This window comes from Poecilia reticulata, chromosome 11 (assembly GCF_904066995.2).
Source record: "Poecilia reticulata chromosome 11, P_reticulata-male-v2, whole genome shotgun sequence".
Lineage (NCBI taxonomy): Eukaryota > Metazoa > Chordata > Actinopteri > Cyprinodontiformes > Poeciliidae > Poecilia > Poecilia reticulata.
In genome coordinates, this window is record NC_088840.1 from 5601753 (window position 1) to 5673841 (window position 72089).

At 40.5% G+C, this 72089-nt stretch overlaps 2 long non-coding RNA genes across 2 annotated transcripts; both read left to right on the forward strand.

Annotated features, from left to right (window-relative positions):
* The first annotated feature begins 26460 nt into the window (after positions 1-26460).
* LOC145553813 (uncharacterized) lies at positions 26461-57028 on the forward strand. The gene is made up of 3 exons (XR_014089862.1): positions 26461-27082; positions 27545-28486; positions 56152-57028. It is a non-coding gene; the product is annotated as an uncharacterized LOC145553813 (long non-coding RNA).
* On the forward strand, positions 44175-46860 carry LOC145553814 (uncharacterized). Its single transcript, XR_014089863.1, has 3 exons — positions 44175-45692; positions 46171-46285; positions 46380-46860. It is a non-coding gene; the product is annotated as an uncharacterized LOC145553814 (long non-coding RNA).
* Positions 57029-72089: the final 15061 nt, after the last annotated feature.

Genomic DNA, 72089 nt, shown 5'->3' on the forward strand with positions numbered 1-72089 from the left:
TTATTTAAATGAGCAGCTAGAATTTGGTGTAAATCCACATTTTTCAGAGTCTGTAACTCTTGAACCATTTCACATTTTATGATGCTACTATAACAAGCTTTAAAGCATTTTATAGGGGTATGTTATAAGATAACACCAAACGAAACATGACTTTTTTCATTTTTAGAAACAAAACTGTAGCATTTGCATTCAGTCTGTCCCAAATACTTTTCAGCATGGAGACACTAACAATTTGTCCATTTGTCTTTGCAAAACGTTCTGTCAGAATGAATGGAGGCCATTCTAAGACGTGAATATGCTTTGGTCTCAAACTGCAGTTCCTATCAGGTTTTCTTCTATGGTAAATATAAATGGCAAATGGCCCGTTACTTCCACCAGCAGAACTCAGCAAAAGTGAGTAAAGCATCTTGCTCAAGGACACAACGGCGTAGTGACTAAGTCCGATGAGGATGAACCTCTACCTCCTTCAGTGACTCAGTTTCATTTAGTTCCACCATGACAACAATCCCATCCTTGAAAAGTCTGTTCATCATTATCCATGCCAGTCTTGTTCTCTGAGAAACCTATGAGACCTTCACAGAACAGCTGGATGAATACCAGAACTATTACCTACACATTTATAGATTAATTTACAAATTATGTGACTTCAGAAGGCAATGGTTTGCACTTGTTTTTACTTTGGAGAATAAAAGTAAAAAGCTCATCAGTGGTAGATGACATTCATCCAGAGATATATAAGGTTCTGCATGTTGTAGGGTCATGTTGGTTGACGTGCCTCTGCAGCGTAAACATCGGGGAAGTCCATCTTGGTTGAGGGACCAGGATGGTGGTTGCCTTTATTAAACAGGGAGGTCACAGGGTGTGTCCCAAATACAGGGGGATCACAGTTTTAAGCCTCCCAGGTACAGTCTTAACAGGTTCTGGAGAGGAGGGTCCATCGGGTAGATAAGTCTCAGATTCAGGAGGAACAGTGTGGGTTTTCATCGTGGCTGTGGAATACTGGACCAGCTCTAGACTCTCAACAGAGCCTTTAAGGGTGGATGAACCAACCAGTCTACATGGGTTTTGCAGGCTTGGAGTTGGCAAAAACTGGTTGACAATGTCCCTCGGGGGGTCCTATGGAGGGTACTTCAGGTCGATACTGGTCTTTCGGCCTATGCACCCTAGTGTCAGAGCTTTGTCTGCATTGGCCACATTAAGTCGAACTGGTTTCTGCTAAAGGTTGGACTCTGCCAAGGCTAACCTTTGCCACTGATTCTATTTGTAATCTTTATGTACAGAATTTCTGGGTACAGCAAAAGTTTTCAGGGGACCTCAGGTTAGGGTCTCCGACTTCTGCAGACAATGTTTGCTGCTAACTGTAAAGTGGGCCTGGGTGAAAATTAGCAGCTCCAAATCCAGGACCATGGTCTTGAGCGGGAAAAAAGTAGAGTGCTTTCTCCAGGCACAAGGTCCTGCCGGCTCTCGCATGCTTCACCCGAAGTCTCGAAATCAAACCTCTCTCTGCAAGGCGCTGTAGACTGAGCCGTGTTTACGGATGTGATCAGGTCAGGGCAGAAAGCACTCCAACGCATGCAAATGCTTAGCCGAAACAAATGAAATGATGGCACTCAGACGCTGGACGCGCTCAGTGCATCATTACGGGCAGTTTCTTGTCTTGAACGTAACGAGCAGGAGTCTGGCTCAGATGCATTGTGTTTTGTCATCCGGAAGCCGATGGGAGCATCACTACAGTTCAGTGAGTAGTAAGCCAAAATAAATCCCCCTCTCCTCCTGTATACAGCAGAGACGTTATAGAATTCCTCATATGACATGTCACTGTTGGCCAGGCCATTACCAGTTCTCTTCAGAGAAAAGGCAACAGCGTCGGGCACATTCTCAAGAGGCAATCCTTTCTAACTGGTAATATCAGTATTCCACTTTCAGCAACGGTGCCAGCAGAAAGAGAATCAGCGAGCCGAGCTTCACAGTGAATTGCTTTTGTTGGACCGAGTCGCTGAGAGCCAGAAAGGAGTGCAGATGTGAAAGAGTCAGGGAGCAACCCTCCTGTATGTACATGCTGTACATTATCCAGTGATAAGTCATTTAACTATGAGTGGACAGAAGTAGAGATGTTAGTTATTATTAAAATAAAAATACATTAGGAGGAGTCCCAGCAGAACTACTGCTTGGACTTTAAAAAAGGGCAGTATTATGGATTTTTCATGTAGTAGCATTTTCTAGCTGACATTGACCAGATAATTGTGCAAATTGAAATTACAAAAATAATTTTGTTTAATGGAAACACTGCACTTTCGGAAAAAAAAAAAAAAAAGCTGACGTTTTTTTGATAAATATTTGCATTATGTTGAGGTAGTTTTAAAGGTGTATAAAAATTAGCGAATTTCACAAAACTGCAATGGAAACCTTCTTTTTCGCGTCACGGGACAAGTGATCGACGGCTGGACGTTACTACAGGCGGAAAACACAGAAGATGACAGGAAGTAGTAAGAGGATGATGGCACAGCATGTTTTTTTAATGACTTATCATGTGAACAAACTTCTTCATGTGTTATTTCAATTGCGGTTCTTACCTAATTGAAACACTGCATTTGCAAAATTGTGTTTTTCCAACAATAGCAGAATATCATCACAGTTTTGCCCACATTTGTAACAGACACCAGATATTTGACTTTGCAATTTAACTCCTCGAAATGGGGCCCATCTCTCTTTAAGAAACTCCTGCTCTGTCTGAAACTCCGCCTTCAGGAAGTCATCACAACTTCACTCTTCTCTTAACCCTTTAACAACGTTTTTACCAGTGTTTCACTGAGAAGTAGCTCCTACAATGAGCTCAGCAGATGCTCAGTCCCACCAGGTGTTTGCTAATTGCTGCTGGCTAGTCTGAAGGAGCTGAGTTGGGAAGTCACTGAGATGCAGAAGCTTGGAAACGGCAGCTTTGTCCTTGAAGGTCGAACCAGGTGTTTTGCACAGCTGAATGGTTGCTATGGCAGATTAGAGGATTTCTCAAACATGCATAAAGAATGAAAGCAACACTCCTGGCATGTTTTTGATGAGGGAATAACTTTATAACATGATGTAAAGCTCCAAAAAATTTGATTTTACATAAGACTCCCCCTTTAATGAAGAAGTTTCATTTATATAGCACTTTTTCAGCAACAAGGTAGCTCAAAGCGCTAATGGAAGTGAGATCTCTTCTACTTACAGTAAAAAACACATAATTTTCTGTTGCTTACAGAGAGGAAAAAGTTTCCAGCAGAAAAATCACTTCAGCCTCAATAGATTTCAGATCGGCTGCCTGCTGCGTGGATATAAACATGAGAAAAACAGCAACATTATTTTATGTGCTAAGAAGGGCTGGAAAGCTCGCTGCCGCATGGCGCCTGCCGAGCTCAGACAAACAGCGTGAGGAAAGAGAAACGTTGAAGCTCTCCAGCAGGAGCGGAGAACCAACAACAAACAGGATGGCTGCTAAAACCCTAAAGCTGGAGAAAAGGACTGCGTAGCTGTCTCCAGCAGAGCAGAACCGGCTCCAGTAAGGATCTCCAGCAAGTTCTGGATATGCTCCATAAACAATGAATGAAAATAGATTCTTCTACAACTACCGTAGTTTAAGCATGTACAGAGTGTGTAAAGTCACACCACGGCATCTCAGATTTTAATTTGGATTTTTTTCCTTTTGACATGTTCCATAACTTGTTTGTTGATCTCTGTAGCTCCTCCAGAGTTACTGTGGAGATTTCTCCTGCTTCTCTGATTAATGTTGTCTTTGCCTGACAGGGTGTTTTAGAAACTTGATAGTCCAGTTGACTTTGGTTGATTGAGGACCGAAACTGCAACATTTGTTCCAGTTTCATCTGCTGCAGTTCACCGTCATGCTGCACTTTGTCAAAGGAACCAAACCATTTGGGAAAACCTGTTCACCTCCTCGCCTGTGGTGGCGCCACAGCAAGAACTACTGAAGGAATTAATACAAAAACCTCTGAAGGAGACATGATCGTAAATTCTTTCTTCACAAAATGTAACCAAAAATAAGCTCTAGTTTTAGACTTTCACATTTGTTTTGGTTGTATTTACCCAGAATGCACTGCACTATACTGTACTCCCTGCTTTTGGGGTGGCCTCCTGTTCGGGTCACATTTATGCATTCGAGCCACACAAAAATTAACTTTGACAAAATTTCAAAAAATAGGTTTTAAGTCAAACCAGAGTTTGCGTTCACACATCCCCAGATGAGCCATACTCTCTGGACTTTCTGGGATTGGTGTGAATGCACCCTATGACGATGACCATATTTAATAAGTTTGAAGTTTGCTCTTGTTTTGATTTCCTTGTACTTCACAACAATGTCATACTTTGTGTTAATCTTTAAAAAAAAAAAATTTAGGTTGCAGTTTTTGTTAAACATTGTAGAAATGAACACAACTGAAAAAAATATCCACAACTGAAACATTTTTTGAAAGTGTATTCAAAGAAATACAAGCAAAGTTGGAGTGTATTTTTTTCATGTACATCTCTATATCAAGCGGGGTCATACTTGAGCTGGAGTTTTTCGGAAGATTTGAGGCCTCCAGTCAAACTACTGATGATAACCGTCTCAATTTTCACAATCTCATGAATCACATTTCCTCTCAATCTCTCCGATTCTATACCTTGTAATGCCTTCATTCCAAATATGGAGGTAAAGAAAACCGATGTAACTCATCAGAATAGCTGTCACTGTCATGTACTCACTGGATAATTATTTTCCCAAAACGTATTTGCCCACATTTGACATTACGTCAACTGACCTTGCTTGTCGTGGATTACACGTTTTGCATTGATGCGTTAGCCATTTTATATATGAAAGCATCTGTTATTGTTTCTGTGCAAGTCCATCGTACTTGCAAGAAGGCTGTTATAATTACAGCTCGTTACGCTGTTGGATGGACTGAAGTGAAATAAAGCCGCTGGACGTAATGACCGCCGCTACTGGTGATGATGACGGAAAGAAGAGTTGGAAGCAATGATGTGCAGGACATAAATAAAATCGATAAGACAAGACCCAGCAAGTGCCGGAGGTGATAGCTGGAATCCTCAGCCGGTTGTGGCACTTCAATCTCTCTCTCTCCCCCCTCCACCCCAAACATTAGTTTCTCATCTTCCAATCTGCAGACGAGAGGAATTGTTCCATCACTTCTGCTGAGTGGGCAGCCACTTCGACATATCAATCGGACACGTGTCAGAGGAAGGTTTTCGCTGCCAAAGCAGCACCTTTCAGGACATATGAGCCCTCCAGAATGAATGAATCGTCCGCTCTGTCTTCCCCCTGTCCCTTTCCGTCCGTCTTGTTCCTTTTCCAGCGCACCGCAGAGGAAGGAGGAGTGCTACGGCAAACAGTTTGAGTGATGAGAGAGATAAGTGGCAGAGATGCTTTGGAAAGCGGGGACTCAGCGCTACGGCGGAATAGTGTGTGTGTGTGTTTTTTTAGCTGCGTGCGAGACGCCTTCGGTGTGTGTTCAGAGGCCAGGAAGAGACTCTGGAAGAAGGGAGACCGAAGGTGACAGATGTCAGTCGCCTGACGATTAGGAACATGATAAGCAGCGTTCCCGTCGTTCAGATGTACAGATCGACCCATCCGTCAAGCGGGCACTTCACCCCACGCTGTTGTTTTTTACAAGTAGAGTCAGGGTCAGGGTGTTTTCACACCTGATAGTCTGGTAGACTCGGTAGACTCGGTTTGATTGGGGACCAGAAGTGCAACATTTGTTGCATATTCCACTGGTACGCTTCCTTTTCACACCGCACTGTCAAACGATCCAAACTAGTAAATAAAAAAACCTATTCACACCCTCACCTGCAGGGGCTCTGTTCCAAGAAGTACTAAGTAAATTGACAAGAAAAAGAGGACATGAGTGCACCTTCCTTCTTCACAAAAGGCAAAACAAAAATGGAGTCGCATCAGATTTTAGCAGTTCTAGGATTTCTCTTTTGTCTTTGGTAAAATACCAGAAACAATTTCTGCCTGCGGTGGTTGTTTGGTTTTACCCAGAACAACAGTGAACAAAAACGGTGAACTTCCTGTTTTTGCTTTTTGGGTCTGCATGGGCTTTCAAACCGCAACAGAGTTGACTTCAAAAAACCAAAACTTGGGTTTGTAGGCGAACTAGAGCATTAGAGTTCGCTCCCCAAATGAACTGGACCTTCTAGGCAAACTTACTAGCAGGAGTAAAGCCGACGTACTTATAAGCTTGCCAGGCTTATCAGGGGAAACCCTGGACTAGAGTTCGATTACAGCGGAATAAATGGGACTTGCGTGAATGCACAATAAAAAGCAACGTGAAACCACATTTTGAAAATTTTTTGTTTAAAGATTAAAGAGGGTTTTTTTTGTTAATTTTGAACTGCAAAATAAAAAGGAGGGGAGGTAAATTAATTCCTTTTTTATGTCCATAATATGAGAATAAGAATAAGAGATCAGAACTTGTTCATTCAAGCACTTTTCTGTCTCTGCTGAGGTACTTTGTGCTTTCCGTATCACATTAATCATATAAAAAGGAACATCCGTATGCTATATGTATCAATTTAGCAGTACTTGGTCAATTTTTCCTTGTTTATTTAAGAACTCTTCCTCTCATTTCCCTTCCATCTTTTTTATTGGTCTAAAGTTTTTGAACGACTGCAGTGTTGGGTAGGGCTCTCTGGTCCAGTACACAATTAGTTTGAATCTTAGCTGAAGAACAGGGACTTCTTTGTGTCAAGTGATAACTTCTCATCAGAGTGGACGAAAAATCATTTGAAGGTTCAAACCTGGGACCCCGACTATTTCCATTACCTCAGGTTATAACGACAAATGACACCTATCATATTTATACTGATGATGCACGGATTACATCACAATGTCACCAGATGACTCTAAACAGATGCTTGGAACAAATCAATGTGTGGATGTGCCTTAAATTTGTGCAGCTGAATAGAAACAAAACTGAAGTTACGTCACAATCGCCGAACAGAACGTGAACAGTGGACATGTCCAGGAAAAAGATGCCGTTCGGTCAGCCCATGTTAGGCTAATATGGCTTAGCGTTCGTCAATAACTCATTGGCGTTGAGACGAGAGTGCTGCGCTACACAAACAGTCATCCAGCCAGAATACATGGTGCTATGTTTACAGGTTAAAATGCCCTCCACCCACAACACCACACACTCTGGTAACTATCCAGCGAACAAAAGAACTGCTAAAGTACATTTTTCTTATAGGACGAGAAAACATCCTGAGCACTGCAGTTGACTTTTTTTTTTTTCCTTCAATCTTTTATCCATTATCGATTCAAGCTGGAACTCATCCCAGAGGCATAGCGTAGCATATACAGCGGGCTATACGCTGAATGTCACGGCATACGATTAGGACTCGCTTCCTCAGACAAGGCTCTCATTTGCAAACCGGCCACACACGCACGATTTCCTCCAACCTGCTCCATTATTTGTAATTCTCGCAAAAAATAGGCCTTAAATCTCATCTCCTCCTACAATAAATATATACATACACCTTGTAATATCTCCCAGGCAGTAATTTTCCTGCACCATAAAATGAGTCATTTGTCTTCTCTGTATTTTATTTATTTATTTATTTTTTCCGTCTTAGTCAGCCCATGGGGAAGGAGGAGCAATGTGCGGGGAGCGTTGCGTTCTGAGATTAAAACCTGATGGAGGGTGTCTGAACACAACGAGTGTGTGTTCCGCGTTTGTTTGGAGACAGCGAGAAGAGAGCGAGAAGGGAGCGAGAAGGGAGGGAGGGAGGCAGGGAGCGGATTAAACCTCCACCTACAGGGTGGAGTAGAGGGGCTGGGGATGGGTGGGTGGGGGGGGCGTCTCGCTTGGATGTCAGGGAGGTGCTGGAGTGGAGAGAAGCCAGAGTGCTGACAGGGCGGTCTCACTCTTGCATGATGCGGACACACAAATACTACACACAGGAAGCAGATTTGTCTTTTGCATTATTTATGAAACGCTGCCATTATCTCTTGTTTTACACCTTGAATCGACTGAATGCCAGGAAAAAAAAGGAGAAAGAGAGAGAGAGAGCACACACTCCGGCTCAGGCAGTTTAGTGTCTTGTTCATTGGCAACGCTGAGAGAAAAGTCATCAGTGTACGCACAAGCAGGGGAGATTTTAAAAACTTCAGCAGGGAAAAGAAAGCACAAAGATTTTTAGATCCGACAGCGAGAGTTTAGGAAGAAAACACTATAGAGGACTACAGTCAAATTAAAGTTTAGAGTTAGGGTTAACATATAGAGTAAGTGTTTCTAAACACAGTCTGAAAATACTACATTTTGTAGTATTTTAAGACTGGTGTGTACTTTTTTAGTTTGTGTATCTTTATGTATTTAAAAATGTGCTTCATTTGGGCTTTAACATGAAGAAAAGAAATGCATTTTCATGAAACAACAACTCCTATCATATCTGTAAATTTTGTTATGATTTATGGTGCCGTCACATTTTCTAGAGTGTGCTGGTATTGGGATGAAGGGTGTTTACAAGCAGAGATCAATAAATTCTACACTGCAAAAAAATATTAAATCCTTCCAAGAATTTTTGGTCTAGTTTCAAGTGAAGACATCTTAGCAAACTCAAAATATGAGAAAAAGTAACTAACTTTTCACCAAGATATATGAATTTGCTTTAAGTCAGTAAAAAGTACTCGTTTTATTATCAGATTATTTTACTTATGGGGAAAATTTCTTGTTATAAGTGAACTAATCTGCCAATGGCACTAGTACATTTTCATCAATACAAAGGAATGATTTGCTGTCAATCAAGCTTGTGTATGCTTCTCACAGTCTCTCTCTTTGACAGTGCTACAATAAAGATTTAACACAGCCTGCCATGAATGCTAAAGCTAGTTAGCAGAGCCACCAGCAGTGGTGAAAAAACAGTTTTTCTGTCATTTTAAGTCGTTCCTCCGTCACTGACTCAGTTTACAGCATATTCATGAGGTTAATTGGCACTAAGACCCTCCTCCTGGCTCTGATTGGTTGTTTTTGGTCAGTAGCGTTTCATTAATACAGCAACATTATCAGTGCTAATGTGTTTATTATGTGTCTCATAACACACTGTCACGACATGGTGGCAGTTTTAAGAAATATATTTTTTTTAAAAACTTTTTATAACTCAAATCTTAACTAATGTAGCAGAGGCTTTGCTAACTTTGCTTCGTAAGTAAAACCATGTCAATTTCTGTTATTTTGTTCTATTTAAATCACTTTTCCAGAAAAATTTTTCATCATTGTCATGTGAACCTTTCTTTAAAGAACTGAATATTAAATGGAGTGTTTTCATTTTGTCTTTTTTTTTATGAAAGTACGCCGTATATATTCTAATCAAACCTGAACTTTACGCTTGTTCTGATTACAGATTCTACATCACACAGTTGATGCTTTGCTCCAATTTCCCCCCAAAATACTCACAAAAATCAAAGTATCGTAACATCGCCGGCAGACGCAGCATCCGCCCCACATTGGGGGGTTTGAAAGCTTCCACAGGGTCAGCGTTAAAGCGGCTTATGGAGATAGAAAACACACTTGTCAAAAACAAACTACGAGTAACCTCAAACATATGCTGCTTAAGAACAGCTCAAAAGATTGGAAGGAATCTGGATTTGCACAGGTAGCGAGCAGACGTATTAGAGGTGACTCAAAGCGTTGGCTTTGAAGAAGTTGGACAGGATTATGATTGATGCGTGTCATAAGAGCTCTGCATGTTTCATAACGCTCACAGCAGCGAGGCGAAGCTGTCGGCTCTCGGTGCTGTGGTTTGGTTGATGATCAGAACTAAACTTCAAACTGAAATTTGACGCATTTATTAGGCAGAGACAATTACAACTAAATGAGCTCATCTCGTTTAGCTTAGCTTCATAGTTCTTCCATTTTTGTTACAATTTGCTTAATTTAGCCCAACATCTTTTTATTATTGGTCAAATTTTCTCAGTCTTTTGATTTTTGAGACAGTTTGTTTATAACCCAAAATCTATTAATCAAATTAATAGTTGGAGATTCTTAGTTGAGCCTAATTATGCATAATTAATGACACAAACAACAAGTTCATGTTTGAAATCTTCAGAGAAAATGAAAAAAAAGAAAGAACAAGATTAAGAGTGTAAAGCCACACAGGCAGATATCTCAAGCTATAATTGGCGCCTTGGTGCTTTGAACTAACCACTAATGATGATGATCTGTGTTCCTGTTGAGTAGCTTTACATCTTAAACAGCCCGTCTTAATCCTGAAGGGCATAAGCAAACTTTTCAGCTCATATTTCGGTTTTATTTTGTCCATTTGTGAAGTGAACAACTCAATCCACGTTCCAACAGTGGAGCCAAAACTTGAATGACTCAAGTATTTATTTACCCAAGTAAAACACACGGATGTGTTTAGAGTGGGAAACTATGCAGTAGATTTGTTTGCTACAGCAGCCTAAGGCACACGCTAACTTTTCTAGTCACACAATTAGCCTGTTTACATTAGCGTAGCTTAACTCTATTTTTAGCGCTGTCATGCTAACCCGGTTTCACCTTGTCAAATTAAAGTTAAAATTATCGAACGATTAAATGACAAATTGAAAAGCTATTCACTTATCACCTTTTCTCCTTTGTGATTTTTTTTTTGTAAAATTGCCTGACTTTTTTCATTATTATTATTAAACATAATATACATCAACCTATCAGTTAGACTAGAGATGAAAATGTGTCACTCTTCTATAATCTCATGTATTTGCATGTAGATATATGTATGCTTCCCATTTTTAAAGAATACACTTGGAACAATCAACAACAAAAAAATTATCAAGGAACATTTTTGTCATCTACTGATGGAGCCTGGAAAAAACACTTAATCTCTACATGATATGAACAAACTGACAAGGTGGTGGCCAATCAGATTTCAAGGATAGCCTGTGCCCCTCCCTCAGCTGCCCCTGTGGCCACGCCCCTGACTGGATTAGCAAAATATCCTTGACTGAGTTCTCTTGTTACATAAAAGGTTTTTGGGCGTACAGGTTTCAGTTGACGATGTTTATCCGTCAAGATTCAGACCTGATTGCACACTAACGTTAAACGTCTGCGTGTAAGACACCAGCCACCATCTCAGTTCCAGTAATAAGTACATTTAAATCAATCAAGCTGAAGATTTATGACTGAATTTGATAACATTTGTTCTCTTGTGTATGTACGAACTACAAAATAATGTCAAATGCTGTTGAACCAACAAATATATGCTGAATGATCAGACCGTTAGCTGTCATTGACATTACAAACGCCCGATGTTGGTGTGTTTTACAATGACGTATGGCTTTAATTTCATTTTTGCATTGCATGGCCCTATACCTGTGGTAGTTGGATGCGCAGCATCAATCCACAGCCCAACGCTTAGCCGACACTTCTTGCCACTGTCCTATTTTCAAATTTTACAGCTTGTGAAAGGAAAAACTCGTTATCCAAATCATTCCCTGCTTAGACCTTTCAGCAACTATATTAGCACTTTGTTGTTTTTTTTAACAGTCGTGCCCTGTGAGAAAATATACAAATATATGCAATTAAATAGTCCTGTCACAACAAAATTTAAGACCTGTGATTATTGTATTTAAGGCCAACTTACTTTAAAAAAAAATTATTTAACACATTTTATAGGTTTGAAATTTAGATACATGAATTTAATACTTTTGCAGTCTGCAAAAAGCAACAACTTGAGAAGCACTCACAGTTGGTCAAAACTGGAAAATAATCAAGCACCAGCTCTGCAAACTTTTCCCCAAAAATTGGGGCAATTCTCACCAGCAACGAGCCTTGGTACGGGACGGTAAGACCTGACCCATATCAAGGAAAGGGACCTGGTACGTCATAGTCCTGAGTTCCCGTGGCAACCATTCCACTGTGCAAAACGTCTGGTTGGAGCAAGCGCCACCTTCGAGGATGAAGCTCTTCCTCTGTCATTGGTATTTGATATATACAGCATTTTTACAACAACTGAAGGTAACATGGCTACTTGACTGTGCTATAGAATGCCACTATGTTGATGGAAAACACATAAAACTCCAGCTTTCACTTAGTCCAGTTATGCAGTTCTCTACATCCAGCCACAGGTTTGTCTTCTACAACCTTAAGCAAAGCACCAGAAGTGGCCGGGGGTGGGGGGCTGAGGCTTGTGGCAGCCTTTTATTAAACATTCAAATGATATATCCCCTAGAACCTCTTCAGGTAAAAACAAACACCATCAAGGCTTGGAATGCAGCCTGGACTGAGAGACAAATGTGTTGCCTTCCATTTTCTGCACACACACAAACTCAAACACCCAGGCAAACACGGAGGAGACAATGGGAAGATTACGACGGCTCATTTTCCATCTTAACTCAAGGGGAAGATTACTAGAGTCCCACAGCAAATTAGGCTAAATGAGTGGTTGATTATCAGTATGAAACATGGCAGTCGGAGGGATGTGAGCATTCTGGCCGCTCTTGATTGTAATCACAGAGATGAGTTTCCATAAGCCGAAATACCACAGCGGCATGGAGCACAATCACAGATCTGAACGGTGCCTCCGTCTACAACTCTGGCTTTTAAAGGGGCAGTATTATGTGTTTTCCAGGCATCTAGAGCCATTTTATAGCACAGTCAAGCAACTCCTACATTAAGTTGTTATAAAAATGCTTTATATATCATATAACTTAAAGAGAAAATTGACTTTGTAATTTAACACCTTGAAATTGGGCCTGTGTTGCTTTAAAACTTGTTCATCCTGAAACTCTGACTTCAGGAAGTCATCACAACATGGCTTCTCTATTAACCCTTTACCTACATTTTTAGCAGCTTTTCACTGAGACGTAGGTTGAATAATGAGGTCAGAAAGTTGGAATCTGCAGCTCTGAGGAGTTTCGTCCTCAAATGCGGGGAGAGGTCCACCCAGGTGTTACGCACAGCTTTATGGTTGCCACGGGAGATTATAGAATTTCTCAAACATGCATGAAAGAATCAAGGCAACACTCCAGATATGGTTTTGATGAGGGAATAACATTACAACATGATGTAAAGCTCAAAAAAGTACATATTACCCAATACAGCCCCTTTAATCATTTGTTTCTCTCTCAAAATTTCTCTCCATGATGCAAAAAAAAAAAAAAACACAAAAAAAACGGACGGCTTTCTACCACCGTTTAGCTGTCAACTCCGCGCTTCCTGTCTCTGTGTCCTATTCTCAGAGATCAGTCTCTCTCCCAGGTGTTAATTTACAACACAAAAGACGCCCTCTTTAATGACACCTCTGGCTTGTCAATATAATCAGATAGTGATCCTCTTCATCCGCTGGAGCTGTCGGAAAACAAAGGCCTACAAGTTACGTCTAACAGCGGCTGCAACGTGAACCGGCGCCCACGCCAAAGCGCCTCTTCGAAAGGCTTCATGGGGACAAAGAGACAAACAAAAAGCTCTGTCAACACACTCTGACATTGTTATCAGATAAATCCCTCAGTGTGTGGTATGTTTACATCCGCTGACATGAAGAAAAAAAAAAAAGAAGAAGAAGAAGAAGCCTCTCCGAAGCAGCCCCCTTAATGATCGCGGATGATGACAGATTTCGGCGCGGCATCTGAAATTGCTCAGAAAGGGAGAGAGAGAAAGATCAACCTTCTTTTGAGTAAAAATAGACACCTGATCCTCGAAGCTATTTTGGTTATTTTCTTCTGAATAATTAAAGCGGCGAGTTTGACGGTGTGCACACGTGCAGGCAGTGTGTGTGCACGTATGTAATTACTGGCATTTGCCAAAAAGGAGAATCTCTCGTTACAGAGAAGACGCTCACAGGGAGGACAAGGTCAAAGCGGCGTGTGGTGGCGGCGGGGAGCGCGGCTCGTCGGAACATGAACATGGCGAGATGAAAACCTGTTAATTTTCTTTGAATGTGTGTCTAACAACAATGAGTGAAGCGTTAATTTGCTCAATGTAAGCTGGAGAGAAACAGATTTTTTGTCTGAACAAAATCGGTCCTGCTATGTGTTCAATACATTCATGAAAAGTTTGCTCTGGAATTGGTTTTCTCTGTTCTTGCTTATTTGTCACAATGTTTGAAGTTATCAATAAATGGCACAATCATAGAAAGATAGCCTGACGTTTGTCAAAGAAGGTTTTTATTTATTAAGGGGAAAAAAACCAACCTGGCTTTATGTGAAAAAGTTAATCCCCCTTAACCTTTGTGTCTAGAAATGGGGTCCAACTGACCCCACACACGTAAAACTTGTATCATTTTCCACAGTCCTCTACGTTTGCCTCAGTCCTCAAACTCACAAGGGATAAACTTAACAGCTTGTGCCACTTTTATCCACAGCAAGCCATCAGGTTTTTACTGTGAAGGTCTTACTCTATACACACGTTGCAATGCCCTAGCTCCCTGCTGGAGGACAAAAAACTGCTAGCTTGCGATATGAACTAGCAAAAAACTGCTAGCTGACAATGTCTACCATTGGTTTTAGCTATCAAATGTTATATATGTATATACCGGGATGTTATTGTTAAGGATCTGAAGTGTTGATTGCTTAATGTAGACTAGCATAGGTTGCTACAATACGCAGGAATGTTTGCAACTTGTATTTCCATAAATAAGATTGAAAAAAGGCTTTTCCACAAAGCATTTATTACATTTCTGTCAGTAGCTGCATTTCCATTACAAATGTGCGCAAAGCTCTATTTGTGTTCCACTGATTCTGAAAAAACACAATTGTGGTGCTACCATTAAATAAGAAATGCCATTAAAACCACACATGAATGAGTTTGTTCACGTGATAAGTCATTAAAAAACATGGCGCGCCATCTTCCTCCAACTACATCCTATATTATTCTTCTCCATGGTTCGCGCCAATGGCAACATCCAGTTGTTCGTCACGTGACCCATGTCGGTTGCTTTGCCAGCAGTCACGTGATCAGCATCTTATTGTTGATCATGTGACTTATGTGGTGTGAAAAAAGTGTTTCCACTGCAGTACTGTGTAATAAACCAATTTCAATATGGCCAAAAAACACACCTCCTCCTGGCACCAAAACTTTGTATTGAAAAATTAATGTTTTCTAAACTGGCGTGTTTTTATTAAGCATAGTTATGTAAAATTGTGCAATTATATGGTCGATAGAAACACGGCTAGTGTGTTCAATACTTAGCGTTCGTACCAATAGCTTCATCTGGTGACAATTTGCCAAGAGCTTGTTGTACTTGGGCATTACTTAGGTTGTTATAGGCTTCTATTGTGAATCTCATGCTCATGTCACTGGTGCCATTAAAATATTTAAACAAATAACAGCTGAAATGTTTAGCACTTATTTTAACCACAGCAATAAAATAGTTACTTAAACTTGTCTGTATCTATGGTCAGAGAAATAACTCAACAGTTCAAAGCAACTGCAACTGTGACAAACAAGGTCACACGAAGACCTACGTTTATCTCACATACAGTGAGGAGGATGGTAATGGAGGCTAAGAAGATTTTTCAGTGTGAAATTATGCTAATGCAATAAAAGTATTTAGGTTTTGCATAAAATTGTTATTCTTTTCGGCTGAAGGGTAATGTGTGGAGTACCACACTGAGCACATTACCTTTTGTTAATATGTGCATAGTGTGCGCGTGTGTGTGTGTGTGTGTGTGTGTGTGTGTGTGTGTGCGTGCGCGCGTGCACTGTACCCTGCATCAAGGAGACTGCAGAGATGAGCAACATAAGTACAACACTGAAATAACCTCTAGGTTGTCTGAACATTAAGATGTGTAAAAACAAAAACTAACTAATTAGCTAGCATATTATTTCACTGTTTACCTTCAAAACCAAACATCTAAAAAAGAAAAGCTTAATATAATTTTCTAGGTTTGCTGGACATATTGAGTTATTATATTAAAAAAAAAGTCAAAATAAAATATAAACCATAAAAATGTGCAGATTTTGAACAGTTTTCATCTAATAGATGGAAATATATGTGCATATTTTTAATGTTGAGTACAGGAAGGCTACATCAGACCAAACCTGGCTAAATACATACAAAATTCAGTAACTAGTTAATGCCCCTTTTTTCAAGTTATCAGTTATATTAAAGTACTGGAAAATAATTATCACATGCCATCAAAACTCAACTAAGCTAATTATACATGCTAACTGCAAAGTAGCTAGCATAACACTGAAAGCTCACAACTAAAAGTTTTATTTTGTTCCAATTCAAAACTGATATTGGGTCAGTGAAGGGCATTAAATGAGATAATGTTTACAAGAAATTAGTTATCAAATTAAGTGGGTTCAATGTAAATTAGACTGTAGTCATGGTAACATATGGTGTTGGTTTTACCGGAAAGACTGGGTAAGTGAAACTGTAAAAAGTATCAATATATTACCTTAATTGCTGTGAAGATAGACCTAATTTTAAAACGTTTGTATACATTAACTGTTTTTTTTAAGCCAGTTCATATTTTTTTAATATTTAAATGTGTCTATTTATTGTCAAGATGCTACAGACTGTAATATTAGTGTCTGCTCTGCTGGAGTTCAAATGGGGGGGGGAAATTGAACACTGATGTTTTTACAATACATGACTTGATGTACCTGCTTCTGAAGAAGTTAATAATTAATTGAGTAATCTCAGCAATTAATAATTTAAGTATTAGTTAAATGAACTGGGACTGTCTCACAGTTGCTAAGCAATACCGAAACATTATTAATAATAATCTAAATTTTGCTATATTCAAATTTGACTTCTTCTTTTTCTTTGACATTCATGTTTCAGTCTTGGTAGCACTCTGGAACGCTTTAAAGCTTTGTGATGACTTCAGAACAAGATGGACGCCTATTTCAGTACAAACCCGTCGACAACTTTGGAGTAAACATTTTCAGAGACATCAATCTTCTCCACTTCTCTGAGCCTTTCTTCCCTCCATTGCTCCCGTCTTTGTCACCGACCGCACGCCTGCCGGTGAGCCGAGCTGCTCCACGTCGAGGCGCCGACATCTTCAGCTGATCCACCGGCGTTTTCAACGGCTTCCCCCAGAATCAAAACCCGGAGGTTAAGACAAACACCCGACGCCGTGTGATAATCGGAACTAATTGGACGAGCATCGTACAGTCAGGGTAGCTGTTTGCGTCTCCTCGTCTCACCGCGTCGACAGCTCGTCATCCCATCACCCGACTGATATTGGTGCAAATGAGCTCACTCCAGCTGTGTGCGAGCGTCAGAAACGGGAGTCAAGAAGTCGAAATTATGTTTTGCCGCGCAACTCTTCCAGAAAGTTCCCCTAATTAGGTTCATCTAGGTGATTAATAAATCAAAAGAAAGAAAGAAAGAGAGAAAGGAAGGAAGAGAGAAAGAAAAAGCTAAAGGGGCCCCCTGTGTTGGAGTTGGAATTCTCAGATCTGAAATGAATAAATGATGAAATATGAGACAGACAGAGCAATTATTAGCTTTTCTTAAACATCGTTTACACACCAAGCAGGCTCTACATAATACATGGGGCTGATTTTAATGGTGGAGATCAAAGCAAGTCAAAAGCCCACCAGTGCCACCCTTTAAAAGCTGACTGCAGTTAAATAAATCATAAACAAAAGCCGAACAGAAGACGAGAGACCTTTAAATGAGCGTGCGACAGAGAGATTTGTGAATACAATAAAAATACAGATAAAACACCTCGCAGGATTATTCATGCGCTTGGAAGTTTGTCACGTAGCTGCACACCTAGAAGTATGTTAATTAAATTTTATGAAAGAAAACGGTACACATGTCCACCTTCTACGCCTGGAGGGGTGGCAACCAAAGAGTTTTAACAACTAGCATTTGGCCTGGACTTTGAGTAGGCCATTCCAACATGTACTATGCTTTGAACTAAACCAGTCTCTTGTAGCTCTGGCTGCATGCATAGGTCATCGAAGAATTACTCCAGAAGAAAAGTATTCCTAGTATGTCTAGGTCTGGACCATATGGCTGAATAAATTACCCTGATAAGGGTTTCATATCGGACGATATTGATAACCATTGATTTGTTGTTTTTGTTTGAGATATCAGAAATACTGCCAGACAGTAGACATCACCTTTCCTGTTTTACTCACAGTCCAGCAGTTTCCTGAGCTTCTTCTTTCTCTCCAAGTTATTCTTTTCATTTTAAATCAGTGGCGAGGCACGGTGGCGAAACCTGAAACTGCTGCTGCGCAAGTTACAAAACAGGTTGTTGCTAGGTAACCAAAGAGCGAGTGAGTTAGTTGATGCCACCGACTTTGCTTAGCTGACCATGAAAGGATGAGCAGCTAAAACCTTTCCTCTGCCTACATCCCCCAGAATGCTGTGCGGTGCACATTGAATTGGTAAAAACAATGTCAAAGGGTTAATAGAAGAACGACGTAGTGATGACTCCCTGAAGGCAGAGTTTCGGGAAGAGCTGAAGCTTCTTAAAGAGACAGAGGCCCAATTTCAAGGTGATACATTTTTAATATGTTTGATATATTTTATTTATTTTTATAACAATTGACATTAACATAGTTATTTGAATTTGCTTTATAATGGAAATTTGGAAATTTGCCTAGGAAATGCATAACACTGCCCTTTCTAAGGAGATTGAGCTTTTTCGGCTGTAGCTTCTAGACTGTGGAAGTTTCTCACTATCCATAAGGTCCGCCAGAAAGCTTGAGTGATTTTAAATCTCCTCTAGTGACTCATTTGATTTGAATTCTGTTGAGCTAGAGAATTAGACTAGTTAAGTTGCTGTTCCTTTCTGGGTCGTTGCGTTTTCATTTAGCTGTTTTACCTGACAAGCACTTTGGTCACTTGAAACAGACGTGTTGCTGGACTTGATTAAAACGTTAAAAAGGTATAATAACTTTTACAAGGCACTTAAATATTACATACAGGATAAGCATCAGATGTACAAATTTCACCAGCATCCACACATTGTCCAGTCATGAATTTAACCTCAACCTGGTGCCCATTTCTTATCACTCAAACATACAAGTTAATTGTTTGTATGACAGTCAGCTGTGGCATTGCTCTCCCAGTTTGTTCTCCTCCGATGCCTCTCGGCTTTGCTGTCACTGTGCAAATACTGAACACAAGGAATCTCAAAGATCAAGTGCAGACGAGTTGCCGGCGCGCTCGGCTTCCTAATGAACCAGCTCCTTTTTGAATTCAAACCCCCGTGACCTTTCATCCCGCTGTAAACCCAACGCCATCGCTAGATCTGGCACCGGTTGCTCCGCGATGACAGTTTAGGGATTTAGAGAGCAGCGAGTGAGAGAAACGAGGCGAGTTGTGAACTCCGAGCTGCGGATGCGTATGTCAGTACATGTGCGTGTGGTGGTTGGGGAGTTTGACATGGATTGAGAGGTTTGAAACTACAACGAAGCTTTCGTGTTTTTTTTTTTTTCTTTCCTTTTTTCCCCCAATTCTTCAAAGGAGCACCGGTCCCGACACATCCAGCATCACCACCACCAACACAGTGCCAATTATTTTCCACTCAAACAACGTGAGAGTTGAGCTCATGCAGAGCGTACAGTACAGAAGCAGACGTCTCTAACGCACACACACACCGCTCAACCAATGAGACATGACGTTTCGTCCTCGAAGAGCGGGATTTCATGTTTTCGTGTTCAGTGAGGCTTTATTGTTTCTTTTTTGTGTGTTTTTTGTTTTGTTTTGTTTTTTTAGATGTGATTAAAAAAATTACAGCAGACTGTGACAGTCATTGTGTGACAGTGACAAACAAATCATGCTGGGCTTCAAGGAAAAAAACCACAAAAACATGTCGAACAAATGTGCAGTCCCGCATGCCTGCAGGATTCTGGGAAAACACAGATGGGAAATGCACTGTGACCACATGCTAACGACTGATAGCTTCTGTTGTCTAGCCTAATTACTCAGACATGCTGGGAGTTTTGAGAGCTAACCCTGGAAGTATTTACAGAGAACGCTAAGTAGATGTTCAGGCGTCTCACTTGGAGCTCTTTGTATGTTTTCCCCAGCGTGGTTAAGTTGTAGTGTAGAAGGAAACTCTTGTTCTTGCTTAAATATAAATGATCCTAAAATATTTAAGCACAGCCCTTTTTCTAAGAAAACACTGCACAGCATTATATGTCTAAACAACACTATAATGTTGTTTAGACATTAGATATTTTATAATTTTTCCCTTTCACAGTTATCCAATCTGGTTTTCATGCAATATTAATAGCTGTAGTTCTTTTGTGTATAGCAGTAACATGAATGGCTAACACCAAAAACCTTGTTTCTTGAGATTTCCTTCAGGTTTTCATTAAATCAAAATTTCTGAATTAAAATACTTTTTTCTGCTGATGTAATATTCTAATCTTAAATATTGTGTATTTATTAGCAGAAAGTCATCATATTAAATTAAAACATAAGTCTATCCTTGTTTAGACCAGGAGCAAATGTCACATTGACAAAGTTAGCTACTTTTAATGGCGGAGCATAGACTTATGTTTTAGTTTCACTTTGTAAATTGTATTACTTTAAGCAACCGAACTTGTCAATGTCATTGTATGTTATTTAATATGACTGTATAGATATATAACTCCATTCAGTGATGCACCACACACAGTAATATTAACATTACTCAGTTACTGTCTGAATCACACCTCACATTATGCAAATGCACTGTCTAATTATCGAATGACGTGATTATGCTTCTCTCACATCGGCATGCCAGAAGCTTGAAAAAAGTAAGCCTGTCTGACCATAGACTTCACTCACGGTCCATTGACATGTAGCTCCCAGATGGTTAGTTGATCTCTGAATTTGGATGGAGATATTACAGTCATGGCCAAAAGTTTTGAGAATGATTCAAATGTTAATATTTACAAGATCTACTGCTTCAGTTTTTATAATGGCAATTTGCATATACTCCAGAATGTTATAAAGAGTGATCAGCTTAACAGCAATTAATTGCAAAGTCAATATTTGCCTAGAAAATGAACTTTATCCCCCAAAACACATTTCAACTTCATTGCAGCCCTGCCTTAAAAGGACCAGCTAACATCGTTTCAGTGATTGCTCCATTAACACAGGTGTGGGTGTTGATGGGGACAGGGCTGGAGATCAATCTGTCAAGATTAAGTAAGAATGACACCACTGGACACTATAAAAAGAGACTGGTGCTTGGCATTATTGTTTCTCTTCTGTGAACCATGGCTATCTCTAAAGAAACACGTGCAGTCATCATTGCACTGCACAAAAATGGCCTAACAGGGAAGAGTATCGCAGCTAGAAAGATTGCACCTCAGTCAACAATCTATCGCATCATCAAGAACTTCAAGGAGAGAGGTTCCATTGTTGCCAAAAAGGCTCCAGGGCGCTCAAGAAAGACCAGCAAGCGCCAGGACCGTCTCTTAAAAGTGTTTCAGCTGCGGGATCGGGCTACCAGCAGTGCAGAGCTTGCTCAGGGGGGGGAGGGAGAGTGGGGTGTTGAAAGGTTCTGCTTTCAACACCGCTCTCGCCGTCGGGAATTCCCACTCTACCTCCTGGCGCAGCAGCTCCAAACCCGGATAAGGGCAACGCGGAATCCACTCTTCCAGCCAGACTAGCATCCGGCGGCGTTGAGGCGGCTGCCAGGAACATACGGCTTCGCCACCTCGTCAGCGTAGCCCTGGATGTTCCTCATCATCAATCGCCAGTCTGCTGGGTCCATGATGGTGTACTGCAATCCTCACCTTTGTCTGGTCGGGTCCTTCTGTCATGATTTGGTTTTGGTGAAGTAAGAGAGGACGCAGGCAGACCCATGTAAAGTAATGATGATGATGATTTAATGATTAAATAATCCAAACAACAGGTTTCTCAGGGAGCGACGGGAAGACAGGGTAGTACACACGACGAGGATCCGACAAGAAACAAAGACAACAGGTGGACTTAAATACATGAGAAGGGTAATCAGGAAACTAGACACAACTGGGATCAATCAACAGGAAGGACAGGACAGAGACTCACAGGGAAACAGGACTAAACACAGAAAATATAATAACTACACAGAAAAACACAGATTACAACAATGTCCTCCGAGAGCAACTTTTCCCAACCGTCCAAGAGCAGTTTGGAGAACAATGCCTTTTCCAGCATGATGGAGCACCTTGCCATAAAGCAAAGGTGATAACTAACTGTCTCAGGGAACAAAACAGAGATTTTGGGTCGATGGCCTGGAAACTCCCCAGATCTTAATCCCATTGAAAACTTGTGGTCAATCATCAAGAGACGGGTGGACAAACAAAAATCTAGGAATTCTGACAAAATGCAAGCATTGATTGTGCAAGAATGGACTGCTATCAGTCAGGATTTGGTCCAGAAGTTGATTGAGAGCATGCCAGGGAGAATTGCAGAGGTCCTGAAGAAGAGGGGTCAACACTGCAAATATTGACTTGCTGCATTAACTCATTCTGTCAAAGCATTCAATGGAGAAATGTCAGCGAACAATCTGCTATAGCGCATGCAGCACTGTACTTTTAGACCTGCTTCACATTGACGGCTCCCAGTGACCTTCTGTCAATAAAAGTTTTTGTTACTCATAGTATAATTGCAATTGTATTTCTGTATGTGATGAAAACATTTGACATGCACACATGAAAACCAGAGGGCAGCAGATCATGCGAAAATATAATATTTGTGCCATTCTCAAAACTTTTGCCCATGACTGTACTGTCATGATGCCACTTGAATGTTATGAATTTCACACCCTTGATCCCAGAACACTATTCAACTTGGAAGCTCATCAGAAGCAACACATACTTAAAAGTTGACATAGAACTTGATGTTCCACTGATTCTGCTCATTTCCTCATGTCTAAGCCAAACCTGACCACCTACATCAATATGGTGGGGATTGTTTCTAGCATACGTGTTTTTTTGTATCTCATCCAGATTAAACAAAACAAGTTTTGCAGCGCTTTTCTTAAAAAAGGCACACATTTTCCAGAAAGCATAAGGCGGATTTGACTGTGAACAATGAATCGGCATGAAATATTGTTGTACAGCTGCTACAGCAGCAGTGTGCAACAAACATTGAGCATTAATAAGACGCAGCATTCAATGGAGAAATGTCAGCGAACAATCTGCTATAGCGCATGCAGCACTATACTTTTAGACCTGCTTCACATTGACGGCTCCCAGTGACCTTCTGTTTTCAGCCAGAAAAAAAAAGAGCCCCAAGCTGAACCTACATTGTGCTGCCTGACCAGAAGCAAATGTCACATTGACAAAGTTAGCTACTTTTAGCAGCGGAGCAGCATTTATCTTCTTAAGAGCTTGACATTTCCCTCAGGAATCAATGGAAACTATAAAAAGAAGTTCAAGAGAGTGAATAATGGACTTAAAATACTTTTGCGGCCAATGACACAACTCCAAGCGTAGCTATGTGGTGTCTTTAGAGGATTTGTACGCTTTAATAGGAGCATGCTAATGCACTGTTAGCATAGCTTAAGGAAATCAAAAATGGTGGGAAACTAGTTATAATTTTGTACATTTGTGCTTGAATATTTATACAATCAGTTACACCAACTTTAATTTGGAAAGTAAGTAGAATCTGTTAAGAATGTTTAATATAACAAATTTAAATGCGACATGTAGCATAGCATTTATGCGCCTTTTGTTGGACAAGTAATGAATGAAATAAACTACTCAAGTATTTCTCTGCTCTCTTGAGGAATATGGAAAAGTACACAATTTGATTTAAGTATCTTCCCAGGTCCAGGTAATACATATATGTATATTTATATATATATAAAAAATGGTTTGGAAAAATATTTGTATCTCCTGACTTTATTAAGTTTCAGACATTCAAATCCATATTCCATCCAGAACTTGGTTGAGTCTGGAAAGATATAATTTTGTCTTTACTGTACAATTATAATTTTGTTTTCATTATTTTTCTCTCAAAGAATATACATGCACTTTTGCGTCACCTGCTGTAGATGCAGGCTTTTTCCATGCGTAATTTGCAGCCTTTTGTTGGCATAATTCTCAGTGTGCTGCTGCCTCCGCCTTAAACAAGCATCCTGTGGGGACACAAGAAAAGCTAGTAATGGAGAAAAAAACTAAACAAGGAAAGAAAAAAAACTAACAAAGGGACACATATACAGAGCACCTACGAAAGCCAGCAGCGCCAAAAGAAAGAGCAATCAGGGGGTGATACATTGGCAAATGTCAAACAAGGATTAATGGATTAATAACATTGTTAAGTATCCTCAGAGTATTGTCTCTGCTGAAGTTTCCTATTTTTACCAGGCCTGCCTCTGTCCTCTCGCTTCTTCACTGCACTAATAGGGAGTGTGAAGGGTGCTGAGGACGTTAAGAACCAATCTCACAGACAAAAAACTCCTGGCAGAATTTAATCTCTCCGTCCTCTTTCTGTCTCTCTCTGACAGCAGTGCTCCCGAGCTTCTCACTGTGTGTGTGTGTGTGTGTGTGTGTGTGTGTGTGTGTGTGTGTGTGTGTGTGTGTGTGTGTGTGTGTGTGTGTGTGCGTGTGCGTGTGCGGGTGTGTGTGCGTGCGTGTGCGTGCAAGTGTGAGATGGTGGGGTGTTCTGCAGTCTGGGTTATTGGGGCTTCCATTAAACCACAGTCAGCGTAATCAGCAGAGAATTATGTGTGCTTGGGGCAAGAATTCTCTGTAAGCCTTTTCTAGGTTTGTGTAAGTATATAAATGTGTGTGTGTGTGTGTGTGTGTGTGTGTGTGTGTGTGTGTGCGTGCGCTTGTGTGTCGGTTTGTTGCATTTAAATGCGCGCAGTATCTTTGTGTGTGTGCGTGTGGGTGCATTGCTAGGAAAAAAGGAGCACTTTCTCCAAATTAGGATTTCATTTTTCCACAGAGTGGACTTGAGCTGAGTCCTCTTAAAATAGCACTTTGCTTAGGCCAATTAAAATATTCCAGGACTAATGGGGCTGCTCCAGCTTTTCAAGCCATTATCTGAAAAACACCTCACCGAGACACCATGGACAAAGTGCATGGGCGGCTAGTGCTAAAGTGGCAATCGTTTATATTAAAGTGTCTCTCCAGCCAAGATTGGTCATTTTTTTATTATTATTATTATTATTTTTATGTGCAGTTTATCAGATTTACTTTTATAGACACTTCTCACACCTCTTGATGCCGTTTTTCTCACTTACAGCTGAGAAATGCTAGTCTCTGAAGAGAATCTCTCATCACACCCCCTTATATCCTGTATTTTCCTAAAATAAGACGTAGTACTGCTTGTAAAACAGACTTGGTAAATATGTGAGTGGCTTGTTCTGCCCCTCCTGATTGTTTTTGGGTTTTACCTGAAAGGTCTGACGTAACAGGGAGAAATTATTACAATTTATTCCAGCTTTTTCTAATGACCGTATGAACTTTGTCTTGTGGAAACTTTGGAAAACCCAAACTGTAGGTCTCTGCACCTCGACCACCAGTCTCAGCCTTACTGTGGAGAAGGAAGGACTATGAATATTTTTTACCAGCTCATCATCTTCATGAGAGAAATAAAATGGTTCATGCCTGGATAAACTAACATTGTGTATATATATCTCTAATCTGTCTGGCAGGTCACAGAGAGTTTCTTTTTATCGTCTTCATAAATCCTAGGGCTTCTCTTCAACTAGCTAAAATGCTAGTTTTTAAACTGCCAGTTGAACTGCAGTCTCACAAAAGATCAAACCATTCTTCGTTGTCCAAAAACATGACCATCTGTGGAGTTTCAAATTGTATATGTGTAATCAATCTGGTGTGTGTGTGTGTGTGTGTGTGTGTGTGTGTGTGTGTGTGTGTGTGTGTGTGTGTGTGTGTGTGTTATGCAACCGAGGACTCTTTGAACAGTGAGGAGCAATGCAGTTAGAACCCGAGGACAAAGACCAGAGACATGATTAGTTTTTAATGAAATTGATTTCCGGTACACTGCAAAACCACAAAACCTTAACAAATATTTCTGGTCTAGTTTCTTAGTACACTTGAAATAAGACAAAACGAACTTACAAGTAACTTTTCAGCAAGTTATAGGACCTATAACAAGATGTTTTTCCCATGGTATAAGAGACATAGACTGCCAGTGTAACATTTGTTTTCATCAATATTCAGGAATTATTTCTCTAAGCTAAGCTCCTATCCTGTGGACAAGATACCTATAAGTTAGTTTTGTCTTATTTCAAGTGCACTAACATTTTGAACTACAAACTAGAGCAAAACAACTTTGTAAGATTTTGTGTTTTTGCAATAAAACAAAGAAAATGTTTAAGCAAGTTGAGAAAATCTAATTCATACCAATATAGCTTCTTCTAAAGTTCCTTATTCTTAAGAACTGAACCAGAATTTTGAAAAAGCCATCATTAAAAAAAACCACTTCTTTGTCTTTAAAAACAAGTTTTTATTTAAAAAAAATTAGATGTACCCATTTGATCCAGGAAAAATTCTCATCTTGCTGAGATCTTTATTTTTTTTTTTTTAGCATGTCCAGTAATAAACTTAGGCTGTTTTGTATGGAGTGAAAATAGTCTCAAAATATCTGTGCATGTGTAAAAGGATTTGTGTGTGTTTGTAAAATGATTTCTGCGTGCATAAGAGGATTTGTGCATGTGTAAAAACATCTGTGTGTGTAATACTCGATTTGTAAAACTTAAAAATAAAATAAACCTTCTCCTACGCCTATACATGTTGAAAAAGTACACACAAATCACCTGGTACACACACACAAAACTGGATTTACACACAAATACGGCACAACTATTTTTGAGACTCATTTCACGCTTCGGGGAAGCTCCCAGATTTGTGTCTAGATGGTGCGTTTACATGCTAGTAAAAGCTGGGACATCTGAGTTTTGCTCGAAGTCTAGTGTTTTTATCCTCTGACGTTTCTCACTGTGCTTGTGCCGAAGTGGCAAATACGTTAGTTCGCTGGAAAACGGTATATCTCAGCACTTCCTTATAATATCCTAAAATTATTTCTAGACATATTGTGCGTTTTTGAACGGTACAGGAGACTAAGTGGTCTGAAAAAGGACCACTGGGTGGCGGAATGGTTCGCTGGCCAGAAAAATAGCCAGGCCAAACCCAGAAGCAAGACGGAGCGTCCCGGTGGTCTGTCCTCTGAAGTAAGTAGGAGCTAAACCTGCAGGCTTTGCTCTCCGATTATAATGAGACATGGAGTAATTATAAATGATTTCAGATTACGTTTTATATGTCTGGTATTTTGATACTTTGCCCTCTTCATATGTTTCTGTTAGCAGGAGCTAAAGTTTATGTGAGCTATGTTTACGTTAGCTGTTGGAAGCTAAGCGTGGATTTTTATTGTCTCACTCAGCACAGTTTGAGTCTTTAATCCATAAAAATTATCTGTGTGGTACTTACAGTATCTGTTTTGCCCAAAAGGTTCCAATCAAATTCCTAAGTCATGTTGCTGGCTGATATTTGTATATATAGTTTGTGAGATATTCTGATTTGCCTTTTACTTTATTCACTAAGTGAATAAAATTAAATGAAATAAATTGCCTTTCGATTCTAGTTTATTGAGTTTCTATGTGTATAAATAACATTTTATATTTATCTCTACACAGGACAAAACGGCTGACTGATGGATTGGTTCTGGTGTTATTTCACTTTCTGGAGCATCAGGATCTTTCAGATCTCATCTATCTTCTGATCCGATGGAGCTGCTGCAGGAACACACTGATCCTCTAACAGGATCCTCAGATCCAGGCATCGATGTCTGGTGTCCTGCAACATTTATATACGTCCTGGTCCAGCACGCCTGAATTAAATGGTAGCTTAGGACAGTCAAGTTCTCCAGAGTCGTGCTAATGACCTCTGACCTCATGATTTGACTCAGGTGTGTTAAAGAAGAGACATCTAAAGATTGGAGGACACCTACCCTTATGAACTGGAGTTAGAGTTTGATGTCACAAATATATGATTTTAATAGAGGCGTTATTCAATTTATACTGTAGAAAGATGACAAAAATGTTTCCTGAATTAACTTTAATGTTCATTTCACTGCACACAAAGGACATATTAAATATTTAAGATTGCAACAAATCTGTTGAATCTTTAACAAAATAGGTTCAGATTAACATGGGTGGATTCACAGCTACCTAAAGATAACAATGAAATGTCTTAAAACTTACATGGATGTTCAAATATTTACTATAATCAATTAACAAAAGAAAACACCATAAAGCTGTGTATTCCGGCCCGCCTCCACATTTGGTCCGGCCCCCTGAACAATACCAGAAAGCATTCCGATTTTTTTTTCATATATTGTATTTTCCGGTTTATATGTAGATTTTTCTTCAACCACCAGGGGGCTCTTTAGAATGAAGTGTGTCCTGTAAACTGAGGGTGTTTTGTTTTGCATGGCGCATTGCTGCCATCTGTTGGACTTTTAGGGAACTGCTCGACTTTTATGTTATGTAATCAGTACGGTTGGTAGCGGTAGAGCAGATGAACACAATGTCTGTTATGAACGCCGCATTCCGGCCGAGTTCTTCGAAGCAATGCCTGTAAGTAGCAGCTTATACTTCAAAATTAGCCTTTATGTTAACATATGATAAAATAAGTAACTTGTTTATTAGTTTTGGAAATACCTGCGGGCGATTTGATTATGTGATACGTCTTTGCTAACTAGCAGGCTGCTAAGATTTCTCAGGTCGTTACGTAGCATTGCCGCTCATAACATTCTGAGGTAGCCGTTGTGTCAGTTGTACTTCTAATGTATGTATCTGAATGTAAAACACTTCTGTAAGCTGAGCTCATCCTGAGTTGTTTGTGTTTTGACAGTTTCACTCCATTCTACATGGAAATAAAGGAAGAACTAATTAATCCTGACTCGTGTGAAAGGAGTTTGGCTGATAAGTTTTGGTACAAGACACCATAGCGAGACCATTACAAAGTGAATCATTGGAAGTCAAAATTGGAAATAAAAGAAGAACGGGAACCTAATGGGAACCTAATTAGGGGCATGCCATAGCAATGCATAAGGAGAGCAGTACTGACTTGCGAAGCAAGTCAGTACTGCCTCCATGCATTGCATGGCAGGCACCTATTGTTCTACACCCAATAGAATGTCTCTTTATTATTAGGGGCATGCCATAGCAATGCATAAGGAGAGCAGTACTGACTTGCGAAGCAAGTCAGTACTGCCTCCATGCATTGCATGGCAGGCACCTATTGTTCTACACCCAATAGAATGTCTCTTTATTAGGGGCATGCCATAGCAATGCATAAGGAGAGCAGTACTGACTTGCGAAGCAAGTCAGTACTGCCTCCATGCATTGCATGGCAGGCACCTATTGTTCTACACCCAATAGAATGTCTCTTTATTATTAGGGGCATGCCATAGCAATGCATAAGGAGAGCAGTACTGACTTGCGAAGCAAGTCAGTACTGCCTCCATGCATTGCATGGCAGGCACCTATTGTTCTACACCCAATAGAATGTCTGTTTATTAGGGGCATGCCATAGCAATGCATAAGGAGAGCAGTACTGACTTGCGAAGCAAGTCAGTACTGCCTCCATGCATTGCATGGCAGGCACCTATTGTTCTACACCCAATAGAATGTCTGTTTATTAGGGGCATGCCATAGCAATGCATAAGGAGAGCAGTACTGACTTGCGAAGCAAGTCAGTACTGCCTCCATGCATTGCATGGCAGGCACCTATTGTTCTACACCCAATAGAATGTCTGTTTATTATTATAACATCTTCTTCCATTACCGTTAATGCGGCTCGTACCGCTGCGTGCCCACCCACAAAAGTGGTATCAAAACGTGCGGCTCGTACCCGAGAAGGGAGCTATTACTTTTATTGGGGATCGGAGTTACGATGGCGACGTAAAAAGCGAAAAACGAGCGAAATTTCCAACTGCCGAAACCCTAGAGTGTAACTGAAACCAACTGCCGCTTTTTAGAGTGAGGAACAGAGTGGAATTTTGACCCAAAAATAATTTTGAAATCGCTCTCATGGCTGCAAAACTTGTGCTATTGGTATGAAAGTTGGTCAGGAAATAGCACCGCATGCCTGCTCCGGTGAAATGTTTTCAAAATTTCTCTAGGGCTTACGGTTTTCTGTCCAGGTGCTTCAGAGCAAAGTTATGGGACATGACCAACTGACGCTTCATCCCCAGTGTTTTATATAGGTTTTTGAGTTACTACAGAAGGAGGGTGAACAGAATGTTAAATCTACAGGCAGGGCAGAGTTTTCTGGGCATTATATCACTGGTTTAACCCAACAACTGTTACACATTGGATTAGTGTGGCCATTTAAAATTAAGCTTACTGAAAATTTTATAATAAAAGCCTGTATATTTCTTTGCAGCCTAACTAACTCCTAACTAAAGCCTTGACATGTTTCACATCAATTCATTACTCTTTTGGCCTTTATGTGACTGGTTTAAACAAACTACTGTAACACTATGATTTGGTGTGGTAGTTAAAATGAAGTTTACTGAAAGTTTCAAAATAAAAGTCTGCATATTCCTCACGTTAGTGCACCGCCGTAGGCGGTGCAATAATATTCAGCTTTTTTACCTTTTTTCGCTCAGGATAGTGAACTGCCTTGCGCAGCAAGGCAGTTCATTAACATTAGCACAAACATTTGCATTTGACCCGCCATTTTAGTGCACCGCCGTAGGCGGTGCAATAATATTAAACTTTTTTGTTATTTATTTGTCAGGATAGTAAACTGCCTTGCGCAGCAAGCCTTGACATTTTTCAATGACTCTTTTGGCCTTTTTGTGACTGGTTTAAACAAACTACTGTTACACATTGAAATGGTAAGGTAGTTAAAATGAAGCTTAATGAAAGTTTCAAAATAAAAGTGCATACTTCCCTGAGGTTAGTGCACCGCCGTAGGCAAAGAATGCCTGCTCCGGTAAAATGTTTTCGAAATTTCTCTAGGGCTTACGGTTTTCTGTCCAGGTGCTTCAGAGCAAAGTGACGGGTCATGACCAACTGACGCTCCTCCTCTGTGTTTAATATAGGTTTTTGAAAAATTACTGAGCTCTGCACACACCATATTTCTCTCATCAGTGCAATTCCTGTGAATGACCTACAGATATGAATCACGGTACTATGGGAGACGACAAATAGCCCTCTCATACGCTTCAAACGGTTTTCGGATCGGCCTTACGGATCTTGAATGGGAAGGGGTCGTTCAGTGTGCTTGTTTTAGTGAAACTGGCTGGCTCAAACAGATAGAATTGTCTCCCCCTGTGTGTCTCTCTTACAGCTGGCACCCTGTGGCCTATTTACCATAGCAACCGAACATGGCAACAGCTCCTGGGTCAGAATACAAACACTATGGCAAACATACAGTTAAAGCAGAGGGCTACTATTTAAGTGGTTTAACACACCCACTGTTAAACATTGGATTAGTGTGGCCATTTACAATGAAGCTTAATAAATTTTTCAAAATAAAAGCCTTGATCATTTTTACATCCTGCAATTGCTCTACTGGTGATTTAAAAACTGGTGTTACCAAATTACTGTTACAGACTGGATTAGTGTAGCCATTGATAATGACGCTTACTGAAAATTTCAAAATAAAAGCTTTGGCCATTTTTACATCAAGCAATTGTTCTTTTGGGCCTTACATGACTGGTTTAACCAAACCACTGTTACACATTGAATTAGTGTGGTCATTAAAATGAAGCTAATTGAAACTTTCAAAATAAAAACCTGTATATTCCTCTCACATGAGTGCACCGCCTGCTCAGGATAGTGAACTGCCTTGCGCAGCAAAGCAGTTCAATAACATTAGCACAAACTTTAGCATTTCACCCCCCTTGACTATATGCTTCAAACAGTTTTTGGATCACTCTTGCAGTTCCTGAACAGGAAGGAGATGTTTGGACTGCTTTGTTCAGAAAAACTAACAGTTAGAATCTGTTTCTCTCTTTGTGTCTCACTCACACGATAGTTGAGCTGCTCTTTAGAATTACAATGACTGAAGGTCAGAACTACTCTCAAATATCACATAGGGATGAGCTGGCATTTAGATCTACTTGCTGTTTTGGTCATTATATTGGTGGAATATACAAACCACAGTTACACATTGGATAAGTGTGGCTAATTGAAATGAAGCTTACTAAAAATTTCAAAATAAAAGCCCCGACATTTTTCACGTTAGGTTATTGGTCTTTTGGGCTTTATGGTACTGGTTTAAACAAACCAGACTTGCACATTGAATTAGCGTGGTCCTTAAAATGAAGCTTACTGAAACTTTCAAAATAAAAGCCTGCATACTCCTCTCATGTCAGTGCACTGCCATAGGCGGTGCAAGAACTTTTTTTTTAACCTTTTTTTTCTCAGTATATTAGCACAAAGAGTAGCACTTCACTGCCCCCTAGTGCATTGCCTTGCGCAGCACACACACAGCAGTTGGCTGAGGATTAATTACTATAGAAGAACTACAACATGGTGGAACTCTCAGATACCACACATTAGGGCTGAGCTGGCATTTAGAACTACTTGCTGTTTTGGGCATTATATAGCTGGACTGTTACACATTGGATTAATGTGGCCATTAATCCAATGTGTAACAATTATGAAGCTTACTAAAAATTTCAAAATAAAAGCCTTGACATTTTTCACATCAGGTAATTGCTCTTTTGTGCTTTATGCGCATGGTTTAAACAAACTACTGTTACACATTAAATTGGTGAGGTAGTTAAAATGAAGCTTACTGAAAATTTCAAATTAAAAGTCTGTATATTCCTCAACTTTTAGTGCACCGCCATAGGCGGTGCAATAATATTAGTGTTTTTTATGTTATTTATTTCTCAGGATAGTGACAGTTCATTAGCATTAGTACAAAAGTTATCATTTCACTGTCTTTCACTAATACACTAGCATTTTCACCTAAAGTTAGCTTTTAGCCAATTTTCTCATTAATTAGACATGTTTAGTGTGCTGAATATAGTAGTAAAATTAAAACAACATTGTCCTGTTGCTCCACATGCTACTGCCAGCATTTAAGCTAACATTAGCATATTGGCTAATTTTAGCTCATGCATCAATTTTAACATAATGAATGGTACAACTACAGCTTATTCAACATGCTTCTGCCTCTCCACAGTTAATTGACTACGTTGCAGCTTTCTTTAGCATTAATGCTAATTTTTAACATCATAACACTGCGTCAAAGCCGACGGGCACACTTTGGCATGCCCCTTTAAAATTTCTGCAGGAATTTTCTAGTTAGGGGCATGCCATAGCAATGCATAAGGAGAGCAGTACTGACTTGCGAAGCAAGTCAGTACTGCCTCCATGCATTGCATGGCAGGCACCTATTGTTCTACACCTAATAGAATGTCTCTTTATTATTCCATATTTTTCTTCCGTTACCGTTAATGCGGCTCGTACCGCTGCGTGCCCACCCACAAAAGTGGTATCAAAACGTGTGGCTCGACCCCGGCATTGGAGCTATTATTTTTATTGGGGATCGGAGTTACGACGGCGACGTAAAAAGCGAAAAACGAGCGAAATTTCCAACTGCCGAAACGTTAGAGTGTAACTGAAACCAACTGCCGCTTTTTAGAGTGAGGAACAGAGTGGAATTTTGACCCAAAAATAATTTTGAAATCGCTCTCATGGCCGCAAAACTTGTGCTATTGGTATGAAAGTTGGTCAGGAAATAGCACCGCATGTCTGCTCCGGTAAAATGTTTTCAAAACTTTTCTAGGGCTTACGGTTTTCTGTCCAGGTGCTTCAGAGCAAAGTGATGGGACATGACCAACTGACGCTCCTCCTCAGTGTTTAATATAGGTTTTTGAAACCTATCCCCAGTGTTTTATATAGATTTTTGAAAAATTACTCAGCTTAGTGCACACCATAGCAAAGCAAGGCAGTACATTTACATCAGTCTTTCCTACAATGAGCATTTTAGTTATTTTTTTCTCTCAGGTTAGTGGACTGCCTTGCGAAGCAAGGCAGTACATTTACCTCATTTTTAAAAAAATGAGCATTATAGCTATTTTTTTCTCTCAGGTTAGTGGACTGCCTTGCGAAGCAAGGCAGTACATTTACCTCATTTTTAAAAAAATGAGCATTATAGCTATTTTTTTCTCTCAGGTTAGTGGACTGCCTTGCGAAGCAAGGCAGTACATTTACCTCATTTTTAAAAAAATGAGCATTATAGCTATTTTTTTCTCTCAGGTTAGTACATTTACATCAGTCTTTCTTAAAATAAGAATTTTAGCTATTTTTGCTGTCAATTTACACAGACCACTGAAGTGGACACTAATGCATCATAAAATACAATATCAATCACTTGCCATCACCTGCAAATGCAAGAAATTTTTTTTTAAAAATCCAATATTGCTGACAGACAAAAAAGCATGCTGATTGGTTCTTTCTTCTGCTGAAGACAACTCCTGCAGGTAAAAAAAATATTGTTACATTATATAACCCCTAAAGAACAATACTACTGATGCATTTTTGAAATAATAACTTTGTATTTGGGGAAAATTACAATTGATCACAAAAAAAATTAAATTAAATCTTTTTTTAAAAAAAAGATTTAATTTAAAAATTACTGAGCTCTGCACACACCATATTTCTCTCATCAGTGCAATTACTGTGAATGACCTACAGATATGAATCACGGTACTATCGGAGACGACAAATAGCCCTCTCATACGCTTCAAACGGTTTTCGGATCGGCCTTACGGATCTTGAATGGGAAGGGGTCGTTCAGTGTGCTTGTTTTAGTGAAACTGGCTGGCTCAAACAGATAGAATTGTCTCCCCCTGTGTGTCTCTCTTACAGCTGGCACCCTGTGGCCTATTTACCATAGCAACCGAACATGGCAACAGCTCCTGGGTCAGATAGCAAACATTCTATGGCAAACATACAGTTAAAGCAGAGGGCTACTATTTAAGTGGTTTAACACAACCACTGTTAAACATTGGATTAGTGTGGCCATTTACAATGAAGCTTAATAAATTTTTCAAAATAAAAGCCTTGATCATTTTTACATCCCGCAAATTGCTCTACTGGTGATTTAAAAACTGGTGTTACCAAATTACTGTTACAGACTGGATTAGTGTAGCCATTGATAATGACGCTTACTGAAAATTTCAAAATAAAAGCTTTGGCCATTTTTAAATCAAGCAATTGTTCTTTTGGGCCTTACATGACTGGTTTAACCAAACCACTGTTACACATTGAATTAGTGTGGTCATTAAAATGAAGCTAACTGAAACTTTCAAAATAAAAACCTGTATATTCCTCTCACATGAGTGTACCGCCGTAGGCGGTGCATTAATTTTTAGCTTTTTTGACCTTTTTATCGCTCAGGATAGTGAACTGCCTTGCGCAGCAAGGCAGTTCAATAACACTAGCACAAACTTTAGCATTTCACCCCCCTTGACTATATGCTTCAAACTGTTTTTGGATCACTCTTGCAGTTCCTCAACAGGAAGGAGATGTTTGGACTGCTTTGTTCAGAAAAACTAACTGCTACAAACAGTTAGAAACAGTCTGCATATTCCTCTCAGGATAGTGTACCGCCATAGGCGGTGGAATAATATTTGCATTGTTAAGTTTCCTTTTCTCAGGTTATCGAATTACCTGAGAAAAGGTATATTAACACAAAGAATAGCACTTCACAGCCTAGTGCATTGCCTTGGTCAGCACACACACAGGATTAATTACTATAGAAGAATTACAACATGGCGGAACTCTCAGATACCACACAATAGGGCTGAGCTGGGATTTAGAACTACTTGCTGTTTTGGGCATTATATAGCTGGACTGTTACACGTTGGATTAATGTGGCCATTAATCCAATGTGTAACAATTATGAAGCTTACTAAAAATGTCAAAATAAAAGTCTTGACATTTTTCACATCAGGTAATTGCTCTTTTGTGTTTTATGTGACTGGTTTAAACAAACTACTGTTACACATTGAATTGGTGAGGTTGTTAAAATGAAGCTTACTGAAAATTTCAAATTAAAAGTCTGCATATTCCTCAACTTTTAGTGCACCGCCGTAGGCGTTGGAATAATATTAGCGTTTTTTTATGTTATTTATTTCTCAGGATAGTGAACTGCCTTGCGCAGCAAGGCAATTCATTAGCATTTGTACAAAAGTTAGCATTTCACTGTCTTTGACTAGTGCACTAGCACTTTTATCTATAGTTAGCTTTTAGCTAATTTTCTCATTAATTAGACATGTTTAGTATACTGAATGGAGTAGTAAAATTAAAACAACATGGTCCTGTTGCTCCACATGCTACTGCCAGCATTTAAGCTAACATTAGCATATTGGCTAATTTTAGCTTATGCATCAGTTTTAACATAAGGAATGGTACAAGTACAGCTTAGTCAACATGCTTCTGCCTCTCCACAGGTTATTGACTACGTTGCAGCTTTCTTTAGCATTAATGCTAATTTTTAGCATAAAAACACTGGCTCAAAGCCGACGGGCACACTTTGGCATGCCCCTTTAAAATTTCTGCAGGAATTTTCTAGTTATTATAACATCTTCTTCCATTACCGTTAATGCGGCTCGTACCGCTGCGTGCCCACCCACAAAAGTGGTATCAAAACGTGCGGCTCGTACCCGAGAAGGGAGCTATTACTTTTATTGGGGATCGGAGTTACGATGGCGACGTAAAAAGCGAAAAACGAGCGAAATTTCCAACTGCCGAAACCCTAGAGTGTAACTGAAACCAACTGCCGCTTTTTAGAGTGAGGAACAGAGTGGAATTTTGACCCAAAAATAATTTTGAAATCGCTCTCATGGCTGCAAAACTTGTGCTATTGGTATGAAAGTTGGTCAGGAAATAGCACCGCATGCCTGCTCCGGTGAAATGTTTTCAAAATTTCTCTAGGGCTTACGGTTTTCTGTCCAGGTGCTTCAGAGCAAAGTTATGGGACATGACCAACTGACGCTTCATCCCCAGTGTTTTATATAGGTTTTTGAGTTACTACAGAAGGAGGGTGAACAGAATGTTAAATCTACAGGCAGGGCAGAGTTTTCTGGGCATTATATCACTGGTTTAACCCAACAACTGTTACACATTGGATTAGTGTGGCCATTTAAAATTAAGCTTACTGAAAATTTTATAATAAAAGCCTGTATATTTCTTTGCAGCCTAACTAACTCCTAACTAAAGCCTTGACATGTTTCACATCAATTCATTACTCTTTTGGCCTTTATGTGACTGGTTTAAACAAACTACTGTAACACTATGATTTGGTGTGGTAGTTAAAATGAAGTTTACTGAAAGTTTCAAAATAAAAGTCTGCATATTCCTCACGTTAGTGCACCGCCGTAGGCGGTGCAATAATATTCAGCTTTTTTTACCTTTTTTCGCTCAGGATAGTGAACTGCCTTGCGCAGCAAGGCAGTTCATTAACATTAGCACAAACATTTGCATTTGACCCGCCATTTTAGTGCACCGCCGTAGGCGGTGCAATAATATTAAACTTTTTTGTTATTTATTTGTCAGGATAGTAAACTGCCTTGCGCAGCAAGCCTTGACATTTTTCAATGACTCTTTTGGCCTTTTTGTGACTGGTTTAAACAAACTACTGTTACACATTGAAATGGTAAGGTAGTTAAAATGAAGCTTAATGAAAGTTTCAAAATAAAAGTGCATACTTCCCTGAGGTTAGTGCACCGCCGTAGGCAAAGAATGCCTGCTCCGGTAAAATGTTTTCGAAATTTCTCTAGGGCTTACGGTTTTCTGTCCAGGTGCTTCAGAGCAAAGTGACGGGTCATGACCAACTGACGCTCCTCCTCTGTGTTTAATATAGGTTTTTGAAAAATTACTGAGCTCTGCACACACCATATTTCTCTCATCAGTGCAATTCCTGTGAATGACCTACAGATATGAATCACGGTACTATGGGAGACGACAAATAGCCCTCTCATACGCTTCAAACGGTTTTCGGATCGGCCTTACGGATCTTGAATGGGAAGGGGTCGTTCAGTGTGCTTGTTTTAGTGAAACTGGCTGGCTCAAACAGATAGAATTGTCTCCCCCTGTGTGTCTCTCTTACAGCTGGCACCCTGTGGCCTATTTACCATAGCAACCGAACATGGCAACAGCTCCTGGGTCAGAATACAAACACTATGGCAAACATACAGTTAAAGCAGAGGGCTACTATTTAAGTGGTTTAACACACCCACTGTTAAACATTGGATTAGTGTGGCCATTTACAATGAAGCTTAATAAATTTTTCAAAATAAAAGCCTTGATCATTTTTACATCCTGCAATTGCTCTACTGGTGATTTAAAAACTGGTGTTACCAAATTACTGTTACAGACTGGATTAGTGTAGCCATTGATCATGACGCTTACTGAAAATTTCAAAATAAAAGCTTTGGCCATTTTTACATCAAGCAATTGTTCTTTTGGGCCTTACATGACTGGTTTAACCAAACCACTGTTACACATTGAATTAGTGTGGTCATTAAAATGAAGCTAATTGAAACTTTCAAAATAAAAACCTGTATATTCCTCTCACATGAGTGCACCGCCTGCTCAGGATAGTGAACTGCCTTGCGCAGCAAAGCAGTTCAATAACATTAGCACAAACTTTAGCATTTCACCCCCCTTGACTATATGCTTCAAACAGTTTTTGGATCACTCTTGCAGTTCCTGAACAGGAAGGAGATGTTTGGACTGCTTTGTTCAGAAAAACTAACAGTTAGAATCTGTTTCTCTCTTTGTGTCTCACTCACACGATAGTTGAGCTGCTCTTTAGAATTACAATGACTGAAGGTCAGAACTACTCTCAAATATCACATAGGGATGAGCTGGCATTTAGATCTACTTGCTGTTTTGGTCATTATATTGGTGGAATATACAAACCACAGTTACACATTGGATAAGTGTGGCTAATTGAAATGAAGCTTACTAAAATTTCAAAATAAAAGCCCCGACATTTTTCACGTTAGGTTATTGGTCTTTTGGGCTTTATGGTACTGGTTTAAACAAACCAGACTTGCACATTGAATTAGCGTGGTCCTTAAAATGAAGCTTACTGAAACTTTCAAAATAAAAGCCTGCATACTCCTCTCATGTCAGTGCACTGCCATAGGCGGTGCAAGAACTTTTTTTTTAACCTTTTTTTTCTCAGTATATTAGCACAAAGAGTAGCACTTCACTGCCCCCTAGTGCATTGCCTTGCGCAGCACACACACAGCAGTTGGCTGAGGATTAATTACTATAGAAGAACTACAACATGGTGGAACTCTCAGATACCACACATTAGGGCTGAGCTGGCATTTAGAACTACTTGCTGTTTTGGGCATTATATAGCTGGACTGTTACACATTGGATTAATGTGGCCATTAATCCAATGTGTAACAATTATGAAGCTTACTAAAAATTTCAAAATAAAAGCCTTGACATTTTTCACATCAGGTAATTGCTCTTTTGTGCTTTATGCGCATGGTTTAAACAAACTACTGTTACACATTAAATTGGTGAGGTAGTTAAAATGAAGCTTACTGAAAATTTCAAATTAAAAGTCTGTATATTCCTCAACTTTTAGTGCACCGCCATAGGCGGTGCAATAATATTAGTGTTTTTTATGTTATTTATTTCTCAGGATAGTGACAGTTCATTAGCATTAGTACAAAAGTTATCATTTCACTGTCTTTCACTAATACACTAGCATTTTCACCTAAAGTTAGCTTTTAGCCAATTTTCTCATTAATTAGACATGTTTAGTGTGCTGAATATAGTAGTAAAATTAAAACAACATTGTCCTGTTGCTCCACATGCTACTGCCAGCATTTAAGCTAACATTAGCATATTGGCTAATTTTAGCTCATGCATCAATTTTAACATAATGAATGGTACAACTACAGCTTATTCAACATGCTTCTGCCTCTCCACAGTTAATTGACTACGTTGCAGCTTTCTTTAGCATTAATGCTAATTTTTAACATCATAACACTGCGTCAAAGCCGACGGGCACACTTTGGCATGCCCCTTTAAAATTTCTGCAGGAATTTTCTAGTTATAGTTATTTATTTTTCTTCCGTTACCGTTAATGCGGCTCGTACCGCTGCGTGCCCACCCACAAAAGTGGTATCAAAACATGCGGCTCGATCCCGGCATTGGAGCTATTACTTTTATAGGGGATCGGAGTTACGACGGCGACGTAAAAAGCGAAAAACGAGCGAAATTTCCAACTGCCGAAACGCAGAGTGTAACTGAAACCAACTGCCGCTTTTTTAGAGTGAGAAACAGGGTGGAATTTTGACCCAAAAATAATTTTGAAATCGCTCTCATGGCCGTAAAACTTGTGCTATTGGTATGAAAGTTGGTCAGGAAATAGCACCGCATGTCTGCTCCGGTAAAATGTTTTCAAAATTTCTCTAGGGCTTACGGTTTTCTGTCCAGGTGCTTCAGAGCAAAGTGATGGGACATGACCAACTGACGCTCCTCCTCAGTGTTTAATATAGGTTTTTGAAAAATTACTGAGCTCACCACACACCATTTTTCTCTCATCAGTGCAATTATTGTGAATGACCTACAGATATGAATCACAGGACTATCAGAGACGACAAGTAGCCCTCTCATACGCTTCAAACGGTTTTTGGATCGGCATAACGGTTCCTGAACTGGAAGGGGTCGTTCAGACTGCTTTTTTCATGAAAAGTGACTGGGTGTTCTCAAAGTTACATGAAGTGTCTCTCACACACACACAGCAGTTGGCAGAGGCTTGATCGCTATGGCAACTGCTGGTTTGGCCTACAAGGTCTCTGTAGTTCTAAACATGGCGGAACACCTTAATACAGAGGGCAGAGCAGAAGGTCAGAACTACAACATGGCGGATCATTCAGTTATTACAGAGGAGGGCTGAGCTGGAATGTAGAGCTACTTGCTGTTTTGGGCATTATATTGGTGGATTAACCAAACCACTGTTACACATTGGATTAGTGTGTCTATTTAAAATGAAGCTTACTGAAAATTTCAAAATAAAAGCCCTGACATTTTTCACATCAGGTTATTGCTCTTTTGGGCTTTATGGGACTGGTTTAAACAAACCAGAGTTGCACATTGAATTAGCGTGGTCATTAAAATTAGGCTTACTGATACTTTCAAAATAAAAGCCTGCATGCTCCTCTCACGTCAGTGCACCGCCGTAGGCGGTGCAATAATATTAGCCTTTTTTATGTTATTTATTTCTCAGGATAGTAAACTGCCTTGCGCAGCAAGGCAGTTTATTACCATTAGCACAAACATTAGCATTTCACCCCCTTTGACTATATGCTTCACACCGTTTTTGGATCACTCTAAATGATCCTGAATAGGAAGGAGAGGTTTGGATTGCTTTGTTCAGATAAATTAACTGCTTCAAACAGAATTCTGTTTCTCTCTTTGTGTCTCACTCACACGATAGTTGAGCTGCTCTTTAGAACTACAATGACTGAAGGTCAGAACTACTCTCAAATAGCACATAGGGATGAGCTGGCATTTAGACCTACTTGCTGTTTTGGGCATTATATAGCTGGACTAATGTGGTGAATAATGTGGCCATTAATCCAATGTGTAACAAAAGTGAAGCTTACTGAAAATTTCAAAATAAAAGCCTTGACATTTTTCACATCAGGTATTTCCTCTTTTGTGCTTTATGTGACTGGTTTAAACAAACTACTGTTACACATTGAATTGGTGTGGTAGTTAAAAAGAAGCTAACTGAAAGTTTCAAAATAAAAGTCTGCATATTCCTCACGTGTTAGTGCACCGCCGTAGGCGGTGCAATAATATTAGCTTTTTTTATGTTATTTATTTCTCAGGATAGTGAACTGCCTTGCGCAGCAAGGCAGTTCATTAGCATTTGTACAAAAGTTAGCATTTCACTGTCTTTGACTAGTGCACTAGCACTTTTACCTAAAGTTAGCTTTTAGCTAATTTTCTCATTAATTAGACATGTTTAGTATACTGAATGGAGTAGTAAAATTAAAACAACATGGTCCTGTTGCTCCACATGCTACTGCCAGCATTTAAGCTAACATTAGCATTTTGGCTAATTTTAGCTTATGCATCAGTTTTAACATAATGAATGGTACAAGTACAGCTTATTCTACATGCTTCTGCCTCTCCACAGGTTATTGACTACGTTGCAGCTTTCTTTAGCATTAATGCTAATTTTTAGCATAAAAACACTGGCTCAAAGCCGACGGGCACACTTTGGCATGCCCCTTTAAAATTTCTGCAGGAATTTTCTAGTTCCCATTAAAACGGAATTATGTTTTAATAGGGAATTAAAATTTGAGAATGTTGATCAGTTAAATAGCATTGAGGGATAATGCTATTTAACAGTTTTTAAAATAATACTGGGATCATTATGAGAATTTGAGGTATAGATATTAGGATCCAGTATATGGCAGTAGTGCAACAATAATGGATGCAAGCTGCTGTTGAAATCTAAAGAAGAAGAAAGCGCCCATTTTCTTTTAGCACATGCTAGTAGCAACACGAAGGATCAGCACTTTTACCGTTACCGTTACCTTTCGGAAACGACCGTAATCAGTTCAGTTAAATCTAAACTTGGCAACTTTTATTTTTCAATGTAATAAATGTGATATTCAATTGACCTGTTATGACTAAAATTTTGGGTGTCCGCCCCCCCTGCTGCTGCTGCATCGCTGTGGAAAACTTGGAGCGGCAGAGATATCTGCGGCTTAGATGTGTATGTTTACTGGTTAAAAAAACAACAACTTTGGGGTTGTGGTTTATAGTCCGGTGCGGCTCATAGTTAGGAAAATACGGACTATAATACTTCCTGGATTTTTTCTGTGAAGAACCCAGAGAGGGTTATTTGGTTATTATTTATTTCATTAATAGTGTTATTATTTATTTCCTGACTTTTGTTCTGCGAAGAACCCAGAGAGGGTTATTTGATTGTGCTTTCTGGAAAACAATACATTTTTACATTTAGGCACTCCTGCAATCATCACACTTTTTCTGTTGCAAACTGACTCCGGCCCCCAACCAGAGAAGGGAACAGTTATGTGGCCCTCACAGGAAAAAGTTTGGAGACCACTGCTGTGAAGGCTATTTTTGCAGTGGTGCTTTAAATAAACGCATAAAATATTTATTTTCTTTATGTGTTTATTAGCTGTCAATTGTGTCAAAATATCAATTGAGAGACATTTACTGCTTGTGAAAATCTAAACCATCTGAATACATTTTACCATCTACATTAATAAACTTGAAATGAAGACGAAGAGGAACAGCAGGTTTGTCCTGGTTTGCAGACGAGGTATATATTTCTTTAAGGGTCAATGAAATGGGGTCCAGACACAAACACAGTTTAATCTGAAGATTCTGGAGGATGTGTGAATAGGTCTGTCACCATGAAACATAAGTTGTTCCAAAGTTCTCAACAAACGATAATATAGTTCTTTTGAGGCCATTTTTAAGTTATATAATGGTAGTGACGAAATAATAATGCAATACATTCTCAAAGGTCATTAGACTTTAAATTCTAATGAACATTTAACACTGGAACTGGAAGACATTTTTAATATCGAGAATAAATAAATCTAATTAATTTTGAAGTCTTTTTAAACAAAATTTCTTTTCAATATAAGGTCTAATCGAGATCAAAGTACCAAACTGAAGACTTTTATTATCCAGTTTTTGGTAGAGAGAAAAAAAGAGAAACAATAAATCATCCATCCATCCATTTTCTTTACACCCTTGTCCCTTAATGGGGTCGGGAGGGTTGCTGGTGCCTCTCCAGCTAACGTTCCGGGCGAGAGGCGGGGTCACCCTGGACAGGTCGCCAGTCTGTCACAGGGCAACACAGAGACACACAACCATACACACACACACTCACACCTAGGGACAATTTGGAGAGGCCAATTAACCTGACAATCATGTTTTTGGACTGTGGGAGGAAACCGGAGTACCCGGAGAAAACCCACGCATGCACAGGGAGAACATGCAAACTCCATGCAGAAAGACCGGGGCCGGGAATCGAACCCAGAACCTTCTTGCTCACTGCAAAAACTGAAATCTTAGTAAGATTAAATATCTTAAATTAAGGAGATTTTTCTTGTTTTCTTACTGACAAGATAATTTTTCTCACCAAGAGGGATTTATGTTAGAATATTTTTCTTAAGTGTTTTTGTACTTAATTATCTCAGTAAGATATAAAAGCTTAATATTAAGAAAATATTACGTATTATGAGTAAATATGTGCTAGAATCTAGAATATCAATATTTACCAATCAAACTTCAAGTCTAGAACTTATTTTATATAAGTAAAAATTTCTTATTTCAAGCACATAAAGCGAAATCACATACTTAATTAAATGTCTTCAGATAATTAAAACAGACTATGTCCAAATGGAATCCTTTGTGTTATTGTCAATGAAAAATAAAAACCCCCATGAACTTATACTCTTGTATAAGTTGGCAGAGTGTACTGGAAATTATAATTTAATATTTAAACGGTTGACATTTAACACAATTTCAGAGACAATATCAGTTTATATATCAAGATAATTCTTGGCATGTTTCCATCTGCTAAGGACCTTAATCTGATGATCTTGATGCAAGATGTGGGACATCTTACTGACATGTCATGACATTTCTATTGATGTGTGATTTGAAATGGCTGGTTTTCCACACAATGAGATTAGAATCAACAATATTGATTAGCTCAATGTCATGATAAATATTTTAACTTTTGGTTTATATTTCAAATTCTTACTTTATAAGTTATTAATATTAGTTTGAACAATATTTTATTGTTCAAACTAACAATAACAAGTAGTCCTTGTTTGATTTAATTATGACATCATACAATCCAAATGGGAAAGCGCCCAAAATGTCAGTGAGATAGTATTAATGTTCGATACAACAGATTTTCTTTCCGATCCAATACCGAGTAAAATTTAAGCTGGTATTGGCAATACAGATCCCATACTTTGTGCAAAGACAGTTAATTTGTTTCTTAATTAAATAAAAAAATAAATGTAATCCATATCTTGGCTTCATAAAAAGAACACAATGTACTCTGATGCACTCATTTTAAACTCAGAAGTACATTGAGACAACAATCTCGTTTACTATTAACTATTTTAATTCAGCTGAAATATACAAAACGTGAAAATCGAGTTGCAAACTAAAAAAAAGAAAATTAGTAAAGTAATAACCCTACTAAATACATCCTTGTTTAATTATTAAAACTACTATAAAATGACAGCTGAAATAGCTCCATGTCACTTTTTTTTTATAATCTGTCAACATGTTCATTTCTGAGTGAGTGACAGTCGGCAGCACGCTGCGCATGGGCATTACGTCCTTACACATTACATACTTACCAAGCGGAAGAAAAAGTAGTTCCCATTAACAACGTTTCATTTAGGCAAGATCTCAATAATTTAGTTACTTTCTAACGTACTCTAGTTAATCTACATTATCTCAAATTACTAAAGTGTTGAAAGTATTGATCCTTGGATCTGACAATAGATTTTAAAGAATTAAGTTCTGGTATCGGAAGAATCGATATTTCAGTATCAATCCGCACATCGCTAACGGCAACGCCAGAGATCTTTTAACTGCCCTGATTAACGGTTAATTCAGTTGTAACAGCCTAACTAAGCTTTTATCTACTGTACTTTTATAAGATTTTCTTTTGGCAAATTCTCTAATCTCGGTTGGACATGAATGACGATGGAGGACTTTTTTACGTGTATAGACCCTACAGCTGCTGTACTGAGGGGTAAGTTTAAAGTCTGTCTTTCTAAGATAAGCTAACTAAAGCTAGTTAGCATGTCGTGAAATGCCAATTTTCATCCGCGGTTAAAGAGCCGCTCTTGTGAATATGAGCTTTGAACAGTCATTAACCACAACAGCTGTGGCTTAAAAATAATATCGACACGAGTTCTTGGTAGCTTCCGTTTTTTAACATAGCTAAGGTGGCTTCTCATTCGGGAAATGGTTAAAGGGCAATTCCGCCTAGTATTTCACTAACTGAGGGTGTTTGATGTGCTGTAATTTAAAAACTTAAATGCAATGAGTCTAAAAGCCTAGGTTAGATATTCCACACTGTTACCAGGATATTTTAAACACTATTTTTGATTGGTGAATTTAAGTAGTCCTTGTTTGATTTAATTAAAATAACTTTCTTGCCATCTTGAATTCATGTAATATTGTAATTGAGCACATAAACTAAAATAAGACTTGTTTTATTTTTCAAGTAAACCAAACTGTTGCCATGGTGAAGCCTATGCCAGACACATCGTCAATCACGTATTGCACCATCTACAAGAAACTTTGGGAATTGCAAGTGACGCCGTCCTTCACATTCTTGAGGTAAGAAATGTATGATACTGATTCATCATTACACTGATTAGTCCCTAAAACGTGGTTTGTTTTGTGATTGTTTTTCTTTCTGTGCTCCAATTAGCAGATGACCCAACAACTTCAAACAAGATCACTTTTCAGCTCTGTGGTGATCGTGAAACCAACTTTCTACTGGCCATTGGAACCATGCCTGCCCTGATCTTCTGAAAGGAGGACATCATAGCTACTACACCTTTCAGCATCCGTGTGTGGGGCCACTCCTCTCTGTGCTGCTGACAGACGTCTTGAGAACGCCGTCCGTAACTGAGGCAAGACTTCCACATATAAAAGGCTATGGCTTATTGGAAGAAGTTCATTGCGGAGGAAGCTCCTATTGTTGACATCTAATCCCAAGATTTTTTTTTGCTTTGGACAATTTGGTTTGCTTGACTCTTAGTGCGGCAGATGTGTCAGATCGTCATTGTTCTGTCATTTTACAGGATTGTTTCAGAATCAGATGCCCATCCAGACTTTAAATTCTGACCAGTAGTCATGTTTTATTGTGTTTATGTGAAACTTAAACGTAATAAAGATGTTAAAAGTAATTGAACTCATGTCTTCATTTCAGCAAGCCAATAACATCTCTTGTTCCAGTATTCACAGGATCAATTTTTGGATTTTTGTCTTGGCATAAGAACCTTGAGTAAAGCTGTGACAAAATATATATTTTAATCCTATGCAACAATAAAAATTAACTAGATTTAGGTATACACTGCAAAAAGTCCCCTTTCAAAAACAAGAAAAAAAGTACAAAAATAGGGTATAATTTTCTTAAAATAAGAAATTATCTGCCAACAGAACAAGAAAATTTACCTTGTCAAAATTTTCCAAAACAAGAAAAAATATCTAACCAAGATAAACCTACAAATATCTTAAAATTAGTGTATTTGTACTTAAAACAAGCCAATTTTACTAATACAAATAGAATATATGAGATTTATTTTCTTAATACATAGAACATTTTTCTTAAAATAAGAAAATTTTACGCTATTTCAAGAAATTCAGTGTCAAGTAACATTTTCTTTACTTGAGATAATTTTTCTTAAAATAAGATAATATATCTTACTCGTATAAGTAAAATTGGCTTGTAAAAATACACTAATTTTAAGATATTGTAGGTTTATCTTGGTTAGATATTTTTTCTTGTTTTAGAAAATCTTGGCAAGATAAATTTTCTTGTTCTGTTGGCAGATAATTTTTCTCATTTTAAGAAAATTATACCCTATTTTTGTACTTTTTTTTCTTGTTTTTGAAAGGGGACTTTTTGCAGTGACAGCAACAGCTCTACCAACTGCGCCACTGTGCAGCCCCATCTCAATATATTAATACATTTTTTACATTTATCAATAATCTTCTGTATCCACCCATCCATCCATTTTCTTCCGCTTATCCGAGGTCGGGTCACGGGGGCAGCAGCTTCAGAAGGGAGGCCCAGACTTCCCTCTCCCCAGCCACTTCTTCCAGCTCCTCCGGGGGAATCCCAAGGCGTTCCCAGGCCAGCCGAGAGACATAGTCCCTCCAGCGTGTCCTGGGTCTTCCCCGAGGCCTCCTCCCGGTGGGACGTGCCCGGAACACCTCACCAGGGAGGCGTCCAGGAGGCATCCTTACCAGATGCCCGAGCCACCTCAACTGGCTCCTCTCGACGTGGAGGAGCAGCGGCTCTACTCTGAGTCCCTCCTGGATGACCAAACTTCTCACCCTATCTCTAAGGGAGAGCCCAGCCACCCTGCGGAGGAAACCCATTTCGGCCGCTTGTACCCGTGATCTCGTTCTTTCGGTCATGACCCAAAGCTCATGACCATAGATGAGGGTGGGAACGTAGATCGACCGGTAAATCGAGAGCTTCGCTTTTTGGCTCAGCTCTCTCTTCACCACGACGGACCGGTACAGCGCCCGCTTCACAGTAGACGCTGCCCCAATCCGCCTGTCGATCTCCCGCTCCCTTCTTCCCTCATTCGTGAACAAGATCCCCAGATACTTAAACTCCTCCACTTGAGGCAGGACGACCCCCCTGACCCGGAGAAGGCACTCTACCCTTTTCCGGCTCAAGACCATGGCCTCGGATTTGGAGGCACTGAGCCTCATCCCGGCCGCTTCACACTCGGCTGCGAACCGCTCCAGTGAGAGCTGCAGATCACGTTCCGATGAAGCCAACAGGACCACATCATCCGCAAAAAGCAGAGATGCGATCCTAAGGCCACCAAAACGGATCCCCTCAACACCTCGGCTGCGCCTAGAAATTCTGTTCATAAAAGTAATGAACAGAATCGGTGACCAAGGGCAGCCTTGGCGGAGTCCAACTCTCACCGGAAACGAGCCCGACTTACTGCCGGCAATGCGGACCAGACTCTGGTCCGCATTGCCGGCAAGAACTGAACTGAATGTCGAATTGAACTGAATGTCGAATTGCTGTGGGTCCACTGACAGCCCGTATCAAAGGGCCCGGTACCCCATACTCCCGGAGTACCCCCTACAGGGCCCCCCGAGGGACACGGTCAAACGCCTTCTCCAAGTCCACAAAACACATGTAGACTGGTTGGGCGAACTCCCATGCACCCTCCAGGACCCTGCTGAGGGTGTAGAGCTGGTCCAGTGTTCCACGACCAGGACGAAAACTACACTGCTCTTCCTGAATCCAAGGTTCGACTATCCGACGGACCCTCCTCTCCAGGATCCCTGAATAGACCTTACCAGGGAGGCTTAAGAGTGTGATCCCCCTGTAATTGGAGCACACCCTCCGGTCCCCCTTTTTAAACAGGGGGACCACCACCCCAGTCTGCCAGTCCAGGGGAACTGCCCCCGATGTCCATGCGATATTGCAGAGTCGCGTTAGCCAACACAACCCCGCAACATCCAGAGCCTTAAGGAACTCCGGGCGGATCTCATCCACCCCCGGGGCCCTGCCACCGAGGAGCTTTTTGACCACCTCGGCGACCTCGTCCCCAGAGATTGGAGAGCCCAACCCAGAGTCCCCATGCTCAGCTTCCTCAACAGAAGGCATGTTGGTGGAATTGAGGAGGTCTTCGAAGTATTCCGCCCACCGGCCCACAACGTCCCGAGTTGAGGTCAGCAGCGCACCATCCCCACTATAAACAGTGTTGGTGCTGCACTGCTTCCCCCTCCTGAACGCCGGATGGTGGACCAGAATCGCCTCGAAGCCGTACGGAAGTCTGTCTCCATGGCCTCTCCAAACTCCTCCCATGCCCGAGTTTTTGATCAGCGACAACCCGAGCTGCATGCCGTTTCGCCCGCCGGTACCCATCAGCTGCTTCTGGAGTCCCACAGGCCAAAAAGGCCCGGTAGGACTCCTTCAGCTTGACAGCATCCCTCACCGAAGGTGTCCACCAACGGGTTCGAGGGTTGCCGCCGCGACAGGCACCAACAACCTTGCGGCCGCAGCTCCGATAGGCCGCCTTGGCAATGGAGGTACGGAACATGGTCCACTCAGACTCAATGTCCCCCACCTCCCCCGGAATGTGTTCGAAGTTCTGCCGGAGATGAGAGTTGAAGCTCCGTCTCACAGGGGACTCCGCCAGACGTTCCCAGCAGACCCTCACTACACGTTTGGGCCTGCCAGGTCTGACCGGCTTCCTCCCCCACCACCGGAGCCAACTCGTCACCAGGTAGTGGTCAGTGGACAGCTCCGCACCTCTCTTCACCCGAGTGTCCAAGACATACGGCCGCAAATCCGATGAGACGATGACAAAGTCAATCATCGAACTGCGGCCTAGGGCGTCCTGGTGCCAAGTGCACATATGGACGCCCTTATGCCTGAACATGGTGTTCGTGATGGACAATCCGTGACGAGCACAGAAATCCAACAACAGAACACCGCTTGGGTTCAGATCGGGGGGGCCGTTTCTCCCAACCACGCCTCTCCAGGTCTCACTGTCATTGCCCACGTGAGCGTTGAAGTCTCCCAGTAGAACAAGGGAGTCCCCAGGAGGGGCACTCTCCAGTACCCCCTCTAAGGACTCCAAGAAGGGTGGGTAATCTGAACTGCCGTTCGGCCCGTAAGCACAAACAACAGTCAGAACCCGTCCCCCCACCCGTAGGCGGAGGGAGGCTACCCTCTCGTTCACCGGGGTGAACCCCAACGTACAGGCGCCCAAATGGGGGGCAACAAGTATGCCCACTCCAGCCCGGCGCCTCTCACCGTGGGCAACTCCAGAGTGGAAGTACGTCCAGCCCCTCTCAAGGAGACTGGTTCCAGAACCAGAGCCATGTGTCGAGGTGAGGCCAACTATTTCTAGCCGGAACCTCTCAGCCTCGCACGCTAGCTCCGGCTCCTTCCACACCAGAGAGGTGACGTTCCACGTCCCAAGAGCCAGCTTCTGCAGCCGAGGATCAGACCGCCAGGGTCCCCTCCCTTGGCTGCCGCCCATAGCACAATGCACCCGACCCCTTTGGCCCCTCGGACAGGTGGTGAGCCCATTGGAAGGGGGACCCACGTCTCCTCTTCGGGCTGAGCCCGGCCGGGCTCCGTGGGTAAAAGCCCGGCACATAATGAGCATAATTTTAAATTCTTCCGCTTTTTCCTGAAGCAGCTTGTTGTTCTCATATGTAGCCTGTTCCTTTTTAATTTTCAGCTCTTCATTGGTTTTAGTTAATGTCTGTCTCTCAATAGACACCTTGCTGACTTTTTTCAAGATGCCTACAAGCTTCTCTGTCTCTCTCGCTACGTAAGACGATGGCTTACTGCTCTCACTCATTCTTGGTCCGTTAGTTAGAAATTGGTGACAATCCTTGTACTTGCTCTTGACTTTTGCAATGGTTATGACGGTGCAGCTTTGTGATGTCACTCTTGCTTCATAAGAGTGACATCAATTCTCTTTGTGACATCAATTCGTGTGATGTCACAAATTGATGTCACTACCTCAGCAGAACAACTAGAAAATTGCTGAAGTTTGAATAAAAACAAACTTTAAGGCTGAATGCAGCTGTGCTTAGCTGATGGCTTTTGGAGACAGTACAACTGTCTCCAATAGCCATCAAGAGCCACTGTCTCCCAAGTGCAGATTTCACCAAGGCTGAAATCCGCACTTGGGAGACAGTGGCTCTTGAGGACAATGGACTGGCATAGCAGGACCAACAGTCAAAAGGAAACATTGTGCCCGAAAACAGAAGAAGGGGAAATGGGTGGGCGTGTTGACCCAGCTGATGCTTTGGAAGCCACCAATTCTGACTCTCTTTCTGGCCAAAGTCCGCTCACCGGGTAAGAAAGTGGATTTGTTAGATCTGAGGTTAAGAGTTTCTGCAGAGATGAAGAACTGTGCCGTTCTTTGCTAACGGAAATCTGGCATAACCGCAACATGCCAGATTTTAGCCTTCTAAATCAACGGTCTTCAGTTATTCCAAGCAGACCGTGACCAACGTGCTGATGGTCAGGAAAAACACAGGGAGGAGGACAATGTATGTAAGTGAATGAAGGTTGGTGTACGAGCTGTGGCCTGGTTAAAAGCTGTCAGCCATACTATCTGCCTCGGGAGTTTACTGCGGTGTTCGTCACCATTGTTTACATTCCGCCGGGTGCTAATGGCAACGAAGCATTGAAGGAGCTGTATGACACCGTTAGCTCACTGCAGATGAAGCACCCGGAGGCGTTTTACGTGGTTGCAGGGTCTTTAACCATGTGAAACTGACTGACACTGCTCAGTTTTTATCAGCATGTCATCCTTCTTACGCTCTGTATTGTGTGTACACTAACATTCATGGTGCGTACAGAGCTCTTCCTTGCCCCCATCTTGTTCTCTCCGATCACATCTCCATCCTGCTGGTGCCAGCATATTGTCCGCTGATGACACAGATTAGGGTAAGGAAGAAGACAGTCACTGTGTGGCCCAAGGATGCAGCCTGTGCGCTCCAGGACTGTTTTCAGTCCACAGATTGGCAGGTCTTCAGAGAGGTGGCTCCTTATGAGGGAGAGATGAACCTGGAGGAATACCCCTCCTCTGTTCTTTGCTTCATCTCTAAGTGTGCTGATGATTTCTCCACCACCATGACAGTAACCCGATACCCGAACCAGAAACCCTGGCTGAATGTTGAGGTGAAAGCTCTGTTGAAAGCTGGGGACAGGCGAGGCATCAGCACTCAGAGAAGCAACCCGTACCTCGAGAGTGAAAATTCTCCAACCTAGGGTTAGCGTTAGCCTAACCCTAACCCTTCACTGCCAGATGCACTTAACAAGCCCTATTCCCGCTTTGAGCATCCTAACACCCCCCTCAGTACCAGACTAATACCACCTCCTAGTGACATGCTTCTCCTCACATCTTCTCATAGCAGATGTGAGGAAGTCCTTCCAGGAAATCAACCCCTGTAAGGCTGCAGGCCCCGACAAGGGAGGGTTCTGAGGGACTGTGTACATCAACTGTCTCATAATCGGAGAGCAAAGCCTGCAGGTTTAGCTCCTACTTACTTCAGAAGACAGACCACCGGGACGCTCCGTCTTGCTTCTGGGTTTGGCCTGGCTATTTTTCCGGCCAGCGAACCATTCTGCCACCCAGTGGTCCTTTTTCAGACCACTTAGTCTCCTGTACCGTTCAAAAACGCACAATATGTCTAGAAATAATTTTAGGATATTATAAGGAAGTGCTGAGATATACAGTTTTCCAGCGAACTAACGTATTTGCCACTTCGGCACAAGCACAGTGAGAAACGTTCAGAGGATAAAAACACTAGACTTCGAGCAAAACTCAGATGGCCCAGCTTTTACTAGCATGTAAACGCACCATCTAGACACAAATCTGGGAGCTTCCCCGAATGAGTCTCAAAAATAGTTGTGCCGGATTTGTGTGTAAATTCAGTTTTGTGTGTGTGTACCAGGTGATTTGTGCGTACTTTTTCAACATGTATAGGCGTAGGAGGTTTATTTTATTTTTAAGTTTTACAAATCGAGTATTACACACATAGATATTTTTACACACACATAGATATTTTTACGCACGCACAAAACACTCACACGCACAAATCTTTTTACACACGCACAGATATTTTGAGACTATTTTCACTCCATAGTTTGGAGGTCGTAGTGGTTTCTTAAATTCTCCACAGACTGTGTACGGGTGTGTGGCGGTAAAACGCCATGGACAAGCTACCCCTCCTAGACTCTGTTCATTAATACCAACACCAGGATGAAAGACCGACACAATTTCACCACTGAAGTGAATCCCCAAAACAGCATGTAAGTCTTCTGGTTTGTCACGTATGCAGGCTGCACTATGCTCTTGATGTAGTCCAGAGCAGGTGGTCCCCAACCTTTTTATTACCGCCGACCGGTCAAGACTTTGAAATTTTGCTGCGGGTGGGGGGCGGTCGCTTTTTTGTTCTCCGTCATTTTGACCGACAGGATTTTAAATAATCGGTCATGTTCTATTTTTACCCGTCAAATTATAATCATGTTAACATCGGTTACTTAGCCGCATTTTTATGCCGTTTAGTTAATATTCACCCCGTTGAACCGTGAATCCAGATCCCATCACACATAAAGCAGATAAATGCATCTAACTTTTTCTCCATAGTGACAAAAACCACTGACTGTGGCCCCAATAACTTATAATAAATTAAATTAAACGACTCCACTTAAATTACCAGCACTTCACCTGCTGGGGTCTGAACGCCCAGCTTCACAAATTCCTCCTGGTTGCATCTGCAGAGAAATCTGCGCTGGTTCATCGAGCGGTTGGATCAGTCTGAACCAAACCGATTCATTAAACCCTTCTTTTATACCCTGTGTGCGAGGATTTTTTATTTTTTGTGTGGTTTCACTTCCCCTTAACAGACAGATGTTATGTCTGCCGTGCTTCTGAGCGCCGCTCTCCTTCTGGGCGCGGGAGGGTCACGTCTTCAGCTCCATTTGTTAAAGCCGCAGGGTGAGTTAAGTTTAAGTCTTTGCAGGGGCAGAGCCGCGTCCGCGTTGGTTGTGCAGCCGCAGCGCACTTAATTAACTTGTGCACCTTCATTTATTTCCTCAAGATAAACTGCCGGCTCCTCTGTTTAGACTATAAATGGATTCAACATTGCATTCTCTTTAGTTTTATCTGTTCTGTATGTAAGGAGACTGAAATTAAACGCGCTATTTCTACAAAAGTTGTTGAATGGGCTTCCTAACCAGACGCTCCAAAGCGTCCGGTCCATAACTCTTCAACACGCCGCCAGCTTCCGGTCAGAAAGACGCATTTAGTTCAGTATCCATGAGATGATATTCAGAAAGGATTCTTTTATTGATTGATTTTAGTTGCCTCTGCGATGAACTCTTTGTGTAAAGTGTGTAAAGACAGTGGTTTAAATTTTCCTGTCATTTAAAAAAATAACTGGTTAAATACGTAAAATATTCCGTTAACGCGACCTCTGGGTCGCATGTAACGAAGCACAGCACATGGCGCTACAGCCCCCGCCACCAGTAGGTGACACCCTGCTGCAGAGCCAAGTTGGGCCGGTGGAAACGCGGTCACTCCGAAATAGAGCCGAGTCGAGCCGGGTTGTTGAGAGAACTTTACAGAATGTCGCCAGTGAAAGTCCATGAGTAGGAGGAACAAAACAAGACCAGCAGAGGGCGGTGTTGTCACATAGAACAGAATGGAATGGGTCAAACACGTCACAGGGTCCGAGCTGCGTCACGTGTTCCCTCATGACGTAATTATTACAAGACTTAAAAGTTTATAGCGGGCTGCACAGTGGCGCAGCAAGAAGGTTGTGGGTTCGATTCCCGGCCCGGGCCCCTCTGCATGGAGCTTGCCTCTCCGGGTACTCCGGTTTCCTCCCACAGTCCAAAAACATGACTGTCAGGTTAATTGGGTTCCCTCTAAATTCTCAGGTGTGAGTGTGTGTGCATGGTTGTTTGTCCTGTCTGTCTCTATATGTTCCCCCTGTGACACGCTGGCGACCTGTCCAGGGCGTAACCCGCTCGCTCCCGAATTGTTCAACTGGTGAACGATTCGGAGTAACGTTTCGTCTGAAACATTACCTCCAGTGGGGGCACCCCACGGGGGGACAAGGGAAAAATGGATGAATGTGAATGAATGAATGTTTATTTTACCTCATATTCAAAAAATAACATTTTTCAGATAATATTTGCATGATTGTTTTCATACAGTAAACTCCATTTCTGAAACATGAGTCCTGAAATCAAAAATAAAATATAAGTAAGAGTGAAGTAATAATAATACTCAAAGTAATAATAATATGAATTGGGATATATTAAATGAGTAATTATTGAAGCCATTCAACTCTGTATTTATTTTATATTGATGTGCCGCAGCAATCTGATTGGTCTGATTGGAGTTACTTGCTCCACAGACCAACAAATGAGACGCTGGGATCTCACATAATTATTTACATTTTACATTTAGTGTACATTTTACACCGGAAACTAAAACAACTGATTTCATGCTTTTCTATGAATCAATTTAACATTCAAATATTTAATTGTGTACTAAAATAATTATTCGACCATATGCTTAAATAGGTTTGTTTGTGTGTAGTTATAGTACGTTTATTCTATCTGATACTCCGTAATAATTTCTTAAGTAGTAATTTATTAAATTGTGACAATGTTGTCACTCCTCAGTATTTAATTGAACTAGTGAATTATTTGTATCAATGTTTAGTTTTCTTCTAGAGATTTACTCTACCGGGTCACAAAGTTGTTTTTCATGTAAACTTACTTCATCAGTAGATGATGAATAATTTTGGCTCAAACTATTTCTTTGGGGATGTTTTTGCTTCTGTTTTAGGTATTAAGAACTGGGGGCTTATTCAGACCCTAAATACCAAATACCACACACCATAAACATAGCAGCAAGGTGTTATTTTTATTTATTTGTTTATTTTTTACACAGGTTCTCATGGGGATGACATTTAGGAGCAGCTAAATTGCATCCCGAAAGCTCAAGTAATCTGTGACCTCTGACCCCAAACTCCTAGAGGAGCTGAAGCAGAAACTGAATGGATGCAGAGAAAAGAGAGAAAGTTTAAACTATTTTTTTCACCGATCATAATGGTCAAGAATCATCTCCCCAACTCCAACATCTCTCTGCTCATCTTTCTAAACATACACCCAGATTTAAAGAGGAACATCAAAAGCAAAGTAAGTGGATTAGCAGAGCTGCTAACGTCAGACTGGGTCATCCAGAAGAATTGTAGAATATCGGCTCGACTTCCTGGATATTGGGCTGGTAGCATGAGAAGACAGTTATGAGACGGACACAGAAAGTCTTCAGTCAGAGGCTTCTTCAGCATCACCATCCACAACCTCTCTTTGAAGAACCTTGGATAATATTAGTCATGATGATATTTAATTCCTCTATAGCAGTGGTCCCCACTGGGGGTTTGCACCGCCAGATAAGGCTTCTGCATGTTGGTGTTCCCACTAAAGCTTGAATATGCCCGATTAGGATTGTCTTGGCCCTTCTATCGCAGCCTGTGGGGTTTTCCCTGACTGGGACCGAGAATACAACCTGTTGAATGTGACAGGTAGCCAATCAGAAAGCGCGGTGACGTAAGAACAGAGGGGAATCCCAAACAGCTGACATATCGCGCAACTGAGAGTCCGGTGGATATCGAAGATGATATGTGGAAATGTTTATTATTATATGTAAAGATCATTATTATATATGTTTATTATGTTTATTCAGTTGAAAATGTTAACTATGAAAAAACATAGTCACCTCTAAGTCATAGTCCAGCAAATAAAGCAGCTGCTACCGTCGTCTTTTATCCAACGCCTTTTCTTTTTGTTGCATCTTTTATCTCTTAAAATGACTCCACAAACTATCACTATTGCTTCTACATCGTCATCCGTGTTCTAAATTCTAAATTCCTGCTATGTTGGGAGTTTTACTGGATTATCCTCTGGAATCGGGATGTTCGTGACTGGAATCAGTTTATGTTGCTCCTGCCTTGAAGCAACACGAACCGATCGAACCTGTTGGACTTTTATCAGCTCTGTGGTCACAGAGGTTTGGAGAATCGGCCGACTATTCTTAAATCTTGCCGTCTAAACCAGACTTAAGATTCACAAGCTCTACTCATCTCCTCTTGACCACTTCCCAAACGTTTCCTGACTCTGGTCGGTATGGTAACGTTTACATATCCCTTCAAATTAATATACGGATGCGCAACAGAAACGAAAATTTTACTTTTGTGAAAATTTTAACTCATGATAACGACCAACGGGAGCCCTGAGCTTGTTTCTCTGCAACAAGGCGGTCCCATCTGGGAGTGATGGGAGACAATGACACCCGAAGTGTTGCTTATATGCACAACCTGCTTTTCTCTACATGGCGAAGCAGTTTCAAGGCTTCATTGGTCCCCAACGCCCGGTACTGGTCCGTGTCCCGGGGTTTGGGGACCACTGGCCCAGAGGACCTTCCAAAGACTCTGCAAAGACCATCCATGCTCTGGTTAACTTTAATTGACATAGTGTAGTCTTAGTTTGAAGTGAGTAGGAACAAAGTCAATTTTGGACTTTACAGAAGAAACTTAAGTTCCACTGCGACATAGAGTTGTAACTATGTCTCACCCTCAGTAGCCTTTGTAATTATCTAAAGTAAACAACAATAAATTGCCGTCCATTGTCGTTTCCCTTTCTAACATCATAAGTAAGACCGGAGTCCGGTAATGATGATTGGAAGTCGGTCTGCGCGATGAATCCCAAATGATTAGATATCCTATTTGTATTCAGCAACTTGTTACTCAATGGAAATAAGGATCCACACCTCAATCACTGAAGCCGTATGCCCATAATAATTACTTTAGAAGGCCATTAAGACAAAAAAAAAAAAGCGGAGCCATGTCTTTTGCATACCAAATGCATTGAGGAGATGGATAACAGTGGAAGAATGATATGCTGTATTTCGGGGAGCTGGCACTGGTCTATTACTCAACTCCCTCCACTCATCCACAGGGAAATTAACTGTGTCGAAGCAGCATTACATGAATTACTAAAGTAATCCTGTACTGACACTGCCCTAATCTTCACAGGGATATACGGGATCAAATCTCTGCCTGCTTATTTCACTGGATATGTAAAAAAAAAATACATGCAGGTGGTTTGAGAAATTGGCAATGGAATAAAACCCAGTGACAAGGGAGGGCGAGGCATTAAGATTCTGGTGGCACAAATCTAAGTTAATACAGCCTGTCTGCACCTTTCTGCGAGTGTAGTAGTGCACTAAGCTACAACCGTATCTACACAAAGTAGTCTGCATTAAATATGAATACAACACATACAGACTATTTAAAAAAAAAGCTGAGTTTGGGTTGCTGTGAGAAAGATTGGGAAAGGGACACTGGGTCAGAAATTGTTGCCCAGTTTGTTGGTTTGAAGAAGGTTAAAGAAGAAACCCCGTCATGCTTCAAAGGACCTCATTTTGTACTCGGCTACAACTTTACTGAACTTTACTGGTAAGAGCATAATTGCATTATTACAGATTTTAATTCACACCAGAGAATGAGTTTTCTTAATCAAGATAAATTTTAATTACTAAATAAAAATTTAGCAATGAGTTAATGCAAGCTAAGTTCAACATTAGCTAGCATTAGCATTAAAAATCTCAACTAGCTTAGCTTAGGTGAAATCAGGTGTGCCTCAGAGGTTGTAAATGATAACTGTTGTGTATGTAAGCTTCAGTGTATGTAGAAAACATTTGTACTTGTCTTTATTCTGGAATTAACTAATAAAAACTATTTTCATCATCCTAACTGACCTTAAACATAAAATGTACTGTACATAAATACTGTAACTCAGCTGTACAATTTTGCTTACGAATTAAGTTCTTAAGGAATTTTCCTTTAAGCTGCTGATGACAATTCATATGGGATTTCTGTCTTGATTCTTGACTAGCACTGGAACCGGTTTGAGTCCAGGACATTTTTCTCACTGCCTTACTGGGTTCTTCTCTCCCCCCTATCTATCAATAAACCCACAGTTAATCTCCTTCCAGGTACCGGCTCTGGTCAGGAAATATGTCAGTCTTTGCAGTTTTTCCGAAAGGATATCTAACCACTTATTCCTATCTTTCGCCTCAGGTCCATTTTTTTTTTTATGTTTGCCATATCCACTTTAAAGATTGTTTTCAATACAGAGCAAACTAGCATCCTTTGAGCAGAACTCAAAGTACACACTTCCAAAAACTTGCTTTTTAGGTTCTCGCAGCTCAGACATTTCCCTTCACTTGCATGTTCCAGCCGTCAGGGAAATGTTCTAATCTCTTTTATTTTCAATAATTTATGTTGAGAAGTCAAAACCCTCTTTGGGAAAATGTGCATGTGAGAAAGACTTAAAGCTTTCTATTGGAGAAAATGTTTGAGATTTTGTCTTTACTTCTGGAAATCCATCCATCCATCCATTTTCCTGCACCCTTGTCCCTTAGTGGGGTCGGGGGGATTGCTGGTGCCTATCTCCAGCTGGCGTGCCGGGCGAGAGGCGGGGTTCACCCTGGACAGGTTGCCAGTCTGTCGCAGGGCAACACAGAGACACACAGGACAAACAACCATGCACACACACACTCACACCTAGGGACAATTTGGAAAGGCCAATTAACCTAACAGTCATGTTTTTGGACTGTGGGAGGAAGCCGGAGTACCCGGAGAAAACCCACGCATGCACAGGGAGAACATGCAAACTCCATGCAGAAAGACCGGGGCCGGGAATCGAACCCAGAACCTTCTTGCTGCAAGGCAACAGCTCTACCAACTGCGCCACTGTGCAGCCCACTTCTGAAAATCCGACATTACTAATTCTAAGTTCAGTTCATAGAGTTGAAATTGAAACAATTCGTGTTCATAGTTCAGTACGTAAGCTACCTAAACACTGCTTTAAGGGAAAACATCACATCTCCACAAAGCACCATTAGTTTGTCCTGGAAGTTGATCAATTTACATTTATGGTTCATTCTGAAGCAGAGCCAATCAGTTCAAGTCCATCATGTAAAAAAAACAAGTTCAAGTCCACAGTTCTTATTCAGGCATGGACTAAAGAATGATTCAATGAGTAAAATGGGATCCTGACTTGCTTACCCTCTCTTTAGAAAGACAGCAATATATGTTTGTATCACTGATATTGACATTGCTGTCATGCAGCGAGAGGTTCTTATCTGTATGTTGTGAAATTAAGTTTCACAGTACAACAATATTACCATGCCTTTGTGCCGTTAGCAAAGATTGATGTGTTAACGATTGGCCAATCTCAGCCTCTCGATCAATAAGAAACTCCTGTCTCTTCTCTTAGAAAGAGGCAGTCCTTGGCCCCCTGCCATCCCACTGATGGACATCAATTCTGGGCTAATACCATTAGTGGCCTGAGGCAGTGGCAGCTAGCAGTGCAAGTGTCAATGGATGGAATCAAAAGGAATGCAAAAGTTTTGTCCGCCTGCTGCAATGAGGATCTAAGGAGTATTTTGAAGTAAAGTCTCAGAGAGAATGGAATGGGGTAGAGAGACATGCAAGGAGATTATCTCATCTTACCAATGCAGGACTGATGCTGATTCAGGCCCAGACAGGGAGATGGGGGGAGGATTACTGGAAGCTTTTAGAGTATCTCTCGAGAAAGCTCTTGAAAGAAGGTTTTATACTAAACATCAGGCAATATCCAAGTGCTCTTTGTAAAAGTCTTACCAGTGCCCTCCTCTTTGTAGCACTTTGTGCTTCTTCTCTCTGCATGTCTCCCTTTTTTGTCGGCTCACCGGGGAGATTCCAAGCAAGGTTTTGTCAAGGACGCTTGCTAATTAACATTCTCCAACACAAACCCAACACAGAGGTGAGGAACTCGTGAAACAGGTGCAGCGGGGCACTGGCTAAGCCTCGTCGTCAGACCAGACGTGTTTGCCTCCTCCATGGCTGCGTGGTTAATGATGAATGATCTCCTCTGTCTAAACGCTTGTTGTCACATCCTTGTCAATGAGGCTGCGACTTACAGTCTTGCTGGAGTAATGGGGTTGGCACGACTCCAGCCCTCCGACAAACAGCTGAAAGCTGGAGGGAGATAAGGGAGATGGAAAAGGGTTTGAAATGACAAATGAGTCAACAACAGAAGACCCGTCTTCCATCTACCCTTCTTTTTTTTTTTGTTTCAGTTGGTAATGCACAGATTGGATGAGATTTGCTCAACTAAAGTAATCCTTTTCGGAACTCTGTGCAGATGCTAGTTTACCTTTAACAAAATTGCTGTATTACTTCAGAGAGATGCAGCTGCACACAAAGCACTGAGGAACATTGTTGTCATCTTTTTCACTCTGCCTTTTCATGCTGCCGCCGAAAGCATCTCGGCAAAAACTCTGAGATGTTTACCAAGGCTTTCTGGTAGCACCGTATGTTTACTGCTTTTATTCCCCCTAAATCAGGGATGTCAAACTCAGTTTTATTTTTGGGCCATATAAAAAATCTGAATGCTCTTAAAGGGCCGGTTGCACCAGAATGTATTGATAAAACCCATTAAACTGCTACAATATTAATCAACAGCTGTCCCTTAGGGATTTTATCATTATTTTGTGTGCGTTTTACTTTTGTAACCAAAATTACATACTTTGTGATACTAATTTAGAAATATTTTAAAGTAATTTTTACAATATTTGCACTAATGTATGATGTTAAATGTGACTTATTATTACTCGCCATATTGATCACGCACTATAACTTGATACCAAGAAGGCTGAGGCAGCAATTAATTAAACCCCTTGTTTGTTTTTTTTAAAGAAAAAATTGCAGTAAAATCAGAAATGTGGGGATCTGCTGATTTTGTGTGAATTTAGAAATTTGTGAAAAACTGGAGGGAGCTATTGATGTAATTTGGAGTCTAGAGGGCCACATAAAAAGCTACAGCGGGCCAGATTTGGCCCCAGGGCCTCGAGTTTGACACCGGTGCCCTAAACGTTTCACATCATCAAACAAATTTTAATATCAGACCAAGATAAAATAAGCAGAGATGCAAAATGCTATTATTTTTATTTGTCATAGAAACCATTAATACGTTCATTATGTTCTCAATAATAGCAGAAATACAAAGCACACTTAAAAAGCCCAAAGTTTTGTATGGATTCTATTTACACATATATTCATAATAAATATATAATCTGAACATTTAGGTCTGGATCAAATGGCCAAACAGTTTAAGCAACATACCACAAGGAGACAAGAAGAAAAGAAAAAAAAGTTCTCAGACAGAAACCGATTACAATTCCGCACACCAACAATTTTATTTAAACTTATTTATCAGGATCGCACAAGTCTTATTTAGTTTTCTTTACCTACAGCTGTTGTACTTCATAAAATGAAACAAATGTGGCTGAACTTAAACAGTTCTCCAAAAGAAGTAGGGTCAAAATTATCCTGGTAAAAACCAGTCCCTGGTTCTACGCTTCACTTCATACAGAGGTTCTGGACTCTGAGCTATTGGAAAACGATTGCTTCCTGGAGGCGTGGCTTCTGTTGAACGTTTTACCCAATCGCTAACATTTGGTCATGACGTATATATGAAGCTTACCTTGAAGCAACCGTCCTCCACTGCAAAGAGAGAAATGTCAGGATGTGTCTCAATGCCTCCGATCAGTTGTTGGGTTTCAGTAGTTCGATTTTTGTTTTGAGTCAAGTTACTTTGGATGGTTTTGTTATCTTACCAAATAAAATCATTATTTCAGAACTGCTTTTTGTATTTACTAAGGTTGTGAAATTTTGAATCAGTTTGATGATCTGAAACATTTAAATGTGAAAAAAACAAGAAATCTGGAAGGGGAAAAATGCTTTTTCGCATCGCTCTAGTTGGATTCAAAATTTATGACAACGTAGTATGAAAAAACAACAGACAATTTGGCAATATATTAATTATTTGCTGCTATTTTTTTCAAGAGGCTGATAGTACTTTTAAAATTTTAAGTTTTATACTAAATCTTTTCCTTCAAACTTACATTCTGATAAATAAATCATGTGCAGAATAATATGTAATTTCATCATATAAAAAGATGATGAAATTACATAAGTGGTTCATCTTTATTTTAATATTTAAATTATTGATCTTTTTCATTTATCTAGGTCACATAGCTGCCAAAACTAACCTTCCTGAGCAAATGGTTATAGATAAGCAATATCATTAATATCCCCACAGTGCTATTGCAGTTATTATATATTATGCAAGAGAATAGTTTACAGTGAGTTCAGGTTGTACAAAAAAGAAAACTAGTGAGGAAACACAATTATACATCAATTAAAATAAATGAGAGATCTTGGATAAAGCAATATATCATGTCGGCATTAATAATGAAGAAAAAAAAAAGATTCTTAAAACTTTTAATAATATATCAACAGAGTCCCATATCACTTGAGGGATGTTAATATAGCTGCCCACCAAGATATCTTATTTCATCATTTCAAATATTACTTAAAGCATACAGCTGTAATTTTATTGCTGTGCACACTCTCTGCAGGTAGGCTGTGAATGACGGATTGAAGAAATTTAGGAACAATTCCCACACCATCGCCGAAACATCACAGTTCACAACGCTATTATATAAGCAGCTGACAACCCAAAGATGAAGCTTGAGGCTATGTTTGGCACCAGGTGGACTGGTCCAGCTGTAAACACGACTCATTTCAACATGTACAGGCCTTCACCGCTCTGGACCACAAAGCCCTGAACATGTACAGTGAGGACTATGGAGATGTGGCGTCTTGAGCCCACGAGTGGAACCAGCTGAAGGAACTGAATGCAATTCTTGCTCCATTTTGTGAGGTAAGAGACCTGACCAAAGGGGAGAAATCAGTTACCTGTTGATATGGTGGTCCTAAATGTCCTGGACTTGGAATACACATGTTTTTCGGTAAGTTTCATAGCGTTGAATTGGCGCCTTACATATGTCACAAACCAATATTAGCTGTTCGTTGACGTTTTAAACTTCAGCTGAGTTCACACCTCCAGGACAGAAACTGTTTCTCAAAAGCCAAGATAGTGAATAGGCTAAATACAATGTATTGTAGGGTTTAAAAGTTTTACATTTTTAACAAAAGAATAAAATGAAGACCAAACCTCCTCAATTTTTCCTTGCTTCCCTTTTTGTATATGTGTTATTCTTTCCAAAGGGAAAGTTGCTAACATTTGTCTAATATAAAAAATGACACTCGGACTTTATTCTTTTCCAAAACAGTGCAATAGATTTTTTTTTGGCATGCAGGAATACGTTTGTTCTGGCTGTATCTATGACCACTGGGATATAGTCCCAAGATAAATAAAGCAGGATCCATTAAAACATCTTTTGAGAGAATTCTTGCTGTTGGGGGATGTTTTTTTTTGTTTTGTTTTACCAGGCTAGGATTGCAACACAGCTAAGCAAATACTTTGACGATATCCGTGACTCTGATACTGACAACGCACTTGTCCTTTAGACCAAAAACCATGCCAGATTTCCACAACTCCACAGTTTGGCATTGAATGTGCAGCCACTCCGTGCTTCTTCTGCACCAGTGGAGAGAATTTTGGAGACCTGGCTTCAGCGTTTAGGTGACAGAATGTTGCAGTCGCTCATGTTTCTAAAGTGCAACTAAACCTTAAGCTGATTTCCATTGGTGTAACTTTTGAGGTGTGCATCTACTACCTTATGCTTTGTTTTGAGTGTGAACTTATGAAGAGTGCGGTTAGTCCTCTGAATGACTTTTTTGAACTCTTATGTAGCTTTGAAAACTTCTGAAAGCTGAAAAATTCATGCAAAAGCAAACTTAGTCTGTATAGGTGACAAACTCTTGGCTTTAGTTCTTACTGTCGCTGTACAGATGGACTTTAAAAGTTTATGAAGTACGTATCAACTCAAGACAACTGCTGAATTGGGCATTTTTACACAATGTAAAAAATGCTAGATACAATGTACTCCTAGCAACACATCCAACAGTCATTCAGTCATGTTTCTGTGGTGCAGGCAACTACTCATCTATATGTTTATCAATGGACGAAGAGTTTTTTTTTCTTCACTGCAGTTCAAGATTTGGCATGTGAATAAACGGCTCCCAACTAAATACATTTTCCATTGACTTTTTGTATTAGCTATTTTATGCTGCTTTGATTGCATGTAAAATACAGGTTCCTAAATTTCATTACATAGAATTGCTGCGTTAATTGCAATACACAGATTCTCTGCATCTAAATGTTCAACGCCTTCTTCTGTTTTACACAAGACTATTGTGATGAACTATGAATAATTGTTTTATATTCTGCGATAAATGATGGACGTTATATGGAACTATTAAACGGGGATGGTTAAGTTTATTCTTCTTGGTGTTAAATGATTCGGTGTGGCTCTTTTAGATCAATTTAAGAAGCAAGTTTGATCATGTTTCACATTTTATTGTGTCACATAGTGTGGGGAACTGGTCTTGGTCTCGTCTCAGCCAAAAGTCTCGATCTTGGATTCTAAAAGTCTCGATCTTGGATTCTAAAAGTCTTGATCTTGATTTGGTCTCGGTCCCAACATGTCTTGGTCTTGTGAGACCAAGTCTCTGTCTTTTTTCAGTCTCATTACACTCTAGTCTTGACTTGGTCTCGTGTCGGCTACTTTACACTTCAACTACCAGTTGATACACTAACAGTTGATAGACTATAGGCTTATGTTTATTTAAATTTATTTCAAACAAAAGTAGCAGAATCCATCCTAATGCGGCATTCCAAAACCTCCAGTAATTTGAAACGTTGCTTTGTTTTGGCACCCGTCTTCATCAATAAAGCATGAATGCAAAGTTCCATTTAATTATCTGTCTTGTGAAGCGGGACAGAACTTTACATTTCAAATACAGGACGGCAACTAGTCCGTGACTGGCTGCTGTGATTGTCAGCCTTTGTTGGCAGGTCCAAATTGGCATAAAATCCATGCAACTTTTCATCTCTGAATAACGCTCTTGAATAAGAACCACTCTGCGATAATGAATAATACCCAGAAGAGGAGGCAAAATAAATTGAGCGAGAACACTCGAGCTGCTATCTTCCTGCACGCAATAGCAGTAATCGGCGCGGTATGCACTTCAGCGAGGAAAAGGTAAACAAAAACACATTCGGGAGGTTATACTTCAGTGTCATTCACTGGTGGGGAATCAAGACTTAGCAATATTTTGAGAAATAGTCATGAAAAGACGGATCACACAGAATAACAGACCTGTATTTAAAACAGACTCTTTCGGTTCACCTACAGAATAGATAGAAAATAATTTATTTTCCTTCAACATTTGCAGAAAATGAGTGAACGCACAAGGTTGTTATTAAGTTTTTTTTTTCTTTTTTCAATGAAGTCACCTTGAGCAGAGTGTGTGTTTGATCAAAATATCATGTGGGATCTTTTAAGGATCCCAGATGAACACCTTTTTTTTCCTGGGTCAAAGAAAGAAAGAAAAACATTGAAATTCCCGTTGGCCCCAACGAGCGCCCAGAGTCTTTAACGAGGACCATAAAAGGTAACGAGCTGTCTTAACCTTGAGGCCGGCACGGGAGGCGGACACTGTGCTGTCCTGATGAAGGTGATCCCGTCTGTCTCAGACCCCTCCTCAACCCCACCTCTGTTTCTGCCATCGAACAGAAAGACACTTTGGGGAAAGAAGAAAAAAGGTCAGCCACTTCTCTGTGAGTGTCGCTCTCTCAGGGATGAAAGGAATCTTGAGTCTTGCTTTGTCACTGTTAGCCCTGTAATGTGACAGTGGTCACTGCAATGGACAGCTATTTAAAAGTCCTGAAAGCTTATATGTGTGGGAGTTGATATTATGTATGCATAATAAGCCACTTCATGGGAATCTGGTGTGTCATGCTATATACTACCCCCTACTGGTCAACCAGTGTATGTCACAAAGATTTCTTTAGCCAATCTTGTGATTACTTTCCCAGTCCTTCTACATGTGAGGCATGTAAGGCCCAATCAGGTAAAAAATGAATATTAACAGTTAATATGGACTAACATGATTGGTAAAATGTTGAGATGCTGGTTTTATGTCGGAAGAAAATTGCCTTTATTGATATGTCTATTAATATGGACATCATGACTGACTGGTTTTGCTGACAGATGCTACACTGATCTCAAGGGTAATGCAACAACGATGTTTCTGATGTATATAAAGAACGTGTTTCTGTAAGACCTTGTTTTTGCAGTTGTTTGTACAATTATCTTTCACCAGAGGTCCAAAGTGTGAGTCCAGACAGAAGCCAACTTCAGCTCCATATTATACAGCGTGTCTGCACTTGGTGCGTTGATTGGATTACAGTAAACTCTGTTAAATGAATACATGCCAGTGCATCTAATGTATGTCACTTCCATTCTGAACGGCAGCTATTGTCTTGATAAAGTTTTCTTTAAAGAGGAAAGTAGAAGTCTAAAGATGCCAGGTGAGAGCTAAAGCCAGCAAGTGCAATGCTAACTAGGGTTGCCACCCAAAATACGGAAGCCACCAGTATTTGGCTGTTAAATGTAGCGTCCCGTATTCAGCCGATACATGACGTGATTTGTTCCGTATTCTACAAATGTAGATATGTAATAATAAAGAAGTGGTCCCGAGTACTTTATATAGTAGTCTGCCCCAGTCATTGTTTCACTCATGGTGTTGGTGTTGCGATATTGTGCCCAACTGCTTTCTGGGTAACACACACTAACCAACACCCTACTGCTGCAGTCCCCTCCCCTCCCCCGCCCGCTTATGAAACTAGGACGACAATGGGCGTCCCTTATTTTGATTTCTGAAAGGTGGCAACCCTAATGCTAACACAAGCCTTTACGTGCTAATGGAAAGCAGAAGAAGACGACAATTCCACAGGTGACCAGCCTAGTCATGCTAGTTGTTAGCCTATCAAAGGCTAATGCAAGCAAATCCAATGCTAACGCTAGCATATCTGTGTAGGCTCTGGCCATTAGGCAATCCAGTGATGACCAGCCAAGGCGTGCTAATCACTAATTTTTCCAAACCTAACGCAAATGACTAATCTCCTGTAAATTCTTAATGTACAACCTTTCTACTTCAACATCAGACAGCAGATTAAAATAAAGGTTATGTTTCATTTGATATAAATGTCACATTTTAGTCGTATAACATTAATTTTTCACCTACTTATTTTAAAGTCCGAACACAAGTTGTCGTCCTACTAGGAGGAGAGGAGAGAGACTGAAAAATTTATGTAAAGATAAAGTTTTTTTCCCCCATGCGTACAGATGACTGAATGCAATTAAAGAGAAAGCTAATTCATCAAAATTCCATACGTGAAAGGTTAATTTGCCGTGTACAAAGCTAAGAAGCAGCCACATGTCAATAGCGATGCGGTGAAACGATTATTGGCCTGAAGGTGTGTGCTTGGGTCAATCTCCCCCACTGTTTTTAATCTCTCGTTTCTCCTCTCCAGCTCTGTCTGCATTCTTATTTTTAATCTTTACAAGGTATTGATCATAATCTTACAGCGAGCCTGGACCCCTCTCATGCCTCCTGAAACGCAGACGGGGCTCCTCCGCAACGTGTTCCAAGACAAACGACGGGCAGAATAAACAGAAAAATATAGTTCGATTTCCTTGATTCTGTTAGAAAACTACATTTGACTTCTGCACTTGATACGGAATATTTTAGCTTGTGTCAGATTAATTATTTATAACAAAGAATTGATTATGGCTGCTGGCTCCCTAGAGTTAATTCCAGCGCTGATGCTATTGGAAGTAAAAGCGGTTCCTGCGAGCCGACAAACTGACAAGACTGACAGTGAGCGGCGAAATTAAGTTTTAAGTGATGGGAGCGAATAAATCCAGCCGGGAACCGTCAAATCTTTATAAGACAACTTCAAAGCGAAGACACAGCGGCCGAGCACATACGTACACACACGCATACACGCGCTGACCGCTCTCGTGTAAATCAGCATTCTGAGCCGATTCTTAATAATTGATGTTTGTCGAGTCGAGCGCACATCTACATCCCTTCCAGACTCTCTCCCTCAAGACAAACGCAAAGCAAAAGCCCCCAAATGAAAGCCAAACCAACCCACCGCCCCCTGCTACTTTCTGAGCAGATGCATAGTCATTCAGCTGAGCACACACACATAATGAAAGCGAAATTCACTCACGAGGAAGAGAAAAACAAACACAATCCAGCAACAGGCAAACGCACAGGCATGCAACTGTACGCTGTCAAACCCACAGATAAACCTGCTATTTCTGTGCTTCACGAATTCGTCCGGATGTAGGACCAAGCCAGTCATGTCGACACGTTTATTAGCACGGGTGCTTTTTTGGGGGTTGGGGAGAATTTCAGTTTCTGGGACAAACAACAACAACACGAGCGTGCCTGAGGAGATGACTGCACACATCATTCCCTGTGAAACACTTTGATTCGATATGTTTTAAGGATTTCCTTGGGAGTTTGAGAAGGTGCCAGCTGCTTTAAAAATAGTTGCAACCAAAATTACTCCCTCTGAAATGGGCTAAAAACGAGCACAGAACCTTGACGTGATGATGAATGTTACTCTGTTTTCAAGGAGGGAGAGAAACCAAAACACGACTTTTTTTTTTTTCTTGCTAAAAAGTGAACCTGACTTAGTTGTATAAACATGTCAGTTGTAAGTATGGCTATATTCGATGTTTACGTGTTAAGAAGTTGAAATACCTGATGCACTTATTTTTAACTCAGTATTTCTTAGCAGGTCATAATGTACAATTCACAGACTAAAACTATCTATTGGGAATTAGACTAGGTATATTAACTATACATGTCTTTCACGATTGTTGACGTAGGCTGAATATTGTTTAATTTTTAATTCCTCCTCCTCCATGCATCGTACACTTTAAATGAGCAGCATTATGTGTACATCAGGCATATAGTACCATTTTACAGCACAATTGTGTAACTATAACTTCAGTTGTTAAAAAATGCTTTTATATATCAAATATAACGTAAAAGAAATTTTATTCTGTAATTTGGTGCCCTGAAATTGGACATCTGTCGCTTTAAAAACTCCTGCTCTTTCTGAAACACCGCCTTCAGCAAGTCATCACAACATGGATCCTCTATTAACCCTTTAAGTGACGGGACCGAACACACAAGCATTGCACTGAGAAGTAGCTCTTATAATGAGCTCAGCAGACTGGCAGTATGACCAGGTGTTTGCTAATTGGCACAGCTGAATGGTTGCTACAGGAGATGAAAGGATTTCTCAAACATGAATCAAGGCAGGACTGCAGGTATGGTTTTGATGAGGGAATAACTTAACATGATGTTAAAGCTCAAAAAAATTGATTTTACTTAATACTGCCTTTTTAAATGTTCACAATAGGAAATCTGGGCTAGCAATAAATCCCATTTTGAGCCTCTGTTGCGCAGGGCATGAGATGACAGGTGTAACATTTTCTGAGCAAGTCTTCTCTGTACTAATGTCCATGAAGCAGTACGGTGAAGTTCGTTGCGCTATTTTATTTTACTGCTACTTCAACTCATTTGTCATGTCTTATGGTTTGTTTTTAGTGCCAAAATTATGGCTATTGCGCAACCAGTGGTGGCTACTTCAGTTCTGAAGTAATGGTGGTATTACTTTATAGTAACCTTGGTATTTGTGGTAACTGGTATTTATAGTAACTATGGATTTGATGAGCAATAGACTGAAAGCTGTCAGATATTGTAAGTTTATAATTCTTTATGCTCCTTATCATTCATGATTTATTTTAGTTGTTCGATAAGCTATTCAGGTTTATTATTACTGAATGAAATGAACAAGCTATCAGTAACATGTAAAGTAGCTCAAATTGGGCCATACTTCTCAAGTACTTTGTACTTGAGAAGTACTGCCTTTCTAAAATGTCACTTGATGTACGCTGCTGATGTGTTTTGTTTTACTGCATTATTACTTCTCAAGAAGAATAAAAAAATATGGATGGAAAAAAAGCTACCTTTATAACTATTTGCATGAGGGAATATCATGAAAATAAAAAAAACACTATATCCCAGTTGCAGTAATAGTAATACCACAAAATTACATTTTGTCCTTAGTCACTCAACTAAGTGCAAAAATCAAACTTTTTTTTTTGCTGACCTTTCTGTTGTTTGCTAAGAAGTTGGGGAAACAGGGATGCCCACTGTGTATCAATGTGAAAAATAACTGCATTTACTCCAGAGGTGGAGTTTTTAACAATAAAGAACGGCAGAGCGGACGTTCACATTAAAGTTTCATATTTCGAAATAAACATATAAAACTATCCGGGACAAAAAAATATATATGTATGAATTTTTGTTTTTCAGTGCACTGTCAAGTACTGGGTCTACTGGGAACAGGAGGGATATTGCACAAACAGATTATTGCACTCGGGGCAAGAGGATAAATTATAAATGGTTGCACTCGAGAGGTGGGAATAATAAATAAAGGGACCACACACGGTGTCAGATATGTAATTATTGCACTTGAGGTGGACCAGGCCATGTAATAAAAACCAGTCATAATGGTTAAAATATAATGCGGGCAGCCGCCAACGAGAAGCCCAAAGGTCAGCATGTATTAAGTGTGTATTTACCGCGCTGCATCTCAGGTCAAGTGCAGCGTGGCGATTTCTGTGGCGCGAAAGCCGCTTCTCGCCAAGACGATTTGCCAGACGACAGAAGGATGAAGACACAGAAGCTTCGGGGGGCGCAGGGTGGGATGCGACTCATGCAGATGTTTGTGACTTTGCAGCTGTGGCTGAAAGCTGCGAGCCCATCATCCTCCGAGTCATTTTAATGATGCGCTGGAGAGCCTTCCTGCTCTCAGAGGTGAAGCCAGAGTGCCACAGAGCGACGCAGTTAGTGGCGACGCGCTCCGCGGCACAGC